At 39.5% G+C, this 72,089-nt stretch overlaps 1 protein-coding gene and 1 long non-coding RNA gene across 2 annotated transcripts; one reads left to right on the plus strand and one right to left on the minus strand.

The window, feature by feature from the left end:
* Positions 1–9,666: 9,666 nt before the first annotated feature.
* On the minus strand, positions 9,667–12,929 carry LOC113061288 (extracellular calcium-sensing receptor-like). The gene is made up of 6 exons (XM_026230317.1): positions 12,709–12,929; positions 12,344–12,638; positions 11,353–12,141; positions 11,052–11,279; positions 10,721–10,844; positions 9,667–10,565 (listed from the first exon to the last, which is right to left on the minus strand). The coding sequence occupies exons 1-6, from the start codon at positions 12,927–12,929 to the stop codon at positions 9,667–9,669; spliced, it is 2,556 nt and encodes an 851-aa protein (XP_026086102.1).
* A 10,889-nt stretch (positions 12,930–23,818) lies between these two features.
* On the plus strand, positions 23,819–26,360 carry LOC113061828 (uncharacterized). The gene is made up of 2 exons (XR_003278446.1): positions 23,819–24,560; positions 26,273–26,360. It is a non-coding gene; the product is annotated as an uncharacterized LOC113061828 (long non-coding RNA).
* Positions 26,361–72,089: the final 45,729 nt, after the last annotated feature.

Raw genomic sequence — 72,089 nt, forward strand, 5'->3', positions numbered from 1 at the left:
GAAAACAGAGACAAGAGAAGTGCAACACAAAACAAGGAGTCCAGGAGGGAGGTGGACCGGCGGAGGATCAGGGGAGGGATGGAGGGCCAGGTCCTCAGAGGGAAACAGAAAGAAAGACACAGACAAGAAACCCAGGAGGGAGGTGGACCGGCGGAGGATCAGGGGGAGGGACAGAGGGCCAGGTCCTTAGGTGGAAAACAGACAGAAGAACAAAAAAAACAAACACAAAAACACAAGACCAGGAAGGACATAACGTGACGCCCACCAGGGCAGAGCAGAAGACAACCACATCCGTGCGGTCGAAACTGATGCCTCCCAGGGTGGAGCAGAAGACCACCACCTCCGTGCGGCAAAAACACACCCGCCCCCCCCCCCAGGGCGGAGCAGAAGACCACCACCTCCGTGCGGCCGAAACAGATGCCCCCCAGGGCTGAGCAGAAGACCACCACATCCGTGCGGCCAAAACAGATGCCCCCCAGGGCTGAGCAGAAGACCACCACATCCGTGCGGCCAAAACAGATGCCCCCCAGGGCGGAGCAGAAGACGATCAAGTTCCAATGAGACACAGGAGAGAGTTAGATCCAGTTGCAGGTGTGTCTTTATTAAAGGTAATCCAAATCGTGGTTGAAAACACAAGCCAAGGTCAAAACCAAAAAGCAGTCCAAAACAAACAAACAAAGGAACAGGAAAGGGAACAGAACGGGAACTCGGAAAACGAGGGGTCTCGGAGGACGAGAAGACAAAGAAGAATCTCGGAGGACGAGAAGACTGGGATCACGAAAGGTGCCTACGGTGAAGTGTCTAAGGGGAAGTGAGCCCACTAGTGGACACCCAGGGAGACTAGACAGCGTGACATGAATTCAGTGATGTCATCTCTGTTCTGTTAAATAGTGTCTGTGCATTTATTTGCAATCAAGTCAACGATATCGCTGTAGATGAAGTGACCCCAACTAAGCAAGCCAGAGGCGACGGCGGCAAGGAACCGAAACTCCATTCTGTGACAGAATGGAGAAAAAAACCTTGGGAGAAACCAGGCTCAGTTGGGGGGCCAGTTCTCCTCTGACCAGACGAAACCGGTGGTTCAATTCCAGGCTGCAGCAAAGTCAGATTGTGCAGAAGAATCATCTGTTTCCAGTGGTCTTGTCCTGGTGGTCCTCTGAGACAAGGTCTTTACAGGGGATCTGTATCTAGGGCTCTAGTTGTCTTGGTCTTGTGGAAGATTTTTATTAATAAGATTTTAATCAATCAAGAATAATCAATGTGAATCTAGCCATTTTTGTTGCAGTCTCTGCTGTCTTTCAGGGATGTAGAGGTCCTTTCTAGGTGCTGATCCCCCATCTGCTCTGGATACGTACTGGATCCGGGTGACTGCAGTGACCCTCTGATCTGGATACAGACTGGATCTGGTGGCTACGGTGACCTTGGAATAAGAGAGAAACAGACAAATATTAGCATAGATGCAATTCTTCTAATGATGTAGCAAGTACATAGGGTGTTATGTGAATTGTTTCCGGTTCCGGTTTACCTAATTAATGCAGCCTAAAAATCCTTTAACGGTTTTGGATTTTAAAAGCATATTAGTAAGTTATGTGTATGCCAGGTTAAAGAGATGGGTCTTTAATCTAGATTTAAACTGCAAGAGTGTGTCTGCCTCCCGAACAATGTTAGGTAGGTTATTCCAGAGTTTAGGCACCAAATAGGAAAAGGATATGCCGCCCGCAGTTGATTTTGATATTCGAGTTTTGAGAACGTAGCGGACGTAGAGGATTATAATGTAAAAGGAGCTCATTCAAATACTGAGGTGCTAAAAAATTCAGGGCTTTATAAGTAATAAGCAATATTTTAAAATTTATACGATGTTTGATAGGGAGCCAGTGCAGTGTTGACAGGACCGGGCTAATATGGTCGTACTTCCTGGTTCTAGTAAGAACTGTTGCTGCTATATTTTGGACTAGCTGTAGTTTGTTTACTAAGCGTGCAGAACAACCACCCAATAAAGCATTACAATAATCTAACGTTGAGGTCATAAATGCATGGATTAACATGTCTGGATTTGACATTGAGAGCATAGGCCATAATTTAGATATATTTTTGAGATGGAAAAATGCTGTTTTACAAATGCTAGAAACTATTACTACTTCAATGAGTCCATTTTGTACTTTCTGCACAAGAATGCTCTCCAACTTTGAATATGAATGAAACAGACACTGCAGGAGAGTGTTGAGAGCTCCATAATGATCACATTAATATGGATATGAATAAAACATATCTAAAACTATGTGACTGTCTCTTTTAATTTAAAACGACTCTTCTTCTTTTATTGTTTTACGTGCTTCCTGTTGGGCTCTATTGAGTATTGAAATAACGTTTTTCTCCACAAAGTGTCACACATGAACTATTTATACAAATCAAAATGGAAGTAAAGAGAAACTAATACTGCACACAACAAATTGGATGTTTCATTTGCAGTTTTTGTTGTGTTGTGGTCATTTGCAGTGCTTTTCTTTATTTGGTTGTGTTAATTAGTGGTTTTTGTTGTTTTGTTTGTTTTTTTTCTTTCATTTGTAGCGTCATTAGCTCTCTCTGCCCCCATTTATATGTATGGGTGTATTAATACATTTATTTATTTTCTGAACCTGTGATACTTTTGTCGCAATTATTTGATGTATAAAAAGTTAGAAGGAATCAGAAAGAGCTTTATTGCCAAGTATCCTTACGCATACAAGGAATTTGTTTTAGTGACATAAGCTTCCAGTACACAGAGACAACAACACACAGGCAACAAAAAAAAAAAACAGATTTACAAATTGACAAATAAATACAATTGTGCTATAAATGATAATAGAATAGGATTGAGTGAGATGCAGGAATGTTCTAGGATGGAGGGTTAACAAATAAATATAAGGATATTGCACGTTTATAAGCATAAGTAGGGAACATTTAACTGTTCATGAGGTAGATTGCCTGGGGGAAGAAACTGTTCTTGTGCCTTGCTGTTCTGGTGTTTGCGGCTCTGAGGCGCCGGCCAGATGGCAAAAGTTCAAAGATGGGGTGACTTGGATGTGAGGGATCCAGAGCCCTTTTCCTCACTCTGGATGTATACAGTTCTTGAAGGGTGGGCAGGGGAGCACCAATAATCCTTTCAGCAGTCCGAACAGTTCTCTGTAGTCTTCTGATGTCTGATTTTGTTGCTGAACCAAACCAGACAGTTATTGAAGTACAGAGGACAGACTCAATGACGGCCGAGTAGAACTGTTTTAGCAGCTCCTGTGGCAGGTTAAACTTCCTCAGCTGGCGAAGGAAATACAACCTTTGCTGGGCCTTTTTAACAATGGAGTCAATGTGATTGTCCCACTTCAGGTCCTGAGAGATGGTGGTTCCCAGGAATCTGAATGACTCCACTGCAGTCACAGTGCTGTTCATGATGGTGAGTGGGGAAAGTGCAGGTGGGTTTCTCCTAAAGTCCACGATCATCTCCACTGTTTTGAGCGTGTTCAGCTCCAGGTTGTTAAGACTGCACCAGACAGCCAGCTGCTCAACCTCTTGTCTGTAAGCAGACTCATCACCGTCCTGGATGAGGCCGATGACTGTAGTGTCGTCTGCAAACTTTAGGAGCTTGACAGAGGGGTCTTTAGAGGTGCAGTCGTTGGTGTACAGGGAGAAGAGCAGAGGGGAGAGAACACATCCCTGAGGGGCACCAGTGTTGGGGGAGCAGCTGTTTGATGTGAATTTCCCCAGTCTCACTATCTGTTGCCTATCTGTCAGAAAGCTGGTGATCCACTGACAGATAGAGCTAGGAACAGAGAGCTGGGTCAGTTTGGTCTGAAGGGCTGTTGGGATGATTGTGTTGAATGCCGAACTAAAGTCCACAAATAGGATCCTCACATAAGTCCCTGTTTTGTCCAGATGTTGCAGGATGAAGTGCAATCCCATGTTGATTGCATCATCCACGGACCTGTTTGCTCGGTAAGCAAACTGGAGGGGGTCCAGTAAGGGTCCAGTGATGTCCTTCAGATAAACCAGAACCAGTTTTTCAAACGACTTCATGACGACAGACGTTAGAGCCACAGGTCTGTAGTCTTTAAGTTCTGCTATCTTGGGTTTCTTTGGGATGGGGATGATGGTGGAGCGTTTGAAGCAGGAAGGCACTTCACACAACTCCAGGGATCTGTTGAAGATCTGTGAAAAGATGGGGGCCAGCTGGTCAGTACAGATTTTCAGACAGGCTGGTGTAACACCATCTGGGCCTGGTGCTTTTCTTCTTTTGTTCGTCTTGAAGACCTGGCGCACATCATCTTCACAGATTTGAAGAGCAGGAGGTGTGGAGGGTGGGATTGCAGGATGTGTTAATGGTTGTGTAGGGAGATGGTCAGAATGGGTGATGGGGGTTTCAAATCTGCAATAAAACTCATTCAGGTTGTTAGCAAGTCGTTGATTAGCCTCAGTGCAAGGGGATGGTGTCTTGTAGTTTGTGATGGCTCTTAGACCTCTCCACACTGAAGTTGAGTCGTTGGAAGTAAACTGGTCTTCCAACTTTTTAGCGTAGGTCTTTTTCGCCGCTCTGATCTCTTTGTTCAGTGTGTTCCTGGCCTGATTGTACAAGACCCTGTCCCCATTTCTGTAGGCATCCTCTTTGGCCTGACGAAGATGTCTGAGTTTTACTGTAAACCATGGCTTATCATTGTTGAATGTTAAATAAGTCCTGGTAGGAATGCATATATCCTCACAGAAACTAATATAGGATGTTACGGTCTCTGTGAATTCGTCCAGATCGGTGGTAGCAGCTTCAAAAACACTCCAATCAGTGAGGTCAAAACAAGATTGTAAATCCTGCTCTGTTTCGCTGGTCCATCTCTTCACAGTCCTTACTACAGGTTTAGCAGATTTAAGTTTTTGCTTGTAGGACGGTATAAGATGAACCAGACAGTGATCAGAACGTCACAAAGCTGCTCGTGGAACAGAGTGATATGCATCCTTTATTGTGGTGTAACAGTGATCCAATATATTACTGTCTCTGGTGGGACATGTAACATGCTGTCTGTAAATTCTGTATATATAAGGAACAGAATTTACTGAAAATATAAATCATTTGTAACAATAAACTACCGTTCAAAATTTATATATATATATATATATATATTAGTGGTTGGCATAAATTATTTTTTTTAATCTAGATTAATCTCACTGTGATCTTGAAATTAATCTAGATTAATCTAGATTAAAATGGCTGATTCAAATTCTGCCGAAGGCATTCAAAATATTTATGCTACCCAAATAAAACTGACAAACAGTAAGTCTTTGAGAAGGGTTTTATCAAGCTAGGTGTTGCATTAGAAAAGGGGTTCATCTCCTGTTTCCAAAATTCATCACAAAATGCTTGAAAAAGCAGTAAACTAATTCCACATTGCACAAGGTTCAAACAACCTTACGCCTGTTTCACACATACTCCGTCTGCAGTGCGTAAGCATTGCATATTTTTTTTTTCGCACCCATGTTAACGGATTCCAGTTGCGTTCCAGGAGCGTTGCGTCTGCAGCAGTGCATCAATCGTTTACATACCGAGTAACGGACTGCAAACACGTCCTGTGTGAAAGCACATCGAGTCCATGCTGCACCACATTCATTTTCATTTTCTTGGATTAACATTACAGCATCTAGTAGTTTAATTAGGCGCGGTCACTTTAACAGACGATGAACGCATCCAATATAATACACATCCCATTTTTTCCTCAACTGTTTACTTTCACTTAAGAAATAACTGACAGTTTTTTTTTACCATAATTTCCAAGGTGGATATTTTGACATATTTTGTATGTATTTGTCGGCACATTTGTCCATGATATGTGGCTCTCTCGTGCGCAGCGAACACAGTGCGCCTGTTCAGCTTTTCCACGTCTTGTGTTTGGATGCTTAAATGTTTATTTATTAGCGTCTATTTAGTCTATTTTGTCGGTTATATAAAATATCAAGGTGAAAGTCATCATAGTTTGCTTAGTATAGACCCAGCTCCCAACCCAACTTTGAGAATAGATTTTTTTATCGGCCGATAAGAGTCTCCCGTTAACGCAGCATGTTAACGCCGATATATATATATATATATATATATATATATATATATATATACATACTTTTATTCAGCAAGGATACATTAAATTATTTTAAAAAAGTGATTGTAAAAATTAATATTGCTAATAAATGATTCCTAATTCCAATCAGCAGTGTTAAAATCAGTGATATGCAGTAATGCAGTAATAGAGGTGAGGGGGAGCAATAGTAAAAAAAAAAATATGCATTTCATATTACAGTATTTATTAAAAATTTCATATTACACTTATTTTTTTTTAAATTGCAGCAGACTTTATAGCAGAACCTATTACTTCTATTTTTAATTTAAGTTTAACGTCAAATGTAATTCCCTTTGCATGGAAATCAGCCATGGTTCTTCCTTTGTTAAAAGGGGGTGATCCTCATGAACTGGATAACTATCGTCCTATTTCAAGGTTAAGTCAAGTTTTTGAGTCTTTTGTAAATGATCAGGTTAAACAGTTTTTAACAGAAAATAATATTTTAAATGAGCAACTCTTGTCACAAATGATATTAGTACTTCTTTGGATAATAAAAATTACGGTGCTTCTTTATTTGTAGATCTTTCTAAAGCTTTTGATTCTTTAGATCACAAAATTATTTTAAAAAGACTCAGTTTCTTAGGTTTTAGTAAAATTAGTATAAATTGGTTTAAAGATTATTTATCCGAAAGATCACAGTGTGTCTCAGTTGAAAATTACATTTAAAAAAAACTAGAAATCAAGAAAGGTGTTCCTCGGGGATCCATTTTAGCACCAATTTTATTTTCAATTTATATCAATGGTTTGGGTCAAGATATAACTTCAGCTAAACTGCATTTATATGCCGATGATACAATTATTTATACGGCTGCACAGTCCATGAAAAAAGCTGTAGAACTATTACAAGATTCTTTCCAGGTATTGCAATCTTCATTGTTAAATTTAAAATTGGTATTTAACTAAATATATGCTGTTTACTCGCTCTCGTAACAAACTCGTGATTCCACCCATTTTAACTTTGGAAGGGGACTGTGTAGAAAGAGTAAATACCTATAAATACCTGGGCATATGGCTTGATGAAAGGTTAGGTTTTAATACTCATATTGACAATCTTTCAAAAAAACTCAAACCCAAATTGGGGTTTCTTTTTCGTTTAAAGAAATGTTTTCCTTTTGAAGCCAAAAAGAGAATTGTTCAAAGTTGTTTTCTTTCTGTGCTGGACTATGGCGATGTGATTTATATGCATGCTAATGTATCTTCACTAAAAAAATTAGATTGCATATACCATGCTGCAATACGATTTGTGACAAATGCTCCTACACGTACCTATCATTGCACTTTGTTTGATTTGGTTGGCTGGCCCTCCTTGTATCAGAGGAGAAAAATGCATATGTTGATGTTTATTGCCAAAGCTCTAATAGGTAAATTTCCTCTGTATATCTGTAGTCTTCTATCTTATTGTTCTGGTAGTTATAAAACTAGATCGTCTTTTAAATTACTTTTAACTGTGCCTCGATCATACACCGAGTTTGGTAAAACTGCCTTTTCCTGTTATGCGCCCAGACTATGGAATGAAATGCAGAGTATTTTGAAGCTAAACATGCTGCCATCGTTAAATATTTTTAAAAACCTTTTGATGTCACATTTGAAAGAATCATGTTCCTGTTTTACTTAACATTTATATATTACATTAATCTTGAGTGCTGGACATTTTTGTGACAGGATTTTTTTTTTTTTTTGTTTTGTTTTGTTTTCCTTTAATGTTTGTCTTGTAATATTTTATGTGTGAAATTTTGTATGCTGCCATTTTGGCCAGGACTCCCTGGTAGAAGAGATTTTTATCTCAAGGGATTATTCCTGGTAAAATATGGGTTAAATAAAAAATAAATAAAAATTTCACAACTGCTAAAACACTAAACCCCATTCTCTGAACCCGATGCTCAGTGGCCTAAACCCATTTGTCGAATCAGTCACTTTGTAGGCAAAATCTTAAACAAGTTCAGGTAGTTAAGACACTGTTTGCAAATATCATCCACTCTTTTTGCAAAACTTTAAACACATTCTTACTCACTAAAACACATTTTGCACTGTGTTGCAAAATGGTAAATACATGTGGCAAAAGTTCAACACAACTACAACACAACTGTCATCGTTTACACACAACAACTCAAAATTGTTCACACTTGTTTCTAATGATGTGATCAAATCAGTTGTCTAGAATGTAAACCAGTAGAGGTGGCTTGAGTGTTGATACCACAATGGATGGAAACAATGTGAGAGGAAGAGGAGGAAGAGTTTGTGTAAGAGGTGGTGGACGAGGAGGAAGAGTTCAAGGACAACTGTGGCCACCATAATCAGGACATTCAGAGAAGAGAACAGGTAAATTTATTGTTTTTCTAATTTGACATTTGATATAGTACATCAGTTTGTCAATAGAAAAGGGGAGTGGGGTAAAAGAAAAAAAGATTTAGAATACAATTTACATATGAATGTGATGTCGATTACTATTGTTCCTGTATGTATACATTTGTAAGAGCATTTTCCCTTTTGTAGAATTGCAAGACTACCAAATGAGGGTGGAAGGACTCCTTCGATCTCCCAACAGAAATAGACTCTCATTGTTGATATGGTGAAATACAGCAAAGACTTGTAGAAGACAATGTAAAGTTTGAAGCTATCAACAGTGTCAGCCTTTCTACCATTTCCCGTGGCTCTCCACCATCGGGATGCTGAGGCAGAATGAGTCTCTCTTTGACTTTAATTTTGCATTTGCACAATGTTTTGTGTAATACACTTTGCATTTAGAGTTGTCTTTGTTCTTTGAGCCTACTTTATTTTTATGCTGAAAATACAGAAATTCTATACTGTATTACTTGCAGTACTTACAGTATGCGATATATTTGCTGTATTAAGTTGTGAATTATTTACTTTTATTTATGGCAAAATTATTTTCTATATGCAATAAAAAATAAAAATAAAAATAAGAATATCTGTAACTACATGCCCTGGACGCTGTGTTGTCAGTTTTTTGATGTAATGTCTAATGAATGCTGATGAGTGTTTATATATTGACTGGATGGGTTTATGTTTTTGAAAGCATTGTTTGATTTTGAGCACAGATCAAATGGTTTTGAGGCAAGTGTTTGATTTTGCCAGAAGAGTCAGGGGTTTTGTGTATGTAGTTTAAAGAATAGGTTTTGTGTTTAAAGTTTTGAGAATATGGGTGAAGGTTTCAAGAAATGTGTTTTAGCAATTGTGAAATACTGTAATATATATTTAATATATAAAATATATTTTTTCTTTTTTTCTCTAGAGACATACTTTATATTGGGGCTGCTATTGTGTAGCTTCAGTCATGATGACATGGGAATCCATCAGGTGCACCGAAGTGTATTTTTCCTGTCATTTAAGGCGGCATCGGTACCCAAAAGCACAAGACTTTAACTGTAATTCTTTAGGTTTTCTTTTTACTTTTTTTATAGGCAAAATACTTGTATTCACTTATCTGCTAGTTTAATTCTCAGAATACAGAGGAATATATTAAGTTTTCTTTACATTTTTGTGATTTACACAATTATCTCTGAGCTTAAAGAGCTTTAGATTAAGATTTCCCCATTATTTGTTTCTTTGTATTTTTCTCTGGTTTTAGCAAAATAATGTAACATTTTGGAGCAAATATGCAAAAGAGTAAACTAAAACTTGATGCTAAAATAGCAAATATCTGCACGGCTACAGTAAATTTTCCAGGAGAACTGACATAAGCTGGAATAAATGTGATCCATACAGCACAGAATATGAGCATACTGAATGTTATGAACTTGGCCTCGTTGAAATTATCAGGGAGTTTCCTAGCAAGAAAAGCTAAAATAAAACACAAAATTGATAGCAAGCCAGTATAACCCAGAACAGCCCAGAAGCCAAGAGCTGAACCTAAGTTACATTCTAGGATGATCTTTTCTCTGTAATAGCTCAAATTCATAAAAGGAAAAGGTGGGGATATTGTTAACCAAAGCACACATATTATCATCTGTATTAATGATAATGAAACAACACTGAATCGCTGTTGAAGAGGCCCAAAACATTTCATAACATTACTTCCTGGAAGTGTAGCCCTGAAAGCCATTAAGACCACTATTGTTTTTCCCAAAACACAGGAGATACAGAGGACAAAAGTGACCCCAAATGCTGTGTGGCGCAACATACAGGACCACTCAGTAGGCCTACCAATGAAAGTAAGTGAACAGAGGAAACACAGTGAGAGTGAGAAGAGCAGCAGGAAGCTCAGCTCTGAGTTGTTGGCTCTGACAATAGGGGTTTCTTTATGAAGATAAAACACAAAAGATACAATTGCTGTTAATAACATCCCAAAGAAGGAGAAAATACAAAGCACCGTCCCCATGATTTCTGTATAGGATAGGAACTCTACCACTTTTAATACACATTTGTCTTTGCCTTCATTCGACCAGTACTCCAAATCACAAGGAAAGCAGTCACTAGAATCTGTGAAGAAATTTCAAGAATGAATGAATGAATTCATTAATAATGGAAACTGTATCATGAAGTGAGCAATGGTTAGCATTACAGTTTATTTGTGTTTACAATGCTGAACACTTAATCCTACTTTCATGTGAGTTAAAAAACATGTACTATTTTACCTGTTTCATTATTTATTTCTCCTTCCGAACATGGAATACAGTCATAGCAGCAAACAGGTCGCCCCTTTTGCACAGCTTTTCTAGTACCTGGGGGGCAGCTCTCACTGCACACGGACACAGGGAACTATGAGAAAATATATTTTCATACAAAACAATTATTTGAATTGTTAAATTAATTGCTCATCTTTATGTATATATGTAATTGCTTTCATACTTATTTCATAAAATTGAACTTACTGTTCTTTATTCATTGTCCTTTTCATGATTCAAATGTTATTTGCAAGCATTATTATTATAATATATATTTTTTAACTATATCATATTAATGTACCTGCCTACTGTTCCCTGCCCATATCATTTGTTCCTGGGTGACTTGAAGACACTGTTCGAATGGCAGTGAGCTGTCATATGAGCCCACATACTTAAACTGCAAACTTCCATTTTCAGCAGGCTGCCAGTTAATAAGGTCATATCTCGCTGCTGGATCACCACTTAAATCAAAGAAGATTTCTTCACCTGTTTTAACAGTGAATCTCACATCCCTCATATAATTCAACACCTAATAGGAAATATCAGAAACAGAATTAGTTGCAAAATGCTTTTCTTTTTTTTCTTCTTTTTTTTATACATACCTTTTGTAGTGTAGGCCATTCTCCTTTGCTGCTGTTGGTGGAGGATCTCAAGTCTTTTAATACATTGTGTAGTGTATGTGCAATAGCATACACTGCAGTGTACACTTTATTTACAATCCGTAGCTCTGATACATCAGTATATTCATTTTGCAGCTCTGCCAGTTTTTCGGAGCCAGTACAGCCACCACTACTGTTGCTTCTGAAAGAGCACTGAAAAACTGTTTCCCAGAATTCTTTTAAAAGTTTATTGTTTGGTTCTTGATCAGGATGCACATTTACTAGGAACTCTCTCAGGCCCACAAGTTTAGCATTTGCTATAGCAAAACCCACAGCTCCAGAGAGGAAACTGTATTCTTTTGTTTCTGCAAATGTTCGATAAGTGATCCAAGATTCACTGCCAACCCACTGAATCCCTGTGATGTTGTGTTGCGCAATTACATTTAAGAGGGGAACAAAATCTCCTACTGCAACGAAAGCCAGCACTACCTTGGCAGTGCCCTTCTTTATCACTTCTAGTGTCTTTAAAAACTGCTCCTTTGGATCTGTGCTTAATATGGCCTCTGAGTATTCAATACAAATCCCTTCTTGTCTTGCAGCCTCCTCAAATGCTGAAATACCATTATTGCCATAGTCTCCACGACTCCTGACTGTCCCAACCCAGGTCCAGCCAAAGTGCTTGACAAGCTGAGCGAGAGCTCTGCTTTGATAATAATCACTGGGTATTGTTCTGAAGAATGACGGAAACCTTTTTCTGTTACTCAGGCATGCACATGTGGCAAAATGACTAATCTGAAAAAAAATAAATAAATAGCCACTATATATAATAAATAGTATTATTTTCATAAACATTACAAACATAACAATCTAAACATTGCTTTATATTTTTAAAATTGCTTTTACAAAGCATACATGGTGGCTGTTCCAGTGCTTCATTGTACACTTAATCAACAAAATAAAAAGCAGCAAGAGTTAAGTAAGAAAGAGTTCTTACAACGGGTAAGCTGAAAGGACCAACTATAGAAGCCAGTGCCATGGTGGGAGAGGAGTTTGATTCTCCAACAATGGCATGAACAGCTGGTGGTCTAGAGCAGGATGTATCATTCAAAGTCTCTTCATATCCATTCATTAAAGACATGCCTGACAGAACAGTTTGAGATATAGAGCTACAGGAATCATATATCTTGTAGCCCAAAGAAACACCAGGCAACAGCTGTTTGCTGTTATTAATCTCCTCAATTGTAAATATGAGTGTCTGAGCATACTTAAACCCACGTAAGCTGTTGAAGCTGTAGAAATAGAATATCAGTTGTGTGTCTGCAAAATATCATCACCTCAAAGAGTTATTTTAATACAGACCTGCCGCATGTTGTTGGATTTGGTTTAGAAGTGAAAGGCTGGATCTTCAGCAGAGCACTTTTGTGAAATGAGAAAATTGCCCCAATATTAATGTCTTTTTGTGCAGAAAGTAGAGGAAGGGCAGGCTGACCAAGCAGTCTGCAGATTTGCGCTAATGCAGGCACACTGACCCCATACACCACCAGCAGCAGTTGCAGCACTGATAAAGTCCACTTTGCCATGTCAATTAGTATGCAAGGCAGGAACATCTGAGTCAGAAGTGAGATAGTCCTGCCTTTTATCACTTCATTAAATAGCCATTGGGGATGGCATATTGAATCCCTAACTATGGTTTGCTTTATATGCTTGTACTGGATTTCTCGTAATACCCTATACGTTTGGAGTTGTAGTAGTTCCAAATCCCAATTGCTACTCAAAACAATAGCACAAAAATCCAATCAAATGGGTAGCACAATAATAAGAATGGCTCGGTTGTGTATGTAACCCACATTCCCGGAAGGAGGGAATGGAGACGTCATGTCAGTGACTGATAAATTGGGATATCGCTCCGATAGACCGATCTACTTTGAGTGTAAACTAAACTAAGCAATGCACATTGGCATAAAATTATTGCATCCAGCTACTGCTTATGACAGCGTGAGTATAGTAAGGCAGCAGGTGCAATGCATACCAGGTTTTTGCTGACCTGGTGGCTCTGTTTCCTCCTTCAGGGAACGAGGGTTACCATACGTAATCGAGATGTTCTCTTTCAGTCAAAGTGCCATGGGTACTGCCCCTTCCAGTGCCCTGTGCGAGTCACCGGCACCCCTATTTTTGGTGTAGGCCAGGGCTTGGGACAAGTAGTTACACTCACCATTGACAAAGTCCTATCACATTGATTGAGACTGGATAACACTGGGAAAACATACCCGTTCTACTGGGAACAGGGATGCTGTGGAAGCCCCATCCTTCCCAAAGGAGTTTTCAGAAGAAAATACACATATAGCATCCATTTAGATGTATATGGAAATATTGGAGGTGATTGTAACCCTCTTGGGAAAGCAGAAGTCTGCTGGCAAAACACGGGGTCTAAGGCTATATCATGGACTATACACATACAAGTGCTGCTTAGGTCTCAATATGGAACCCAGCCTTATGGTTCTCACGGATTCATCGTGAAGGCCTGGTGCCGGATGTTCCGCTTTGCCTAGCTGCCAAGGGTGATGGAGGATCTGAACAAGGTCTACAGTACGGACACTCTGTAGCAGTTTTAGTAAGCTGACACTAACTGGGGCCTCTCAGTGCCATTACTCATTTGAGGTGAGAACACAGGAAGTACCGGCTCTACACGAAGGCTATAGTATCTAGCAAACATGTTGGGGGTCGCCCAGCCCGCAGCTCTACAAATTTCTGTCAGCGAGGCACTGCAAGCCAGCGCCAAGGAGGAATCCAGTGGGCCATACTCTGCTTAGAGATAGCATTCCCCTTCAGCTGGCATCCTTAAGAGCTTGTCTGAGGTCTTGAAACGATGTGTCATGTCTACATAGCATATTAATGCTCGGACAGGACAGAGCAAAGCCAGGACTGGGTCTTCCTCCTCCAGGGGCAGTGCTTTCATGTTCACCACTTGGTCTTTGAAGGGCGTAGTGGGAACCCAGCCCAAACTGTAGGCATGAATCCTTGACCGAAAATGCATGCAGGTCCCCTACCCTCTTGATGGAGGCCAGTGCAAGCAGAGTTTTCAAAGAAAGAAACATTAGCTCAACTCAATGCAAAGGCTCGAATGGGTCCTGCTGTAGTGATTTTAGATTTTAGGATTTAACCTCCTGGCCCCTCTGAGGAATCAGATGACGAGGTCATGCTTAGCTAAAGGCTTCCCATTCACAGGGTCATGATATGCAGCAACCTGGACTTTGAGGGTGTATGGAGACAGCCTTCGCTCCTGTCCTTGCTGCATAAAGGAAAGCACGACTACAGTCTAACATCTCCGGGAGTCATGTCAGCAATAAGAACACCACTCCACGAACAGGTTCTACTTTAAGGTGTAAGCGTCTATCGTAGATGGTGCGGTCACCGAAGTGATGGTGATTGCTAGCTCCCTGTATGTCATCTAGAACCTTTGGATTGCCCATGAACTCCATTTCCTATAATCCCATGCCTAGGGTTAATCACCGCCAGGTGTTCCCCATTACCACACCCCTATATATACTGTGTCAGTCATGGCGAAGTCTTGTATAGCCCAGTCTGACATCTCCGAGCATTTCCCTTGTGTTTATTCCTTCCGTGTCTGATCTTGGATTGTTTATACTGCCTGTGATTCTCTGCCCCCTGCCCCAACCTCTGCCTGGTATTGTTTCTGTTTCTGGATATCCTTTGATATTCTCTACGCTGTTATCTGATTACTGCCTGTCTGACCATTCTGTAAATAAATATACTGCCTATTGGATCAGAAGTTATAGACAACACCAAAAGCTTCTAAAAGCGTATTGAACTCGTTGCTCACTGAAGACACTTGGATGGAGCAGGGGAATGTGGTCACTCAGTTCCAAAGTGAAAAGCTGTTATGCATTACACCTGCTGCCTTTATTATAATCACAATGTGATCAGCGGAAGCTGGATGAAATAATTGCATTTAGTTTACACTCTAATTAGATTGGTCTATCGAAGTGTTATCCCAATTTGTCGGTCACCAATGTGTGACATTGAGTGTGACTGACTGAAAGGGAACCATGATTAATAATATGGAATTATTATAAGAAATTATAAATTAATTTTATACATTTTATTTTCTGCCTGTTTTTTTTTTCCAGAACTACATATATACATTTTTTTTTTTTTTTTTGCTTGTTTCAGAAAGGAAAAAAAATGGCAGAATATATATATATATATATATATATATATATATATATATATATATATATATATATATATATATATATTTCTGTGTGATTAATTTTGAGTCCTGATAAATTAATTCATTATGACCAATGTATCACTTTTTCTATAGCAAAGAGCTGCAAGGGTCCGATTTTGTAAATCCGCACCCGCCCGTACCAGCAGTGCTTAAAACCGCATCCGACCCGTTTTCCGACAGCAGCACTAATTAAAATCCGCACCCAACCCGACCCGCTTAAAATAGAACCGACACCCGACCCGCACCCGAAATCAAATCAGTTAAGCCAATCAAATTAGACACTGTTTTCCAATTTTATTGCCAGGTCATACAGAAGTTATTTATGGAAAACTCTTTTTAAAAGATATTCGTTTTTATACATTTTATCTTAATTTTGATCAATGTTTTATCAATCAATTACCCGTATTTAATAAATAAGAAGCAAATATATAGCAGACAATGTAATAACCTTAGTGTAATTGACAGAATTACTAAAAAATATTTTGCTACCTAAAAGTTAAATATTTTTTTGTGTCACGCATGCATGCATGTCTATTTCCCTCATATTAAATATAAAACACATGTGGACTGATATTTTCCCAATGTCTTGACTCCTTTATTAATGGAGTATATTGGTATTAAATGCATTTTCTGAGAATTTATATTTCACGTTTTTACTGCAAATGTCGAAATACATGCTCTTTGGTCCATCAGTGTTTGAGTCCCTGATCACATTAGAATAAAATATCTCATAATAAAATGCAAAATTGACTGATTTTTGAATGTATATGCATAGTTCTCATCAGTCAGAAATACAGATAAACGCTTTCATTTGTTGTATTTTTGATCCTGAAAGAAAACAAAACAAACAAAAGAGCGAATCATACCACCGTCTGAGGTTGTGCTTCAAGTCGAACGCACCCATTTTTAAATCGTTCACAGCTAAGCATTGCGAGAGGCAGATCTGCGCCAGAGCGCACATGTGAATGAGCTGCACAAAGTCATTTTCAGATGCAATTAAAAAAAACAACAACAACCCTGGATAGCCTAGATTAGGCCCATATTCACAAATGTGTTAGCTATGGAATGAAATATCTGATATTCCGATTGTAAAATACATGTAAATGGAAGTGCATTGTTGTTTAAACACCTTTATAACGATCGCGTTAGTTGACCTGTCTGCGCGATATAATTGTATGACACAAATTTTGAAATAGGTTTAAATCAAACACATTTTAATTCAGATTCTGTATATACAGTATTGTTCAAAATAATAGCAGTACAATGTGACTAACCAGAATAATCAAGGTTTTTAGTATATTTTTTATTGCTACGTGGCAAACAAGTTACCAGTAGGTTCAGTAGATTCTCAGAAAACAAACAAGACCCAGCATTCATGATATGCACGCTCTTAAGGCTGTGCAATTGGGCAATTTGTTGAAAGGGGTGTGTTCAAAAAAAATAGCAGTGTCTACCTTTGACTGTACAAACTCAAAACTATTTTGTACAAACATTTTTTTTTTCTGGGATTTAGCAATCCTGTGAATCACTAAACTAATATTTAGTTGTATGACCACAGTTTTTTAAAATTGCTTGACATCTGTGTGGCATGGAGTCAACCAACTTGTGGCACCTCTCAGCTGTTATTCCACTCCATGATTCTTTAACAAAATTCCACAATTCATTCACATTTCTTGGTTTTGCTTCAGAAACAGCATTTCTGATATCACCCCACAAGTTCTCAATTGGATTAAGGTCTGGAGATTGGGCTGGCCACTCCATAACATTAATTTTGTTGGTTTGGAACCAAGACTTTGCCCGTTTACTAGTGTGTTTTGTGTCATTGTCTTGTTGAAACAACCATTTCAAGGGCATTTCCTCTTAAGCATAGGGCAACATGACCTCTTCAAGTATTTTAACATATGCAAACTGATCCATGATCCCTGGTATGCGATAAATAGGCCCAACACCATAGTAGGAGAAACATGCCCATATCATGATGCTTGCACCTCCATGCTTCACTGTCTTCACTGTGTACTGTGGCTTGAATTCAGAGTTTGGGGGTCGTCTCACAAACTGCCTGTGGCCCTTGGACCCAAAAAGAACAATTTTACTCTCATCAGTCCACAAAATGTTCCTCCATTTCTCTTTAGGCCAGTTGATGTGTTCTTTGGCAAATTGTAACCTCTTCTGCACATGCCTTTTTTTTAACAGAGGGACTTTGCGGGAGATTCTTGAAAATAGATTAGCTTCACACAGACGTCTTCTAACTGTCACAGTACTTACAGGTAACTCCAGACTGTCTTTGATCATCCTGGAGGTGATCATTGGCTGAGCCTTTGCCATTCTGGTTATTCTTCTATCCATTTTGATGGTTGTCTTCCGTTTTCTTCCACGTCTCTGGTTTTGCTCTCCATTTTAAGGCATTGGAGATCATTTTAGCTGAACAGCCTATCATTTTTTGCACCTCTTTATAGGTTTTCCCCTCTCTAATCAACTTTTTAATCAAAGTACGCTGTTCTTCTGAACAATGTCTTGAACGACCCATTTTCCTCAGCTTTCAAATGCATGTTCAACAAGTGTTGGCTTCATCCTTAAATAGGGGCCACCTGATTCACACCTGTTTCTTCACAAAATTGATGACCTCAGTGATTGAATGCCACACTGCTATTTTTTTGAACACACCCCTTTCAACTAATTCAACTAATTGCCCAATTGCACAGCCTTAAGAGCGTGCATATCATGAATGCTGGGTCTCATTTGTTTTCTGAGAATCTACTGAACCTACTGGTAACTTGTTTGCCACGTAGCAATAAAAAAATATACGAAAAACCTTGATTATTCTGGTTAGTCACATTGTACTGCTATTATTTTGAACAATACTGTATATTGTTTTTGTTTTCCATATATATATATATATATATATATATATATATATATATATATACGAAAAACAACGAGAAAAAAAAAACAGCTGGCTGATCTTTTACGTCTGTTAACTAATGACTCATACAGCCGTTCAGGCGGTTGTGATTTTTTAAAAGTGGAACGTAGGCCTGTTTTTACGTTTGCACGTGACTGTTTTGAACCCGTGTTTAGACCCGTGTTTCCCGTGTCTGACCCCACCTGCACCCGTATCCGACACAGATGGATATTTTTCACCCGTTTCAGGCAAATTTGCGGGTCACCCTTCGGGTACCCGAACCCGTGCAGGACTCTATTCTATAGTAAAACATCGATGCTTTTGAACTTGAATATTTAACAAAGCATGCAAACAAACTGCCATTCCAGTGACTTATTTCTTAGTTTTCTTATAAATTATCTTTGTTGGTGACATTATGGGGTTGTATGATGTTGTTCTTGAGAGGCGTGTAGAGGGCGGGTTTTAGTGAAGCCCTTTATTTTAAGCCCTGGCTCGCACTGGCCCGACAATGGAAATGCGGCTAATGAGGTCTTCACACGGGTTCTGCCTATGGCTTGTCTGGTTGGCAAGGTCTCTGGTGATATTCAGGGCTGACATCAGTGGCACGTAATGACGTTGATTGGTCAGGTGTAATGCAGGCAAATCAAAACTGAATATTTCAGTCAAAACATTTACCGGTATGGTTTGGTATTGTGCCTGATTGTGCCACTGTGAGAATAGCAGTTATATTCTGCTCATGACATGGACATTATCATTAGTTGTGGCCTAATGATTAGAGAGGTGAATGTGTAAACCGAAGGTAGTGAGTTCGCAGGTCCATATTTTGATTAAAATTTTAAATTAAAAAAAGACAATTTTTGTTTCAAAAGGGAATATGCGAGTAGGCATGAATGATCATACTTATTAGTGTGATTCACACCTGAGTAGACAAAGGCCTGCATAATGAACTGCGTAATTAGCCTTTCAGTCAGGTGTGTGACTGACAGGGAAGAGTTATGAGAATGTGTGGACAAAATAAATGTGTGTGTGTGTGTATGAATGAATATATATATATATATATATATATATATATATATATATATATATATATATATATATATATATATATACAGTACAGACCAAAAGTTTGGACACACCTTCTCATTCAAAGAGTTTTCTTTATTTTCATGACTATTGGTCACACTGAAGGCATCAAAACTATGAATTAACACATGTGGAATTATATACATAACAAAAAAGTGTGAAACAACTGAAAATATGTCATATTGTAGGTTCTTCAAAGTAGCCACCTTTTGTTTTGATTACTGCTTTGCACACTCTTGGCATTCTCTTGATGAGCTTCAAGAGGTAGTCACCTGAAATGGTTTTCACTTCACAGGTGTGCCCTGTCAGGTTTAATAAGTGTGATTTCTTGCCTTATAAATGGGGTTGGGACCATCAGTTGTGTTGTGCAGAAGTCAGGTGGATACACAGCTGATAGTCCTACTGAATAGACTGTTAGAATTAGTATTATGTCAAGAAAAATTGGGAAAACTTTGAAAGTGTCCCCAAGTGCAGTCACAAAAACCATCAAGCCCTACAAAGAAACTGGCTCACATGTGGACCGCCCCAGGAAAGGAAGACCAGAGGATAAGTTCATCCGAGTCACCAGCCTCAGAAATCACAGGTTAACAGCAGCTCAGATTAGAAACCAGGTCAATGGCACACGGAGTTCTGGCACCATACACATTTCTAGAACAACTGTTAAGAGGAGACTCAATTGAACTGAATCAGGCCTTCATGGTAGAATATCTGCTAGGAAACCACTGCTAAAGAAAGGCAACAAGCAGAAGAGACTTGTTTGGGCTAAAGAACACAAGGAATGGACATTAGACCAGTGGAAATCTGTGCTTGGGTCTGATGAGTCCAAATTTGAGATCTTTGTTTCCAACCACCGTGTCTTTGTGCGACGCAGAAAAGGTGAACAGATGGACAGATGGAAGCATGGAGGAGGAGGTGTGGGGGTGCTTTGCTGGTGACACTGTTGGGATTTATTCAAAATTGAAGGCATACTGAACCAGCATGGCTACCACAGCATCTTGCAGCGGCATACTATTCAATCCGGTTTGAGTCTAGTTGGGACATTTATTTTTCAACAGGACAATGACCCCAAACACACCTCCAGGCTGTGTAAGGGCTATTTGACCAAGAAGGAGAGTGATGGGGTGCTGTGCCAGATGACCTGGCCTCCACAGTCACCGGACCTGAACCCAATCAAGATGGTTTGGGGTGAGCTGGACCGCAGAGTGAAGGCAGAAGGGCCAACAAGTGCTAAGCAGCTCTGGGAACTCCTTCAAGACTGTTGGAAGACCATTTCAGGTGACTACCTCTTGGAGCTCAAGAGAATGCCAAGAGTGTGCAAAGCAGTAATCAAAGCAAAAGGGGGCTACTTTGAAGAACCTAGAATATGACATATTTTCAGTTGTTTCTCACTTTTTTTTTTATGTATATAATTCCACATGTTAATTCATAGTTTTGATGCCTTCAGTTTGAATCTGAAATGTTCATAGTCATGGAAAATAAAGAAAACCCTTTGAGTGAGAAGGTTTGTCCAAACTTTTGGTCTGTACTGTGTGTATGTATGTGTGTATATATATACATATATGTAGTTTGTGGTTTATGTAGAATATATATATATAATTATCCCACAAAATGACTTAACAAAATAACTGAGATTCACTTGCGAGTGCAGATAAACTGTTCATTAGGAACAATCAAAGCTGACTTTCAAAGCTGAATTTTTCTTTTTTTTGGCATTATTGCTCTAGTCACACTCTGATTTTTCTACCCACCCCCTTAAAAGAAACATTTGTTGTTATTATTAATGTGGAAATTTTGAAATTGTTTTTTTTTTTTTTTTTAGAAATTGAAAGAACCACATTGCTTGTTACATTTATTAAATGTACATGTATTTGTTACATTATTATTCACATCAAGCTTTTGAATGGTATAGTGTATATTGTTATTGAAACTTCATAATGTTTCACTTGATTATACATTTAGCCAGGAATTACAGTTTGGAAAAAGTCTAACTAGTAAAATGTTTACACATTAAGTAAAACCTGATACAAGTATTTAAATTAATAAAAAGAGACTTACTCGTGTTTCTGATCTCTGCTGACTAAAGCACTTCATTCTTTTTTTTGAGGAAATCCAAAACTTAAATCCTGAGGTAATCATCTCATCTTCACAATCCTTCTCGCTGCTTTATTTTCTGTATGGGTGTTTACGAGCCGCAAGCTTCACGTGGAATATTATAGTCTCAATTAGTGCATTTAGTGTGTGGGCGTGGTCGCATTAGAGATAATGAAGGGAGATGTGAAAGACTGGACATTGCGTTGTTTTTAGATCGATTATCACAGAATATTTTTTTCGGTAGCACTGTTGTTATTCTGTCTGTATAAAAATAAAAGTAGACCCTTACAGATTTGATTGATGTATTGCTCTTATCTGTATGATCAACTGAAAGTGTGATTTAATTTTATCAGGAGAAAATGGCTCATCACAAGTATATGTTAATCGACTCCAGAGGTATACATACGGACTTCAACTTGCACTGCTAAATGAATAAACTGCTATTGTTATTGTTATGTAAGTATGAGGGTTCGATTAGTGTACAGGTATTTTCAAGAGTATTAAACAAAGTGATAGAAAATATAAATTTTCATGAATTTGAAAATATGCCTGATACCACTCATTGCATCACACCATCTCCTGACTGGAATAGTTTACGTCTTTGGTTCTTTTAATTGTGATGATTTTGGCTCATATAAAAAAAAAAAAAAAACATTGGATTGGAAAAAAACCCGACCCGCGCATCACTAGGCTGCATGTGTGAGCACAAGTGATACTGTGGCCGCTGGTCCAGGATTGTAGAAAAACGCTCACTAAAGATGACGCTCATTAAAGCTCACTGGCTAAGTTTTCTCCTCTGAAAGAAAAGGTTGCACAACTGACAGAGTAAGTTACAATATCTGAGATATTGCTGCTAAATTTTTTTTATTTATTTATTTTTTTTAATTGAATGCCATTGCTTAAATTTATATTATTTATCTTATTTTACATTTAATCTTCTGATAATCACTGTTCATATTTTTATTCAAAGCTCAGAATCAAGATAAATGTTTTACTCTTATGTTTCTTATGATAACTGAGATAATGCTGCTAAATTTATTCTTTCTTTTCCTTGAATGTCATTGCTCTAGTTTATTTTTTATATTTAGAAATTTCATATTTTGTTCAAATGTTTAATATATCTGCTGTTCATATGTTCATATATTAGTGTGTTATATGATTAGAATGTTGTCCCGGTTTTGAAATAAAGCACAGCAATTATATTTGAGAGTGTATTTTCCCTTTTCAGGAAAAGTATTGAAAAAGTATCGAAATCGCAATTCCTGACTAGGTATCGGTATCGAAACAATAATTTTGGTATCATGACAATACTAAGAGACTCTTTCACCTAGATATCACACTATATAGACTGTGTATGTTCCCCGAACTAGAAAATACAAAAAACGTCCAAATTAACTTAAGAGTAACAATTTAATCGAGGTTCAACAAATAAAAAACAGATCCAATACGTATAAACAAATGAAAGATAAACAAAACTTGGCTTATTGAATATCAGATACCTTTCTACCAAAACACTTTTTGTAAATAATATGATCACTGATCATAATCTAGATGTGCTCTGTTTGACAGTATCCTGGCTAAAACCTGATGATTACATTATTTTAAATGAGTCCACCCCTCAAGATTACTGTTATAATCATGAGCCGCGTCTAAAAGGCAAAGTGTTGCTTCAATTTATAACAATGTTTTCAGGATTTCTCAGAGGACAGGCTTCAAATATAACTCATTTGAAGTAATGGTGCTTCATATAACATTATTCAGAGAAAAAAATGTTACTGATAAATCCCCTGTGATGTTTGTACTGGCACCATACAGACTTTATTAAAGAGTTTGATGATTTTACATCCAAGTTAGTTCTGGCTGCAGATAAAGTTTTAATAGCTGATGATTTTAATATCCATGTTGATAATGAAAAAGATGCATTGGGATCAACATTTATAGACATTCTGAACTCTATTGGGGTTAGACAACACGTTTTAGGACCTACTCATTGTCGAAATCATACTCTAGATTTAATACTGTCACATGGAATTGATGTTGATAGTGCTGAACATATGCAGCCAAGTGATGATATCTCAGTTTTGTGCAAACTTCAATTAGCCAAAATTGTAAATTCTACTTCTTGTTACAAGTATGTGTTACGCCTGCCTGTTTGCCCCCTGCTGGCTCTGCTACACAGTGCAGACGTTAGTTGGGCAACAGGTGTATTCAATCCCCAATCAGTATTAGTATAAAGATCAGTGCACCTCCAAGTGAACTCTCTCTCTCATTTCTCCCATTCTTTTATTTAATACATATTTTGCTCATATATATATCATCTTCTTATTGTTATGGTTAGTGTCAGATATTGTTTGTTTATTTAATAACCACACGCGCGTGTTGTTTTTTCCCCTAGACGTCAGTTTATTTTGTTTGTTTAATTGTTTGACAATAAATTTGGTTTATTGTTAAAGCATTTGTTGTTGGCCTCTTTTATGTTGCGGTTTGGGAGCCAGCCGTAACATAAAAATGGGAGTCTCGTCCGGATTTTGAACATTTGTTTCTGAGGGACTCTTTTTTTTAGTCTCTTCAGGATTTCCTGTGAGAATTGGCTTTCACTCCGGTTAGACAGTGTGTTTCAGCTGGGTTGCGCGTGAGCGGCCCTTCCATCGGAACACTATTTGTTGTTTTGTTGATTTTGTTTTGCATTTTATTTTGGAGTTTTCGGAAGGAAATCCTGGGTGGGGGTACGCTTCTCGCGCAGCTGATCTCATTTGGAGAACGGTTGTTACGAGGTTCAGCGTTTCAAGTCGCCTCGAGCCCGGCAGTCCTTTGAAGACTAGCTAGGTTAGTTAGTTTCAACAGGCAGGCATATCGGAGATGTAAAAGCCAATGGAAATCCTGGTGAGTACATTTTTCTCCCTTGGTTTTGCTTAATTTGATTATAAAGAGAGCGTGTTTTCGCGTACGTGTGGTTATGTTCATTTTGCCATTTTATATAGGAAGTGGATGTTTGTGTAGACTAGTTAAATACAATTTGATTTGTTTACATGAAAATCTTGGGCACAATAGCAGCTGATGTGATTCGTAAATAAGTTTGAAACAGCTGTTGTGGCCTAGTGAGTAAGACCGATTGTTGTTTACTGTGAGTAAATTAGCACTGCATTGAGTGGTTATGCAGGGTTTTACACATTCCTATTACAAATGTGCATTGATTTGTCCTCTTTATAACACTGAAATGGTTGCAGTAACTTTAAGGTCTGTGTGATTAAGTTGAATGGTAGAAACAGGATTTTTTTTTTTTCTTGTTTAATTATTCACTTGATCTTTTATAGTGTTTCTAGTGTTATAGTGGATTGAGCTAGGTTGTTTTTCTGACACTTTTCGTTGGGAGGTTTTGTTAGAATTATTTGGGCTATTGTAGTCAATTTATTGACTAAATCTTCATTGTGTTAATCGTATGCTTGTTCAAAATGACGTCCACTGAGGAATTGAATGTAGAACTTTCTGATAAATTTCTAGATAGGTGCACCAAAGAACAACTTTTAGAAATCGCAGAGAGTCATGCACTCATTTTGAATAGTAATGATAAGAAACGCAAGGAGGATTTGTTGAGGGCTGTTAAAAGCCAGTTGATAGCCAAAGGAATTCTGGATGTAGGAGAATATCCACTTATGGAGAGAGATGTCATGTTCACAGAGAAACAAACACAGTTTGAAACTGAGAGACTATCGTTAGAAGGTACTCAAGCATTAAAAGATAGGGAATGGGAAAACCGGATTCAGTTAAAAAAATTAGAGCTTGAACAGGAGCGTGAACGTACAAAATTGGAGCTGAAAAAGTTAGAGTATGCACGTGAGAGTGAACGTGAACATAGGCAGTATGAGATGAAGAAGTTAGAACTTGAATTGGAAGTTAGGAAAGCTGAAGCTTCTAAATCTGTTCAGTTTGTACACTCTTCTTTTGATGTTGGTCGAAACATTAAGATGGTTCCTCCATTCTGTGAACGTGATGTTGACAAGTATTTTGCCCATTTTGAAAGAGTTGCTTCTTCTCTAAAATGGCCAGAAGAAGTCTGGACTTTGCTTCTGCAGTGTGTTCTGACGGGGAAAGCTCAAGAAGTGTTTTCTTCTCTTTCTGAAGAAAAGAGTGTAGATTTTCAACAAGTAAAAACAGCCATTTTGAGAGCGTATGAGTTAGTACCAGAGGCTTATCGCCAACGTTTTCGTAGCTATAAGAAACTTGAGAAACAAACGTATGTTGAATTCGCGACCAGCGAGTTTATTCTGTTGTGGAAAAGGAGGCGCTTGCTCTTGTTCTGGCTATCCAACACTTTGAGGTCTATTTGGGATCATCTGCTAGTCCGATTGTGGTTTATACCGACCATAATCCTTTGGTGTTTTTACACCGAATGAAAGATCGTAACCAGAGGATAATGCGGTGGAGTCTCTTCTTGCAACCATTTTCCCTTGACATTAAACACATCCGGGGCAGTGACAATGTCATTGCCGATGCCCTATCCCGAACATAAAGGTTGTATATTTTGTTGTCTCCTTATTTTTTTTTTTTTTTTGTTTTTTTCCCCTCTACTTGTCTCTTTCTATCCTGTTTCCTAGGGCCCAGGAAGCAGGAATCCGGAACCAAGTGGAGTGGGATCATCGGTGGAAATTTTGATGTTTTTTTAGTATTCCTTAGAGGAATACTTTTGTGGGGGAGGTGTTACGCCTGCCTGTTTGCCCCCTGCTGGCTCTGCTACACAGTGCAGACGTTAGTTGGGCAACAGGTGTATTCAATCCCCAATCAGTATTAGTATAAAGATCAGTGCACCTCCAAGTGAACTCTCTCTCTCATTTCTCCCATTCTTTTATTTAATACATATTTTGCTCATATATATATCATCTTCTTATTGTTATGGTTAGTGTCAGATATTGTTTGTTTATTTAATAACCACACGCGCGTGTTGTTTTTTCCCCTAGACGTCAGTTTATTTTGTTTGTTTAATTGTTTGACAATAAATTTGGTTTATTGTTAAAGCATTTGTTGTTGGCCTCTTTTATGTTGCGGTTTGGGAGCCAGCCGTAACATATGGAAGAACCATCATGGGGCGGCAGTGGCTCAGTGGTTCATGTAGGTTGTCTACAAACCGGAAGGTTGGTGGTTCAATCCCCGGCTCCACCTGACCAAGTGTCGAGGTGTCCTTGAGCAAGACACCTAACCCCAGCTGCTCCCGACGAGCTGGATGGCGCCTTGTATGGCAGACACCGCTGTCGGTGTGTGAATGTGTGTGTGAATGGGTGAATGTGAGGCAAATTGTAAAGCGCTTTGGATGGCCATGTGGTCTGTTGAAAGCGCTATATAAATGCAGTCCATTTACCATTTACCATCACTTCTACCACAAAAGACTGCTTTTTAAGTTATCTTCCTGATGCATCCGAATTCCTTAGCATACCCAAAACCTCAGAACAACTCGATGTAACAGAAACTATGGACTTTCTCTTTTCTAGCATTTTAAATACAGTTGCTCCTTTATGCTTAAGGAAGGTCAAGGATATCAGTATGACACATGGTATAATGAGCATACTCGCACCCTAAAGAGAGCAGCCCAAAAAATGGAGCGCAACTGGAGGAAAACAAAACTAGAGGTATTTTGTATTGCTTGGTGGTAAAGTAACCTATCCTACAGAAAAGCATTAAAAACTGCTAGATCCGATTAGTTTTCTTCTATTTTAGAAGAAAACAAACATAACCCCAGGTATTTATTGAATATAGTGGCTAAATTAATAAAAGAATAAAGCCTCAACAAGTGTTGACATTTCCCAACATCACAGCAGTAATGACTTTATGAATTACTTTACTTCTAAAATCTATAATATTAGAGATAAAATTGTAACCAATCAGCCGTCATCTACAGTATCGCATCAGACAGTGCACTATATATCCCCTGAGGAACAGTTTCACTCATTCTCTACTATAAGAGAGGAAAAATTGTATAAACTTGTTAAATCATTCTAAACCAACAACATGTATGTTAGACCCTATACCATCTAAGCTCCTAAAAGAGAAGCTTACAGAAATCATAGATCCTTTTCTCACTATTATTAATTCCTCATTGTCATTAGGATATGTCCGCAAAACCTTCAAACTGGCTGTTATTAAACCTCTCATCAAAAAAACACAACTTGACCCCAAATAACTAGTTAATTATAGACCAATCTTGAATCTCCCTTTTCTGTCCAAGATACTAGAAAAGGTGTTATCCTCACAATTATATTCCTTCTTAAAGAAAAATGGTATATGTGAGGATTTCCAGTCAGGATTTAGACCATATCATAGTACTGAGACTGCTCTCCTTAGAGTTACAAATGACCTGCTCTTATCATCTGATCGTGGTTGTATCTCTCTATTAGTTCTATTGGATCTTAGTGCTGCGTTAGACACAATTGACCACAACATTCTTTTTCATAGACTTGAACACTTTGTTGGCATTAATGGAAGTGCATTAGCATGATTTAAATCGTACTTATATGACCGCCATCAGTTCGTAGCAGTGAATGAAAGAGCTATCATATCGAGCACAAGTGCAGTATGGAGTACCTCTAGGCTCAGTACTAGGGCCGCTACTCTTCACGCTTTATATGTTACCCTTGGGAGATATCATCAGAAAACATAGTGTTAGCTTTCACTGTTATGCTGATGATACTCAGCTCTATATTTCTTCGTGGCCCGGTGAAACAAACCAATTTGAAAAACTAATGGAATGCACAGTCGATATAAAAAACTGGATGACGAATAATTTATTACTGCTAAATTCTGAAAAAAAAAACCCAGAGGCGTTTAGTTTAGAGATATTTGTGTTTATATGCCTGAATTCAAAATCTACAAGCTTTGGGTTTGCATTGTTTTAGATTTAACGAACTGTGATTCATTAGTTCAGAACCAATGAATCACTGAACTGCTCATCCGTTACACCCCCCCTCCCCCTTCCGTTGGATAAAGTCCCACACACATCACATCATCGGACGGCAATCATCACGATGGGCAGATGACAGGTGAATCATGATGGTCGTGTAGCAGGTGGATCAAGATGGCAGGTGGTTCCTGGAGCTGAGGATTCAGCTTGATGAGGTTCGTTGTGGTCTTTGACTTGGCGCCCCCTTTCTGGGGATTCCATCGGAGACCTCCAGCTATGGTTGTCGTGAGTTTGGCTGTAGAGGTTCGCATCTTGTTGAGTCTTCTGTATAAGATGAAGGTCACGCCAAGGGTCAGGGTGTGACCGATGACAGTGGAGATGCACTGTGCAGTGTCGGCAGCAGTCCAGGCTCGGACCGCAGATTATGGGTTCAGAATGGGCTGTTGAGACAGTGCTTGGAGGGCTGTGTTGATGGGAGTAATGTCAATGTGTCGGGTGGCACCTTTCGGTACTTGAATCCACATGCTCTGGTCAAGGTGACCAGGAGTTGCAACCCGCAGATTCCTTCATCGTTGTCTCTGAGGAAGGGTTTGCTAAGGCAGAGATAATGAATGTCTTTGGTCAAAGTACACATGTGCAGGTTTGGGGCCAGGTACAGCTGTGTGTCGCTGTCATGGTAGGCCACCACATCTGGAATGTGTGTCTTGGTGTGGGTGTTGCTTTTCCACAACCTGACATTGACAATGTCTTTAAGTCTGTAGACTTGGCTTAACTCGCTGATGGGTTGGTTCAGGAGCACATCCACTTCCCTCTGTTTGGGACTGACGTGCAGTAGGATGGCGCTATCCAGAGAGTTGGCCAGATGTATTTGTAGCAGGTCAGCTGGCGTGGTGATGGCGTAAGCCAGCACAGTTAGCACAAGGCTTAAGGGTATCATGTACAGTGGGGTTTTACCCGTGGTTAGGCTTTCATTGGAGAATTTTACCTCCCACAGCATGTCTGTCGTTAACGCTGTAAACAGCTGAGTCTGGGCAAAGTCATTCTGGTAGACAGTAAACAGCGGTTTCATGGAGTTCACGGTCTGGTTCGCTGCATTGACACTGGACATACCAATGTTAAACAGAGTTCTGGCGGCAGCAGCGGCTCTGAGCGAAGCTCCCGGGAACTGTTTGGAGTGGTGGTGGTGTCCACCTAACTCCATTTGTGTAACAGTCACTTTCTCATGTTGGCTGAACATGTGTTTGACATCAGCCTCAGTGTGAGTGAGGGAGTCCTCTATCCATCGGACACCTGTCCAGCTATATTGGGTTACAGTGCTGGGGTAGTGTGCTCTTTCGTCGGTGATCAGGAGTCTCAGTGGTTCTCTCGTTGGCTGACAGCACAGCATGGCAAACCACAGCAGCATCCTGGTACAGATAACAGGGAGAGAGAGAGAGAAAGGGGAGGAAGAAACAAGTTAGGGCTGTCTTTGGTTGGACAGGGCAGTCTCTTTGCTTTGTGGGCGGCGACTGGGTTTAGCTTGCCACTGGGTTTAGGTTGCCTTGGCCCATGTTTTGCCACAACTTGCTGCTAGCATGACACTTGCTTCAGTGTCTCGTCAGTGGCTCTGGTGCTGCGTTGTGCAGCACATGATGCGTCATAGAAATATATTGGCTTTTTCCCCCTTTTGCTCCGTGGCATTACAAGCCCTGGCATTGTGATGTCAAATGGTGTACAACCCACAATGTTGTTCTGTGCATGCAGCATGTGCTTTGTATCTTGCAGTGGTCTGGGGCATTGGTTGTGAAGGACTGTAGACTGGGTGCCAGAGTGGATGGAGGGGTCTGAGAGGTGGTTAAGCAAAGTCATTATGGAGGTTTCAGAAGCCCGCATCTCCGCTATGTTGGTCTTTTTAGACAGCAGAGCCAGTGTAAGCAGTTCTGAGGTAGGCAGTTTAGCTAGTGAAGTTCTCATGCTGTGTGTAATCACTTTAACTTTGAAAGTGGGTGGGTGGGTTGGGAGTGACCACAGCCTGTTGTTTAGTGTGCCCATTTTGGTGAGGGTGTCAGTTCTTGTTTAGACCTGGTAGCTTTGAGTGTCCTTTTACCCTTTTCCAGTACACAGTCACATTGTGTGTTTTTGTGATGTTATCACATTGCTGGAACAGGTGTTGGTGTTTGACTGGCTTGTTGTTTGCAGTTTTGAAACCATCCTGTTTCCTGTTTGGAAGATGGCACACGAAACTGAGTCTAGCATAGTTCGAGTCTGTACAGGCTTTGTTCAAACAGATGTTGAATTCAGCTGGTGAGTCGGCATAGTCGAACAGACACCTGTTGAAGGTGAAATGTCGGTTGCCAAATGTGAATGCCAGCTTGTGTTGGTTTTCCGGGTGCACCGGAATGGTCCAGAATCCAGAGGCCACATCAAGTGTAGGGAAGATTGTGGCTCCTCTGATTCGAGGCATTTCTTGTTCTAGCTGGGTCCTGCGCCATTGTGACAGCAGCACCTGTTGATTCAGTTTCCTGTAGTCAAGTCACCTTTATTTATATAGCACTTTAAACAAAATACTTTGCTTCAAAGCAACTGAACAACATTCATTAGGAAAACAATGTGTCAATAATGCAAAATGATAGTTAAATGCAGTTCATCATGGAATTCAGTGAAGTCATCTCTGTTCAGTTAAATAGTGTCTGTGCATTTATTTGCAATCAAGTCAACGATATCGCTGTAGATGAAGTGACCCCAACTAAGCAAGCCAGAGGCAACAGCAGCAAGGAACCGAAACTCCATCGGTGACAGAATGGAGAAAAAAACCTTGGGAGAAACCAGGCTCAGTTGGGGGCCAGTTCTCCTCTGACCAGACGAAACCAGTAGTTCAATTCAAGGCTGCAGCAAAGTCAGATTGTGCAGAAGAATCATCTGTTTCCTGTGCCTTGTCCTGGTGCTCCTCAGAGACAAGGTCTTTACAGGGGATCTGTATCTGGGGCTCTAGATGTCCTGGTCTCCGCTGTCTTTCAAGGCAGTAGAGGTCCTTTCTAGGTGCTGATCCACCATCTGGTCTGGATACGTACTGGATCCGGGTGACTGCAGTAACCCTCTAATCTGGATACAGACTGGATCTGGTGGCTACGGTGACCTCGGAATAAGAGAGAAACAGACTATTATTAGCGTAGATGCCATTCTTCTAATGATGTAGCAAGTACATAGGGTGTTATGGAAAGTGTTCCCGGTTCCGGTTTACCTAATTAATGCAGCCTAAAAATCCTTTAACGGATTTGGATATTAAAAGCATAATAGTATGTTATGTTTAAGCCAGGTTAAAGAGATGAGTCTTTAATATATTTAAACTGCAAGAATGTGTCTGCCTCCCGAACAATGTTAGGTAGGTTATTCCAGAGTTTAGGCGCCAAATAGGAAAAGGATCTGCCGCCCATTCAGGGCTTTATAAGTAATAAGCAATATTTTAAAATCTATACGATGTTTGATAGGGTGCCAGTGCAGTGTTGACAGGACCGGGCTAATATGGTCATACTTCCTGGTTCTAGTAAGAACTCTTGCTGCTGCATCTTGAACTAGCTGTAGTTTGTTTACTAAGCGTGCAGAACAACCACCCAATAAAACATTACAATAATCTAACCTTGAGGTCATAAATGCATGGATTAACATTTCTGCATTTGACATTGAGAGCATAGGCCATAATTTAGATATTTTTTTGAGATGGAAAAATGCAGTTTTACAAATGCTAGAAACGTGGCTTTCTAAGGAAGACAATGGTGTTTGCCACTCGCCGTCAGGTTTGAAGACGGGCCAGATGGGGGCTGAGTAGGTGCTGTTGCATGGATGGATGACACCTTTCTCAAGTATAGATTCGATGATCTCCTACACTGGTTACTTTACTTTACTTTTACTTTACTTTATACTTTATTGTCAGACTGTGTCTGAAATTTTTCTTGCATAACAGTATTTATGTTTACAACATTTAACATACATTCTACATTGACATTCACTCTAGCACGTACAATTATACATTTCATACAACATTTATACATCCGCAACACCGTCCCAATACTCTTGATCTCTGATTAGGTGTTTTTGTTCAGTGCAAGGATTGCCTGGTGCACAAAAGAATTTTTCAGCTTCACTTTCTTAAATTTGGGAACTCTATACCTCCGTTGTGACGGTAATAATTCAAAGTCTTTATGCAGTATATGCGTTCGTGTGAGGCGATGGGAATCTTGTCCTGTTTGACAGAAGTGGGAGGAGCATCAGGGTGCGTAGGTATGCGCACCGTGTGTAGGTTGGTAAGACCACAGTCTAAATAGTCTTTGGCACAGGATTCTTTGAGCTTATAAAGAACTTGTCAGAGTCTTTGGCGATCTGTATCGCTCTGAAATGTATGAGCGTAAAATTTGCTGCACTTGAGATTGAAAACTTGTGTAAGGCTCCTCCATCGGTGTGTCATCAGTCAGTTTGGTATTGAGAGGTGTAGCAGCTTCATCAGTCTCACTGACATTCTGGTGGAAGACTGTGTAAACTGCGAGGTGTTGGTCCTCTGTCAGAATCCATTCGGCACATCTGGTCACCGACATGACAGATGTGATTGCGACGGATTTGTGTTGTTTGTACTCCCTTCGGGTATCATTGCAGGTGGAATGGACCCAATGACAGGTAGTACAAGTTCAAAGTCATTAAAGTCATGGTTTATTAGCCATCCAAGCTGGTAGGCCTTGGGAATGTTGATTTCAGTTGCCGTGCAGTTGTTGAAAAGGATGTAGACTACACAATATGACACTTCAGTGAGGGGTGTGGCTTCAAGTGTGAGTTCCACACATTCAGGTGAGGGTTGGAAGAAACCCAGCGTGTGGTTTAAGGTTTGACCACATTGCATGTTGAGCCGAACAGCGACCCATTTGGTGTAAGCTGGTACCACCGTTCCCTGTTCGTTGACTAAGGTGCAGAGGAGTGAACTTGGGCTTTGGTCTGCCGTTGGGGCTGTGTACCCATGGCTGGCTGCTGGGGTTCCCGTGACCTCTGTGACCTTGCAGTCTGGCTCTGTGGGAGTTCCCGTGACCTCTGTGACCTGACAGTCTGGCTCTGGCAACCTGTGTGGCTGGAGGGTAAGAAGTTCTCGCACTTGAGCAAAGACTTTCAGCTGTTTGAAGTTCAGTAAAGGGTCAAAGTGGTCTAGCAGGTCTTTGCCGATGAGAAATGTATGAGTGTTCATTGGTGAGACATAAATAGGATGTACTAGACTCATCAGACAGATTGTCAGGTGAATGGGCGCAACCTGTTCAAACCGAATGTCCTTCTGGCTGTACGACTGTACATTCAGTTCACAAGTTTGAGGTGTTAGAGTTCGATCTTGTCTCTTAGCTTCAAATTGAAGTGACGTGACGTTACATTCAGCCAAGTATGGTGACCCATACTCAGAATTTGTGCTCTGCATTTAACCCATCCGAAGTGCACACACACAGAGCAGTGATCACACACACACACTGTGAACACACACCCGGAGTAGTGGGCAGCCATTTATGCTGCGGCGCCTGGGGAGCAGTTGGGGGTTTGATGCCTTGCTTAAGGGCACCTAAGTCGTGGTATTGAAGGTGGAGAGAGAACTGTACATGCACTCCCCCCACCCACAATTCCTGTCGGCCTGGGACTCGAACTCACAACCTTTCGATTGGGAGTCCGAATCTCTAACCATTAGGCCACGACTTTAAGGGAGATGAGATCCCCGTAAGGTCTGATCCTGTGTCGATCAGGTCTTCCATGCTCACTCCTTTTTGGCCCACCCCCTTTTTGACAATGTTGCGCTGCGGAGGCAGGTAGTCAAAACAGCATTTTCTGGTACCTTGGGTCTGTGGTACCTGGTGTGAGGAGATGTGCTGTCTCTTTCAGGGTGTGCAGCTGTCAGCTGTGGAGCTTGTGTGATGCTGTCACCTTGTGATGTGACAGTTAGCTCTGTGGTCTATGGATGACCAGCAATGTTTGTGGTGCTTGGCTCATACAGATGGCAGTTAGACAGGGTGTTGGTTTCAGTTCTTCTGCTAAGACATAAGATGTTTGGTTTGTCTTTCTTGTCTTCCTTACGAGTTTTCATGTAAAGAACCTCTTTCAGCACCCTCAGGATCTCTGCTGTCTCAGATGTGGCTGCCCTGTGTTTTTCTGATGTGGGCTCAGGATTGAGCTCACCAGTGTCGTGTTGAGAGTGGTTCCACTGCCGGCTGTCGGGGCTTTGTGTCCTGGACGGTGGGGATCGGCTCTTTTTGGGTCGCCGGTCCCAGAATCTTTAGAGCGCTCGCTCTCGTGCTTTGAACGAGCACCACCATGATTGTGTTGCCCTCTGCTGTCTTGGAATTGTCTTCACTCTCTTTGAAAAGGTCTGTGACTGTGGTGTTGTGGGGCGCCCTCTTGGGTTAACTCCGAGCAGTGCTCAGAGACAGAGATTGTGGGGTTTTCAGAAATAGTATTTTGCTTGGTGTAAGCTTTGTGGGCTAAGTTCCGTAACTCTTGTGTAGTCATGTTACGCAGACACGCTGGGACTCTGAGATGAAAACTCCAACTGGCATGTAGGTTTTGGAGGAGCAGAGTTTTTTAGTCGAAATCCTGTTACATACCTGATTCGTTGCATGCTCCGAAGTAGGCTTTTTGTATCTGACTGTAGAAAGTTTGTGGGTTTTTAAGTCGGCCCTGTTTGTGATCCATAGCAATAAGGAGCCCATGGTCTGAGTCTGGATCAGAGAATTCAAGAATCAAAGTTTTTAGCAGTTGCTGGTAGTCCGCTTTGACAATCTCTGGTTGACGATCCAGAAAAATATGCACATCATGGCTGGACGTGATTTTTAACAGGTACAATGTGTCCAAAGCTGTCACGTTGGTGACAGTTTGCAAGTGAAAGTCAATGTCTTGTAAATAAGCGTGAACGTCATGTCCTCCTGCAGGATCTGGATTGAACGTAGGGACATATCTGGCCAGCTTGTCAAGTTCTCTGTGAGCCGTGCAGGGTTTAGTGGCATGCGTTCTCTGGAAGGGCTCTCCCCCCTCTATTGTTGACAGGTGTTCTTGTAAGATGGCTGGTGACGTATTGCCCCTTTTCAGCTCTGGGTTCTTGGCTGAAAGGGTTGGAGTGGAAGGCCGGGAGAAACTCTGTGGTGTGCATTTCTCCGTTCCAGCCAATCTGTAATCTGTGAGAATGTTTCAGTTCTGCATGATCAGTGTCAAGTTCATCATGGAGTATGTCTCTTTGCAGAATAAGCTCGTTGATTTTAGCTTGGGCCGCTTGCAAGTGTTTTTCGCAGGCCCAGGTTTTAGAGTCTCTTTCAGTTCAGTCTCTGCTCTTCTAAGAGAGTGTCACCTTGCTGGAGTTTTTTTGTTGATTTCTTTTCTGGCTTCTTTCTCCAGCTGTTCTCTTTGGTCTGTGTCGAGGCGAAGATCTTGCAGGGCATTGTGAAGTTTTTCTACTTCTTTGTGTAGCTCTGGATCTGTGTCGTCCTCTTTCTCGCGCTGGTTCTGGGACTCGAGGCGGAGCTGATCAAGGCGACTCAGGGTTCGGGCCTGGTCCTTCCAGTTGTTGAGCCGTGCCTGGGTGACGAGAATGTGAGCTAGGCTTCTGACGATCCTGGCGAGTTCTTTGTAGTAGTCGCTATGGGTTGGATCATGTGCCATCAGTTCATCTAGCTCTGTGTCTAAATGCTCTGGGTGCTGCAGGTTACTGGCGTCCTTGGGGAGGAAGGGGGTCGTCACTGCTTTCAACCATGTCGAGAGGTGGCCCCCGTGGACTGCTGGACTGGATGAATGGAACATCCTGGCTCACTGTCGGTGAGAGAAACACAGCACACACACAATAAGACCGATGCAAGTTCGTTCTACGGTTAACGAGCTATATTCATACGGCTGTGCCGTTTATGAGAATTTTGGGGCTAACTGATGCAAACAGTCAGACAGTTCAGTAGCCAATTAACTTGGGTCAACGAATGACCCGAAATGGAGATTTGACAGGCAGTAGCCTAGCGGGTAGCGTGATGACACCGGCTGCTGGTTGTCGCTCTACTATTTAGCTTCTTTGGTGGCTCTCACAGGTTACTGTCTCTATGTGAAATGAAAGAACAAATCACAACAGAACAGAGGATAGAAAAAGATCCAAATGAAACCCAACACTTGAAATGAGATAAAAACAATAGTAACACGATGTATGAGAATAAGGAGACCTAACCCTACTGCCAGGTTTTAAGATAGGACAAAGTGGGCTATCGGGGTAGGAAACCTAGAAAGATGGTATGGTTTGAAGAAGCAATGGGTCAAACACTTAAAATATATCCGGGGGAATATCTAATATTCTGTGGCTTATAATAAGTGGATGGGTTTATCAAATTTAGTTCACCTGGGTGAATTGATTTCGCTCAAGTGGAAACCTGAGATGACTGTCCAATCACCAAGGGAGTTCTACAATCAAATACACAAAGGATGAACAAAGGAAGCTTAAAGTGAATTAAGGTTTGTTTTGTTTAACATCAACTGAGTAAATATATATGTAGAAATGAGAGGTAACAGCTTTACCTAATAATGATAAAACCAAAAGGGAATTATGATAATGATGGTAATTATCAAAATAGCCTAACCCAAAAGTATCATTAAAAATCAAAATGTGAAGAGACAAGATGAAACACGGGAGAAGAAGTAGCTTGTTTTCACCACAAAGTGGCGTACTCCCTCTCTGTGCTTTACCTTGTGAGTAAAAAACTTAATTCAAATTAAAAATTAAAAACTGATTTAAATTGAAATTTAAAATAAGCATGTAAGAAGAATTAAAAGGAAAATCAGATCAATATCCTATAATAACCAATGATATCAGTAAGTTATCATTAATAATTATGAAATTAATCCAAAAAGGGTAAAAGTGGAAATATGCAATTCAAAACAGAATTGAAAAGAGAGCAAAGAGAGCTGAGAGCTGTGAACCGACTTAACATGAGACTGCCACTAAATGGCTTACTTCCTTCTAAGTGGGTCAATCAGTGGTTGACCTGAAACAGATTTACACTATTAAACAATTACATTTTTAATTCAAATCATGTTTGAACCAAACTCAAAGTAAATGTAAACAGTCAAAGGCAGGAAAAATTGTCTAACCTGAAATAATATTCACACGTGCAAAGCTGTAAATGCAAATAATTATTGAGAATTTAGACCGCTAATTCAATAAATCACAGGGGAATAGATATTAGCAGTAAGCGAGCATTATCTGAAATGGCCACGAGATGGCGTAATTGCACTCATGCAGGCTGAAATCAGAAGGCAGGGCATAATTTGAAACTTCTAAACAAAGGACACCCTCTGGTGTTTTGTCAGTGGAATTACAGCCGACTTCAATTTGAGTTAAAAACGCTGATTTGGTGCTACTGCACAAGAGCGTGAGGCAGGATTCATTTCGCTGCACAAACACACAAATGTGAACAACAGGATTTTGACCATCTGTTGTTCTCCCATAAACATTTATCAAAATAGCACTTATGATTTAAATGTTTAAAGTTTCAAATTGGGTAGCTAAGCCAATTTTTTTAATACCAAGAGCTTTATCGTTTATTTTTTTTTTATAACTGTGGTTCACCACGAATTCAATAATGATATGTAATAAGGCCTTTTTTTAACTACTAAATCTGAGGATCATCGCTCATGTTCAGATTTACATATTGCACAAAAAAAGAGAGATTTCTTCATCTTTTAATAGGCGGGTTATTAATATTAAAATGTTCTCACTGCAGAGAGATCTAGGTCTTCTCTTACAGGGCTTTAATATTAAGCTGCAGTGTACTTTCAGCAAAATAACAGTTACTATACTGTCAGGTATTTCTAGAAACTTAATTTGCTGACTGATCAGCTTTTTGCCTCAGTCAGTTAGGAGTGAGTTTGCATCTTGCGACTTATCTCACAATTACATAACTTCATATAGCTCGTGTGCAGAAATTATTAATAACCATATAAAAAGATTGAAATGGATTGTTTACAAAACGAAGTTTGAAATGCGCACATTCTTATGACAGTTACATTAAAATGATTGAAGATGAAAAATAGGTCAATTGTATATCAATAACTCATTACAAGGCACTGTAATTTACTCATTAATATGTCAATATTCCATTCTTCAGATCAATTATAGTGATATCTCTTACTGTGAATTACTGCAAATCAAACAGTGGTTTGTCCAGCAAACGGCTGTAAGATTAACTTATCAACTTTCAATAAAGTTATAACTTCTTATAATTCCATTATAAGTAGACTCTGGCCATGAAACCATTCTCCTGTCTTAACAAAATTTAGGTTACTGAAAAGTAACAAGCTTTGTAGCTAAGATCAAACATTTCATTGACTCATGATGTGAGCATTTTAGACAGAAGCAATCATGAATATATATTGAATTTTAATAATTGAACTAATAATACATCAAACTACAAATCGCACAGAGTAAATATGCGTATGAAGATACAGACAGTAAACAAATACGAAACATAACGGAATCCAAATGAGAGAGAGAGAGAATGAGAGAGAAAGTGAGCGAGAGAGAATGAGAGAGACACGATCGCGATCACAGAATGATCTCACAGTGTGGTAAACTCACAGACAGTAACCTTTTGAAAGACAACAAGGAATCAGATCAACAACTTTTAAGCAGCATTAAAATCTCCATAGAAAATAAATACTTGCATTGGTCTTGGTCTCTTTGTGACTTGCCAGACCAGCGTACGTGCGTGCATGGTTCTTTGTAGCTGGGCGTGTTCTCGCTTGTCTTTCTGGGCTGCTGTTTCAAAGGTCAGACGAACGTGAAGTTACTACAGAAATGATTCCGAGTTTATCTCCCTTTTGGGGAGAGGCGAATAAACAGAAAACGGAGATGGAAGCTCCCGAAGGAGCCATGAGAACGGGCTGTTCTCTCAGCCGCCGTGCTGAGATCAGAGACGATAGAAGAGCGGAACAAGAGGACAAGAGAAGAGGACCAAGAGCCTGAGGAACTTCCTGGTTTCAGTTTTTATGGCTTGACTGGTTCACGCCTCTGTTTGTGTGAACAACCAATGAACTTCCACGATCTGAAGTGGGAAAAACGTTCCTTTTTCTCTGGGGAAACAACCACTCACGTGAGTTATAGCTGGGAGAATTGAAAATTTTTCCTATGAAAGATTGTATTTCTGAAACAATGCATCTTTTTGTAATTTGTTGTCGAGATTCGACACATTTGGGTTTTTACGATTATAAAGATACCATAAACCATTATTTTGCGAGTCAGGGATACAGAGATACATAGTTGTTCCTAACCACATGCATATAAAGTTTGATTAACCCTTGTGGATTGTTCAAATTCACTACCCTTTCGAGTTGTTCATGGATGAAAACATCCACTCAATTAAACTGCTGTAAAAATGTATCAGATTCATATATTATTATTATTATTTTTTTTTTTTGCATAAATCTGTTAATCAACTTCAGTCCTGATCAAAACTACCAAATGTTTAAAAAAATCCAAGAATTTAACTCTTTAATTGTCAAGTTCATAAATGATGTCACTGATTTGGGTGAAAAAAACACACAAAATGACTTATTTTCAATATAAAATTAATTGTGGCTGGATTTTTTTTTTTACTTTTTATAACAGTCTTGGGCATGTCAAAGATTAGTAGCAACATTGGCTTTGATGCATTTTTAGTTTTTGTGCAGCATTAGATTAACCCTTAGGGGACTAAGCCCTTTTTGGTCCGTTTTCTCTATTTTTATATTTGGGCTTATAAATCATATGAAAAAGGAGATGAAACACCCTGTGTTTGGTATCTATGGATTCAGAAGACCCAAAGCTACCATAAGCATGCATGCAATATGTTTATGAAGGAAGTATGAATGAAAAATTGTACAATAAACTAGAGAATTTCCAAAACGAAAATTAGATTTTTGTCATTTATTACTGAAAAACACACAATATAGAACAGTTTTTGAACAAAAAAAAATATATTTTTCAAACTCTTTGCTTGACAGAAATGTGTTATTGTTTAATCAAATGTGTAAAGAACAATTAAATAATTAACTTTTTTTAAAAACAGTCCTAGGCATGCCAGTGAGCAAAGCAAGGCCTCTCCAGGCCTTTCCAGTAATTGTTCCAGAGCTTGTTCTGCCGTAAATCTTTTACTGCTTGCCATTTTGATAAAACAATTCTGTAATAATGCTGTATCTCTCTCGAATTTATCTCTTTGTGCACGCTAACACTCCGATCGCTTTCTGCTTTCTCCACGTGATGCTGATTCTCCGATCGCTCGAATTTTGCTCTTTGTGCTCGCTAATACTCCGATCGCTCTCTGTAACACTCCGATCGCTTTCTGCTTTCTCCACCCTGATGCTGATTCTCTGAGCGCTTATTGATTACATGTCTTTTACTATAGCCCAGCCAGCTTGTACAAGGCTACAGCAGAGCTACAGAGTCCTCTGAATGGCTAGAAGACATAACCTTCCTCTGATTGGGTTAGAAAAAGATTCCTCCCACCGCTGTTTTCAGTGGAATCTGAGGAAGACGGCAAAAAAAAAACGCCTCTCTCTAGCATTAATAGTTTTTGAGATAACTACACATTTGTAAAAGTATGCCATTTTGGGCGGCACCGCCCAATCCGTCCCCAGAGGGTTAAAAATTTTTCTCCCTAATTAGTTGTTGGTGGCTGGTTTTGCCCCATTGACTTCCATTATAACAACATTTTTTGATTGCAAAGCCATGACACCATATAATCATGCATTCTTGATTGTTTGTGGTTTTCCCTTTTGGGAAGAGGTAAAATTTGTTATTTTTACAGTTGATCACTAAGTGGGACCATTACCCTTTAGATAGGCCTGTGCAAAAAAAGGCTTAGTTTCTGGCTTGTATATGGAGTTATATGGAGTATAACAGCAAATTATGGTGTATGTGTGTGTGTGAGATTCTTGATTGTTGGTGGTTTTCCCTGTTGGGAAGAGGTAACATTTGTTATTTTTACAGTTGATCACTAGGTGGGACCATTAACCCTTTGGATAGGCCTGTGCAAAAAAAGGCTTAGTTTCTGACTTGTATATGAAGCTATATGGAGTATGACAGCATATTATATTGTGTGTGTATGTGTGTGTGTTTGAGAAAGAGAGAGACAGAGTGTGTGAGAGAGACCTTTGCGCACTTACCTTGATGTATTTCAGAAAATCAAATGTACACCTCAGCTCTCAGAACTACATGGAGTAAACAAAAGTGTATTTATGCACCTGCTGCCTTTTTCACCTTGGTGGTGAAAGTATTCGGTTGTTAAGTGATGACGTAAGAAGCGCTGTTTCCGGGTCCAGGCCTCAACTCGCTTCACTTGAGAATATGACCTCAGCAGCCGTTTATGAGCATTGTTTATTCATATCGATAACTTAAGCTAAACGCTTTCAAACTTACAATAAACACAACAGTCTCTGTGCTCACAGTGTCCCAAACACAAATAATTTTTATATTTTTTTTTATATTTATATTTTCATTGTCTGGCTATCAGGGACTTCGGTATGGAGTTGAAGGTTAAGATTATAACTTTTTCGCTAGTATTCTATCACATTGTGAGTTTATATTAGCACCTTTTGTTGTTTTCTCTTGGTAACTGATAGAGCGTTTGGACACGGAAGCGCTGCTACGTGACGTCAGACCTAACAAGCCAATAGACTTAACAAAAGCAAAGTACATGGATTTAAACACTTGCATGGCATCGTGCTGGTCATTTAATGGTGAGAAGAGCAGCAAGCAACTTGCACCAAAGTTTTAGAAATGATTATGCAGCTTGACCCCTCCAGCGAGCTGCAGCTTATTTGAAGTTGGTATTGCATTTTGGTTCATAATACATTATGTTCATAAATTTAATGCAAAGTAGATTTTTTTTTTACAGGATTTTAAGGTTTTAAACTGGCTTTACCATCAAGAAAAGATGAGCGTTTTCCATATAGGCCATCTGTACTTTTCACCATCAAAAGGCAGCATGTGCATAAACACACTTCTTTTTTTATTGTTTACTCCATGTAGTTCTGAGAGCATGAGGTGCATATTTTGATTTTTTCTGATACTGTACATCAAGGTAAGTGCACAAAGGTCTCTCTCACACCCCCTCTCTCTCTCTCTCTCTCTCTCTCTCTCTCTCACACACACACACACACTATAATTTGCTATTATACTCCATATAACTCCGTATACAAGCCAGAAACTAAGCCTTTTTTTGCACAGGCCTACCTAAAGGGTAAATGGTCCCACCTAGTGATCAACTGTAAAAAATAACAAATGTTACCTCTTCCCAACAGAGAAAACCACCAACAATCAAGAATCTCACACACACACAAACACTATAATTTGCTGTTATACTCCATATAACTCCATATAGAAGCCAGAAATTAAGCCTTTTTTTGCACAGGCCTATCTAAAGGGTTAATGGTCCCACCTAGTGATCAACTGTAAATATATATATATATTTACCTCTTCCCAAAAGGGAAAACCACAAACAATCAAGAATGCATGATTATATGGTGTCATGGCTTTGCAATCAAAAAACGTCGTTATAATGGAAGTCAATGGGGCAAAACCAGCCACCAACAACTAATTAGGGAGAAAAAATGTAAATCTAATGCTGCACAAAAACTAACAATGCATCAAAGCCAATTTTGTTACTAATCTTTGACATGCCCAAGACTGTGATAAAAGGTAAAAAAATATCCAGTCCACAATCACTTTTTATATTGAAAATATGTAATTTTGTGTGTTTTTTTTCCCAAATCAGTGACATCATTTATGAACTTGGTAATTAAAAAGTTAAAATCTTGGAATTTTTTTAAACATTTGGTAGTTTTGATCAGGACTGAGGTTGATTAATAGTTATGCAAAAAAAAATTGAAAAAAAAATATTTATCTGGTACATTTTTACAGCAGTTTAATTTAGTGGATGTTTTCATCCATGAACAACTCGAAAGGGTAGTGAATTTGCCCACAGTTTACCGTTGAGTTTTTGAAAAAATTCAAAGCATTTTCCCAAAATATCAAAATAAGATTTGTCACCAAAAATCATTCCATTAGCTCAAACACAGAGAAAGTTGTGGCCAAAATAAGACTAAAGTGGACGAAAACGTCCCTAACAACCCACAAGGGTTAAATACACAATAAAATTATACTCCAATTTGATTATAGAAAACATCTACTGCACCAAAAGGCAATACTCAATACATTTAGAATACATTGAGAAAAGGTACCTTTTTTTTTTTTTACAAGAATTCCAGTTAACTGGCTTTGCAGTTCTGTGAGTTGGGTCATAAAGTTGTATGACCTGGTCAGGGCTAGGGTTACAGAATCATGACTCTTATTTGATAACATTAAATTAGGAGAAACATTTCCAAGTTATAAATCAGAAAATCATAACCATCACATAACTGGTTAACTCTGTTAACCCAGCACAAACCTATCAAAATACATCTTCTTAAGGACTTACATAAAGAGCGTAAAGAAAAGTTTGTGTGGGTGTTTAGCAATGTGGGTGTTTCGATTCTCCTTTTAGACTGCTCATGTGACTGTGGAATTTATCACTCCAGAGTGTCGTAAATATTTTAAATCCAGCAAGGCTAGCGCCAGGCCAGGCATTTAGTTTAGAGGGAGTTGGGTTTATATGCCTGAATTCAAAATCTACAAGCTTTGGGTTTGCATTGTCTACTCTACATCCACTACGTTCTCAAAACTCAGGCAATTTGATAATACCTAGAATATCAAAATCAACTGCGGGTGGCAGATCCTTTTCTTATTTGGCTCCTAAACTCTGGAATAACCTACCTAACATTATTCGGGATGCAGGCACACTCTTGCAGATTAAATCTAGATTAAAGACCCATCTCTTTAACCTGGTTTACACATAACATACTAATATGTTTTTAATATCCAAATTTGTTAAAGGATTTTCAGGCTGCATTACCAGGAACACTTCCCATAACACCCAAAGTACTTGCTACATCATTAGAAGAATGGCAACTACACTAATATTAGTCTGTTTCTCTCTTATTCCGAGGTCACCGTAGCCTCCAGATCCAGTCTGTATCCAGATCAGAGGGTCACTGCAGTCACCCAGATCCAGTACGTATCGAGACCAGATAGTGGTTCAGCACCTAGAAAGGACCTCTACAGCCCTGAAAGACAGCGGAGACCAGGACAACTAGAGCCCCAGATACATATCCCCTGTAAAGACCTTGTCTCAGATGAACACCAGGACAAGACCACAGGAAACAGATGATTCTTCTGCACAATCTGACTTTGCTGCAGCCTGGAATTAAACTTCTGGTTTCGTCTGGTCAGAGGAGAACTGCCCCCCAAACTGAGCCTGGTTTCTCCCAAGGTTTTTTTCTCCATTATGTCACCGATGGAGTTCCGGTTACTTGCCACTGTCACTTCTGGCTTGCTTAGTTGGGGTCATTGACTTGATTTGCAAATAAATGCACAGACAATATTTAAACTGAACAGAGATGACATCACTGAATTCAATGATTAACTGCCTTTGTCATTTTACATTATTGACACACTCTTTTCCTAATGAATGTTGTTCAGTTGCTTTGACACAATGTATTTTGTTTTAAGCGCTTTATAAATAAAGGTGACTTGACTTGACATGCAGTGACTTTGGTTTTCCAAAAACACAATGGACCAACACCAGCAGATGACATTGCACCACAAATCATCACAGACTGTGGAAACTTGCTTGAACACTGGACTTCAAGCAACTTGGGACATGATCTTGGGATATGATCTGGCATGTGATCTTCTCCACATTCTTCTTATTCTTTCCAAATAAAATACAAAACTTGCTCTCATCTGAAAATAGGACTTTGGACCACTGGTCAACAGTCAAGTTCTTCTCCTTTGCGAAGGTAAGATGCCTCTGACGTTGTCTGTGGTTCAGGAGTGTCTTAAAAAGAAGAATACGACAACTATAGCCAAATTCCTTGACATGTCTGTATGCCTTGACCCCAGCCTCAGTCCATTCCTTGTGAAGTTAGCTCAAATTCTCGAATCGATTTTACTTGACAATCATCATAAGGCTGCGGTTCTCTCAGTTGGTTCTGCATCTTTTTCTTCCACAATTTTTCCTTCCACTCAACTTTCTTTTAACATGCTTGGATACAGCACTCTGTGAACTGCCAGCTCTGTGTCCCTCCTGTCTCCTCCCTGGCTCCTACCTCCTTCATTGCCCCCTGGTCTCTGTCTGCCGACCTCCTCCCGGATATCTGTCCTCCTTCGGAACCTCCTTCTGAGGAGGGGGTGTATTGTCAGGATTCTGAACTGTTCTGTGTCATGTTTTACCCTGGTCTTAGTTCCTGTTTGTCCTTATTTGGTCATGTTCTTGTCCTAGTTTAGTTAAATAGTCTTTTTGTACACTTGTGTTACTCCAATTATCCTGTCTGTCTTTGTCTGAGATTGAATGTCTACCAACATTTTTCCCGTCTGCCCAGTGTCACCTTCTGTATTTTTGGATTAAAAGACTATTGTTTGAGTGTATCCCTTGTCTCCTCGTTCCTCAGCTTAGTTCGCGAATCATAGAAAGCTTCCGGTTCCGGGTCGAGTACGCTGTATGCGTTTGTGCTGCCGCTTCATATCCTGGATTGTTTGTACTGTTTGTCTGGTTCGGATATTTTTTCCTTTTTTCTCTTTTCATCGGAACTCTGTGATGTTTACTCCGTTTCTCTGACCTGGACTGTTGTCACCGCACTGACCACCTCTGCTGTCTGCAAGGCGTTGCGAACACTGTGCGCGTCTGTGCAGCTGTTTCACCCCTGGTTGGATTAATCCTTTTTCCACTGTTTAAACTCTGAACTGAACTGTTGATAAGTCTGCCGCCGGGCTGCTGCGAGCTTTCTTCCCTGTTACATCTCTACCACACTCGGCTCCTCAGATGGGTGAGTTAACCGATCTCTCTATCGGTTACGCCGTTTGTTTACTGCTTACTATCTGGGTGCGTCGCCTCCTATTTAGTTAGCTGTTTTGGTGAAGTGACGTTCAGGTTTGGCTAACGTGGTTTTGCTTGTGGTTGGGCTTTCACTTTCTCAGTATCAACATGCCTTGTGCAAAAACATTTTTTCTTTTTTCCTCTGCCTTATTATTTTTTTGTCTTACATCTGCGATGGATATTGAATATTCTGCATCACAACTGAGGGCCTTTAACTGCCGCCCGCGTCTTGATTCGGTGACGTATGAATACTGTCGGAGACTAGGGATTCTCCGTCGCCCAAGATACACACATCGTTCGCGGCGAACACTCTTGAGTTCCTATTGTTCAAAGCCTGACTCCCCTCCTTGCATCTGGACCAACAATAGACTATCTTCCATGCCAAAACAACTGTCTACCCAGCGTTCTCTGATCTATTTCACTAATAGCGATCAGCAACATACACCTAATTTGAATCCTTCGCATCATCACTTTGCCCTTTTGAACTGTCGATCAATTTCGGACAAAGCCACTTATCTCAATGAAATGATCACTAACAATAACCTTGACATTTTTCTTCTCACTGAAACTTGGCAAGTTCCTGAAGATTTTTTACAGCTAAATCTACTTATGCCAGATGGATATAATTATCTGTCCAGACCGCGACCCCATGGTAAAGGGGGTGGTCTCGCTATCATCCATCGTGATAACCTCCGTATCAAGCAACTTGACTTTCACGACACCAATACATTTGAGTACATGGTTTTGAAGGCTGACTCTCTCATAATTATTTTGCTCTATCGACCTCCTAAGGTCCTGTCTAACTTCTTTTCTGAACTCAGTGAACTGTTGACCCTTGCCTGCTCATTGTCATTTCCTATTCTACTGCTTGGTGATTTCAATATTCATGTTGATGCTGTTTGCTCTAACTCCAACCAGTTACTTTCTATTTTTGATTGTTTTAATCTAATTCAGCATGTTAATTTTCCTACCCATACCCGTGGTCATACCCTTGATTTGATTTGTACATCAATGACCAATATCTCTTCCATCACCTCTACTGACACTGGTATTTCTGATCACAAATTTCTTGATTTTAGCTTCAGCCTGCCTATGCATAAGAATTGTTCTACAACTGTCATATCTTACCGCAATCTCAAAGCTGTTGATACTGCATTATTTTGTACCTCCGTTTCCTCTTCTAATCTTTCTGATGTCTTTGATATCTCCTCATCCTCACTGATACTATCCAACTATAACTCCATAATCTCGGATATCTTAGAAAAGCATGCTCCTGTCAAGACTAGAAGTGTCCCTTCCACACATTCGTCTCCTTGGTACACTCCTGAGCTCCGTATCTTAAAGGCCACTGGTAGACGGCTTGAGCGTTACTATAGGAAAACTGGCCTGACTGTTCACCATTTGGCATTCATCGAACATATCAAGATTTATAAATCGGCCCTGAGTTTGGCTCGTTCCAGTTTTGTATCTGCTATAATCAATAAATCAAGCAACAGGCCAAAAGCATTATTCAACACAATAAATAAACTTACCAAACCTCCATCTCATGTTGCTCTAGCTTCTGATGAACTTTGCACTTCATTCTTGGCTCACATGCTAGAAAAGACTGATTCCGTAAACCAGTGCCTCTTTAATGATGCCAGTAACATTAGTCATCTGCCGAATCAACCTTGTCAATCCCTGCCTTTTTTCTCTCTGTCTACTCTTTCTTCTGTCTCTGAGTTAATCTTGAAATCCAACCCTTCATCTTGTCATCTTGACCCTGCTCCTACTACTCTACTGAAACTTTGCCATTCAGTTATTTCTGCACCTATCTCTCACTTCATCAATGCTTCTCTTACCTCTGCTTCATTTCCTCTGTCACTCAAAACTGCAGCTGTTACCCCTGTTCTCAAGAAACCCAACCTTGATCCCTCAGTTTTATCGAATTATCGTCCCATTTCAAATCTCCCCTTCATAGCTACATTACTGGAAAGTACTGTTGCCTCCCAGCTTCAGTCTTTTCTAGTTGAAAATAATATTTTTGATCCTTTTCAATCTGGTTTTCGCCCTATGCATAGTTCTGAAACTGCTCTAGTTAAGGTACTGAATGATCTGCTTCTCTCTGGTGATTCTGGTTCTCTGTCTATGCTTTTGCTGCTCGACCTCAGCTCTGCCTTCGATACCGTCTCCCATCAACTACTCATTTCACGCCTTTCGGATGTGGGTATTTCTGGTGCTGCTCTTTCCTGGTTCTCCTCTTATCTCTCTGACAGACTGTTTTACATTTCACTTCAGAAATTTCGCTCACCCACTGTCCCCCTGAAGCAAGGTGTCCCTCAGGGATCCGTTCTTGGGCCATTATTATTTATAATCTATATAATCCCTCTTGGTCAGATCCTCCGCCGTCATGGTTTTAATTATCATTTCTACGCTGATGACATTCAATTATATACTACCTGTACATCAACTTTATCTTTCACAACTGACAAAATCTCTGCCTGTGTACATGAAATAAAAGATTGGCTTCATTCAAATTTTCTAAAACTTAACATGGACAAAACTGAGATTATTTTCACTGGACCTTCATCACTCACTAATAAAATTCCTACTAACTTCACCTGTGAGATCGCCGGCTCTCTTATCAAACCATCTAGTACTGTTAAAAATCTTGGTGTAATTTTTGATTCCTCTCTATCTTTCCACTCTCACATTAATTCCATCACTAAATTGGCATTCTTTCATCTACGTCCTATCGCTCAGCTCTGTCCCTTTATCAGTATCTCTGATGCTGAAACTGTCATCCATGCATTTGTCACCTCACGTCTTGATTACTGCAATGCACTTTTCATCGGCCTATCAGCTAGCTCCATTTCCAAATTACAATACATTCAAAACTCTGCTGCCAGACTACTCACCCACACCAAGCGTTCTGCACATATTTCCCCAATTCTGCATGATCTTCACTGGCTTCCTGTGGCTTACCGTATTAAATTCAAAATTCTCCTTCTCGCTTTTAAGTCTCTGCATGGCCTTGCTCCCCCCTACCTCTGTAACCTGCTTCTCCCTTCCACCCCAACTCACTCTTTACGATCCGCTGATTCCAGCCTTCTCGTTGTCCCTCGGCATCGCCTTGCTTCAATGGGGGGCAGATCATTCAGTGTTGTTGCGCCCAAAATGTGGAACTCTCTCCCCCCATCACTCCGTTTTGTTAACACTATCTCTGAATTCAAATCCATGCTCAAAACACACCTATTTTCTGAATGTTATAGGTCTTAGTGTGTTTTTTATTTTTTACTTTATTTTTTTCCTCTCTCTCTGCTGGTTGCTGCCCCATCTACACAATTCTCACTTACTGTACTTGCACTCTCATTTGCCTATTGTTGTTCTGTCTGCTCTCTTTGTCAATTGCCTTTATTGTTGTTTGTTTATTGTAACGTGTCCTTGAGCTCTGGAAAGGCGCTATATAAATAAAACGTATTATTATTATTAGGCCAAGTGTGAGAAGTATTTTTATTATTTGAAGATGTAAGGGGAATAATTCTAGTACTGTTTTCTTTATTGGGTTTGTCTTTTACATTAGGTATTTCAGTAGTTTTCTTTGTACATAAGCACACCATCATGGAAAAAAACAACATCTCAGAGCTGAGCTTTCTGCTTTTCTTTACATTGACTCTCTTTTTTCAACTGTGTTGTATGACTCTGCTCAGCATGGCTAAGTATGGTAAGGCTGGACTCAGCACAATTTGCATTTCCACTGCTGTTTAGTATTGCTTTAGAATGCGTGGGATTATTCACATTTTGTTGTAGTTGTGCCACATCTACTGCCACAACTCCTAAAAAAAAACTTTTTTCATTCTGCATCGCCAAAAATCCGCTCCTCTGCTATCAACAAGAGGAACGTCTGTACTTCCGCAACAGACAACAAAACTTTCTGGTTGTTAAAAAAGGTTCACCCATTCAAAATGGTTGCATTTGATCCTTCGCTGGCTGTGCTGATTTAAAAGTAGCGGTTCTGTTCTGTTTGTTTTACAAGTTCAGTGAAGCAGGCAGTGACAGGTAGGTGCTTTCTGGCCAATACGTGATCAGCAGAGTTTACACGTCACGTCAGAGTTTACCCCCCATAAGTGAACCGTACAGAGCCTTACCTTGCTATACCATGCAGTGTAAAAGAGCCATTACTTTCATTGGTTGGCCCACTGAGTGGACCTGTATGTTGCATTACACAGCTTTTGAGATCACTTTTGTCCTCTGTATCTCCTGTGTTTTGGAAAAACAATAGTGATCTTAATGGCCTTCAGGGCTTAATGTCATGAAATGGTCTGGGCCCTTGTACGAAAGACTCTGTGTCACTACTATCACTCTATTACAGTTTCTAATTTATGTGCTTTGGTTAACAAAATCCCTCCTTTCCCATATATGAACATGAATTATTACCAAGAAAGAAAAATTCTATAATGTAAGTTAGGATGCAATTTTGGTTTCTGGGCTGTGCTCGGTTATATTGGTATAAACAGGTGCATCTGAATAGAATGTCGTGGAAAATTCATTTATTTCAGTAATTCATTTCAAATTGTGAAACTTGTGTATTAAATAAATTCAATGCACACAGACTGTGTCAGAGCTGTCAATGCAAGATGTGGACTTAAACCAAACCAAAAGTCAGTTTATTAAACAGGCTTGAAGTCTCAAACAAAAGAAAAAATAACCAAAAACAATCCAGGTAAAGGGCAGTGAGGAGTAAAGGATGATTGGAAATTGCGAGTTTGGTTGAGCAGGAGAAGGTTAACGCTGCCTGGAAGCAGGAGGGAGAGTAAAAAAAATAAAAAATAAAAGATGAAAATAAACTGGCAAAAAAAAAAAAGACGATCTGACAAGACAGCACATACGAGGAAACTAAATAGGGAAGGGGTGATTAACATAATGCGGAGCAGGTGATGGTGTGGGCCAAAAATAAGATAATAAATGGAGCAAGGGGGCGGGGAATGACACCACAGACCTGGAAACTTAACACTGGACTTCAAGCAACTTGGGCTATGAGCTTCTCCACCCTTCCTCCAGACTCTAGGACCTTGGTTTCCAAATGAAATACAAAACTTGCTCTCATCTGAAAAGAGGACTTTGGACCACTGGGCAACAGTCCAGTTCTTTTACTCCTTAGCCCAGGTAAGACAACTCTGACATTGTCTGTAGTTCAGCAAATTCCTTGACACGTTTGTGTGTGGTGGCTCTTGATGCCTTGACCCCTGCCTCAGTCCATTCCATGTGAAGTTCACTCAAAGTTTTCAATTGATTTTGCTTGACAATCATTATGAGACTGCGGTTCTCTCGGTTGGTTTTGCATCTTTTTCTTCCACACTTTTTCCTCCTTTCTGCAGTTGTACAGTCGAGAGACTTTGTCTCCAAAACCAATTGACTGAATTAACCCACTTGTGGTTTAATACAAACAACGGTCTCAAAATTGCTTCCAATAAGCTGAATTGATTACCAGTATTTACCTCGCATTTATCTTAAGTATCATGTATGTTTTATATAATCTGTGAAATTCTTTCTGTGTGTTTAACTTTCATTATAGCCTATTCATAGGGTTTTCTACCTCAGTCCTAGGAACTAATCACCAGAAGTTGCCTCATACATGTGTATTCTCTGTATTGTGCATGCTTTATATTACTCAAGTTAATTTTGTGTGTTAAACACTTATCATGGCTAAATCCTTATTTACTTCCACCTCAACTATGGGAAGTATATGTATTTTGGTACCTACTTGATGGGTAAATTATTTCTAGAATTTTTATATAAAGTAGATGTGTGTAGGATGCACCATATTTAAACTAAGTTTGCTTATTAAAGCATTTAACTAAACTCTCAGGAGTTTGGACACACACGATCACTTGCACAATCGCTAATTACATGAAAGAACCGGAGAATGGGGTGTAGCTTACGCCCAAGACCGTATCTAAATGGCTGTCGCACTAAGAAGGACGGGTCAGATGGAATAATAAACATACTGTAACCATTTTAACCAATTCTAAGTACGTCATGCTTCTCTAATGTAAAATATAATTATTGCTTTAAGAACATCTTTTATCACATTTTTTTTCCTTTCACATTACAGTACAATATCTGTGTTTTTTTTTTTTGTTTTTTTTTTCATAAAGGAGGTCAGGGTGGACTACCTGAGCACTCCTGGCACAGTGAGAGGATTATTCTGCCCCTGTGATCACCGGCCAAGAACTAAAGGTTCATTCTTCTTGGTGGAACAGACAAACGTCCTGACTTTGTGTAAGTTCCATGTTGGGTAGGTATGGCAGACTGCAAACCTGGAGATGGTTGATGGACTGTTGGCATCTGGCTGTTAGGTATGTGATCATCCTCAAATAACTCTGGCCAATCGACTGCTTGCTCCTTGTCCGTTTCCGGGTGGTGGAGTCGCACCAATGCACGTCTGTTGCGTCGAATTTTCCCCTGTGAGGTTTTCACGACAAACGACCTTGGGGCCTGCTGTCTGATCACTTTCCCAGAGATAGATTGGTCCCTAATCCAAACAGTCTGTCCAGGTTTCAGTGGTGATAGAGATCTAGCTCTATGTCTCTTATTGTATGAATTTCCTGTGCGAGCACGTAGACTGGATTCAAACCGTTTCAGTTTGTCTGTGTCTGGAAGCTTTGGTGTGAGAAGAGACGGCAGAGTTGGTAATCCTGTTCTCAGTCTTCTGCCCATTGACAGTTCAGCTGGACTGTAGCCGTTTGCAAGTGGTGTAGAGCGGTATGCAAGCAAAGCTTTGAATGGATCTGATGTTTTCCCCAAGAGCTTTTTGACTGTTTGTACCGCTCTTTCGGCTTCGCCGTTTCCTTGCGGATACCGTGGACTGCTTGTTATGTGCTTAAAGTCATACTCCCTCAAAAAACTCCCTGAAGTCGGCGCTGCTATATTGTGGCCCATTATCAGATATTAGTATCTCAGGCACCCCATTCCGTGTAAACACTGCTTTCAGATGTTCAATAATGGTTGCAGAGGAAGTTGATGACAATGTGGCCACATCAACATCTCTTGAATAGTAGTCTACTGTTAAAAGGTACTTCTTCCCCTTTAGCTCAAACAAGTCTGTAGCTGCTCTCTGCCATGGATACGATGGAAAGTCTGTAGGTTGTAGCGGTTCTACAGTCATCGTGGAAGCCTTTCTACATTCATCACATTGTTGCACCATAGTTCGCAATTGGGAACTCAGGCTGGGCCACCACACAGACTGTCTTGCCCTTTGGCGACATTTTTCAATTCCTTGGTGTGCCTGATGAATGTGAAGCAGAACTGAACTTTGGAGTGAGGCAGGGATTATCAACCTTGTTCCATGTAGAAGCAGTCCATCAAGGATAGAAATCATGTCTCTTTCCAACCAGTAAGGTCTGAGTTTGTTGTCGGCCTGCATCGTTTTCGGCCATCCATACTCATGGAACCTCATTACTTGGCTACATACAGGGTCTTTCTTTAACTCCTGTCGAATGTTATCTAGGCGGCTCTTTGAAGCAGGGAAACTTTTCCCTATTTGGGAGAGGTAAATATTTGTGTCTTCAATGAGAGTTGAGTCAGCATCCGTTACATCACTCATAGAGGGCATCCTTGAAAGTGTGTCTGGAGTTGTGAATTGTTTCCCTGGAACATGGCTGATCTCGTAAGAATATTTCATAAGTCTCATTCTGAACCGTTGCAGCCTTGGTGGCAAATCATCCAGATGTTTTGTGCTTAGTAAGCTCAGAAGTGGCTTATGGTCCGTCTCGAGAAGGAAATGTTTCCCAATGAGATAGCAGAATGAACTTCCCTAATTGGTTCATCATTCAAAGGAAGCTGCGTACCTCAGACACATTGGTAGGTTCACGCATATTTTGAACTGCGGCCAGTTTGTCTGGATCGGGCTGTAATCCATCTGAGGTCAGCTTGTGGCCTAAGAACTTGACTTCTCTCTTTGCAAATTCACACTTCTTTCTTTTAAGCGTTAGGCCAGCACTCTGGAGCTTCTTTAATGCTGCATCCAGTCTCATATCATGTTCCTCAGGAGAACTTCCATATATAAGGATGTCATCCATGTGACATGTTACTCGCTCTAGCCCTTCCAAAATCTGACACATTCTCATCTGGAACAGCTCTGGAGCACTGGAGATACCAAACCGAAGCCTCTTAAAGGAATACCGCCCATATGGCGTAATGAAGGTGGTCAACGGTTGAGACTCTTCAGCTAAACGGATCTGCCAAAATCCAGAATTGGCATCTATCTTTGTGAAAATTTTAGCTCTGCCCAACTGGCCTAGTGTGTGGTCTACTGACGGCAAAATAAACTTCTCTCGTCTGACAGCACTGTTCAGTTTGGTCAGGTCAACACAAATTCTCACCGTGTTATCAGGCTTAAGTACTGGAACCATACCCGAACACCAGTCACTAGGTCCCTCTACCTTCTTGATGATATCAAGCTTCTCCATCCTGGATAACTCCTCTTTAACTTTTTCCATCAATGGTACTGGGATCCGTCTTGCTACATTAACAGAGTAGGGTGTTGCATTGGGCTGTAACTTGATACAGTACTCTTCTTTCAGTTCACCTAAACCTGTAAAAAGTTCTGGAAATTTCTCTAGCCACTGACATTCCGTGACATTATCCAGTTTTGCAATGAGGCTAAGTTTTTCAATGGCATGTCTGCCCAGGAGTGGTGTGAAGAGATTTTTGACCACATAGATTTCTTCTATTTTTTTCTCATTTCTAGAGATGCTGGTTGAAAATACCCCTTTCACATCTAGGACATGCTTTCCTGGTCCCATCAGTGTTTTTCGTGTTTTCTTCAGACCAGTGTTGCTATTTGAGGTAAGCTGTGAGAAGACTGATTCAGGTATCGCCGTGACATCTGCCCCAGTATCCATTTTCATTTTCACTGGCTGTTCCAAGATCAGAACGGTTGTGCACCATCCTTGAGTATTTGAATCAACAGCTCCGAGGAATGCTTGCCCTTCATCTGACACACAGTCCTCTTTAACCTCATGATGCACTGTCTTTGAATGACATTGGCTCATGTAATGGCCTGTCCTATTGCACTGATGACAGACAGCCTCTTTGGCTGGGCAGAGATCCTTTACATGGTATGTTGATTTTCCACATCTCATGCAGCATGATTTCTTTGATTTCTCTTTACCATTTTTTTGGTAACTTGTCCAATTTCTGCCTTTTCCTGGCTTGTTTGACCTTTTCGATGAATCCTGTCTGTATTTTTCTTTGTGTACAACCTCAAGCTTTAGGTCTTCTTCGTCCTCTTCCTGCCTAAGTTCTGCCTGCTGTTTTCTCACCATTTCACTCTGCCTGGCCATAGTTATAGCATTCTCCAAAGTTAGGTTTGCATGTAGTTGAAGGCGCTCTGACAGTTTGACATCTTTCAACCCGACAACAATTCGATCTCTAATAAGTTCGTCTCTCAGAGTTCTAAAAGCACAGCGTTCTGACAATGAATACAGTGCAGTGATAAAGTCATTAACTGGTTCATCTGGCTCTTGTTTCCTGGAGTTAAACTTTGCTCTCTCATAGATCACATTTATTTTGCCAGTGAAATATTCTTTGAATTTATTCTGCACAGTTTCATACTTTCCACGCTCTTCTGTTGTCATGGCCAATCCGCACAAAATGTCATCAGCTTTGTCTCCCATACAATAAATCCGTGTGTTAACTTGGTGCAAATCTGATGCTTGTGCAAGATTACTTGCAACTCTGAATCTTTCAAATCGTCTGAGCCATCTGTCAAAGTCATTTGGCTTTGTAAAATCAAATGGATCAGGAGGTCGGATTTGATATGAAGATATGGGCGATGGTAATTCCTCCATTTGCTTTGTAGATTATTATTATTGGTTTTATTTTTGTTTCTTTTTGCAGATCTTTCCGAACCTCCGCGATTTATTCAGCATTTGTACGTTAAATCATAATACGCCTCTGTGGGCCTTTTTGCCAATACCTGCACCCCGGTTGCCTGGCGACCGCACCCCTCCCCCGCTGTTAACTTACGATGCGGTGGGTAAGCGCGTGCTGATCCGCTTGCTGACCTTCCTTTTTTCTTGTTGGAAACAGCATAAACTACGCTCTTACTTAAGCGTTTCTTTTGCCGCGGCATTTATCATCTTATTCAACAGTTTATCGTTCGTTGGAGACTGTTCTAGCCGCTTCTGACACCATGTTGCGTTCAGGGATGAGCCGAGACAGCGTACTGATCACACAGCATAGCAGGTACCAAACTGAACTTTATTGAACACTCGCACAGTGTCAAAAACCCCCTGCTTAGGGGCGTGGCTCACTCAGTAGCGATCTCACTAATCAGATATCACTACAGAACTTTGTCAAAGAATATCCTCACAGAGTCGCTCTATACAGGAAGTCTTGCGAATAAGTGCCATCTGGCAAAGCCAACCAACCACTCACCATCGAGTGCTGTCCCTCAGAACGGGTCATCGACTGACTGCCAGCCAATCAGTGCCAGAGATTTCCTCTCCAGCAACTTTGTTACAGAAGGGAAAGTATGCACCCACAGGAGCATCCAAACGCAAGTACACAATATCTCCTAATTCTGGCTGAACTGGTGCAAATCATATTAAGAAAACTAACTAAGGTTAATGTGCTAGTAGATTGATTCTCACAGGTTGCGGTCAAGAAATAGTGTCTAACGCTAGACACTTGGGACTCCATTCACCCTCCGTTAATAACATAACTTTTCTCTGTCACTGTTTGAATGAATGTTTTTGTTAGTTTAGTTTGTGTATTAGAGTAGTTCAATAAAGCCTTGATTTTACATACCAGTGTCTTGTGCTGTGTTACTGCCTTGAACTGTAGATTCTGTTACCTTGCTCATAATCAGTTATTATAATTTTATGATATTATTACCTTAGGCCACGGGATAACATTTTGTCCAGAATTGATAAAATACCCTAATCTCAATTTATCTATGGACGAATAGTTGATAAGTGTTAAATATTAATTCTGAATAATTTGCATACTAATTCAGGTTCTTATTCACTGTAAATCAATCCCCTTTGAGTTATATTGATCTTAGTTCACTTATAAATCTTACAGTTATCGTGGAGAAGAATTGTGGGCAGTTTAAACTAATTGGTTAGCACAAAACAAGTCATTTGTGATTGTATCTAATCTATTGGTCCGGAAAGATAGATTAGAGACACAGGAAAACAAGTATTTTCCTTGTTGATTTAAGAGTGCATAACAGGGCGTTGTGTGAATGACTGGAAATGTAAACTCACGTTTAGTTTGTATAAGTGTTTTTGTTGTTATTGTTGAAACTGCAGTAAACAAATTTATTTTGTCCCTGTTGAGACGAAAGAAAGTCGCCTTACAGCGCACCAGGACAGAAGTGAGCGTGTTCCTCACTTTCTTACTAAGAGGCCTCGTTATAGCTAGATTAATTTTTTGTGTTCCAATGTTAAATCAACTAAGGTCTAGTTTGACATTAGAGTAGCTAACTAATATACCTGTTTCTATCGACTCACTTGGTGAAGTTAAGATACTGTTACTCGTGAAACACTACATGTGTCCGAGTCTGATTTGAATGTGAGCATTGGTGTGGCTCGCTGAACCTGAATGCAGTGTGTTATATAGCAGTGTTGAAATGAGTTAACCTTTTCACATCTCCATTCTAACAATCTGTGAACATTCCCATCTTATGTTTTACTCTTTTTCACCTCCCTTTCCCCATTAAAGGAATATTGACTCAGAAGTATTTAATTTGTGACTAATCTACAATTAACTAAAGTTACATCTAATCGTAATCACCAATACCCTAAGCATTACATTGGCAATAGCTCTTCAATTGTGTAATAGGAAATCTTGACCTTCAAAGTTAAGTAAACCAGTTTCCAATTAGATTAACCATTCTAATTTTCTTCACTTTTGTATTTTATTTTTCTCATTTATTTTTAACCCTTTATTTTACTTTATTTACTCTGTTTTATGGTTTATTTCCCATTTTCATTTGTTTTCTCTTTCATTCTATACCGTCATGGGCAGTTCCTTTGCATGTTAATTACTATTAACGCTATTAACTATTAATTGTATGTACTTTTTAATTTAATTTGTTTTCAAAATCTCCTATTGCCGGTATTGTTTTCCCTTCCACTCCATTTCCCTTCTCCTATCTTCAGAGGGAGCAGTAATGTATTGACATAAATGTATAGATAAAACACTCTGCGAGTTTAATGATAAAGTGGAAACAACTCCTTTTTGACATTTTTTTTATTTAGGTATTTTATGCAGCAAATAAAAGCAGCCTTTAATCGCAGCAAGGCTTAGTGGATTAGCATATAACCTAAGCATAACTACTGGTCAACTAGATCCACATACTAATTAAGTCAGTATCCCTTCCCTCACTTGAATTTAACTCCTTCCTTTTCTTTTCTGCTCTTCTCTCTTCTATCCATAATATTTCTGGAACTGAACCTGTGAGAATCAATCAGTAATTACAGGAAGTTTTCAAAAGAAACTGTCTGCAAACATTCTGAAGTTTTCAACAGTTGTGTGAATTCACCCTCCTTGCACCGCAAGCTACCCTCTCAGATTTTGGCATCCTATACGGCCTAAGCCAATTAAATTGATAGGAGGAACAATAAACTACTACTGCTCACTTAACACATTCCAAAAAAAAAAAAAAAAAAGCACGTAACAGGCATATGGTTTCGATCCTATAAGAAGGAGCACGATTATTGTCATTAACACTTTCTTTCTACCAGGAGGAAATAATAACAACAATAATACACAGAATAAAGAGATTCCAGGTACCTTTCAATTTCATCTTCACTGAAATATCTCTATTGAATTATTTACAAAAAAAATTCACAGCTCTGATTGCTATCTGCTATCTTTGAGTTTCAACTTGCTTTGTCTGGTCTTTGCTCACTCTCCCTCTTCTTAGCTGTATCCTCCAAGCTGTATGCACTATTTTCTCCCACAGATACTACGAGTTCAATTCAAGTTTATTTGTATAGCACTTTTTACAATACAAATCGTTACAAAGCAACTTTACAGAAAATTATGTTTCTACAATATTTAGTAGTAGCTTATAAGTGGTGACTGTCAGTTTGTGCACGTATGACAGGGTTTTTAGAAAAATTAATACAAGACGTAGTCAGCCAGATGATGAACGTTATTCATATTATTAATAATTAATAATTATTATATGATGCAGTCACACTTGTAGCAATATTTGTTAGTTCTGTTTGTTGATGCAGGGTTAGCATCATCTGGGGTCCTTTGAGGGTCAGCATCATCTCTTCTCAGGTGTTCTGGATCCAGACTGGAGCTTGTGTAAATCCTAGTTACCAAAACATAGAAACAAATAGAGACATCATAAGCATAGCTTATTTTATGCAATGTTTAAGGCTAGAACTCTACGCTATTTTGAACCAAAAAAAAAAAAAAAAAAAACAGCTGAAGGATGACATGCATTATTTAGTTATCTGACTACAATATAATTAACATGACTGCATTTAATGTTATTTTTTAACCTCTTATTCTTTAAAGGTAACTTTTTTTTTTCTTAGAACTGGTAGTAAAATGTAGGATCTGACTTTTAACGCTTAGGTAATTAAAGTTACAATCACTTTAGCTTTCAACATTATACTCCGGTTTCACAGACAGGTCTTAGGTAAAGCCAGGATTAGATGAAATGGCCCAGACATGCATTTTTGTTTAAACTGGGCTTAAATCTTGTCTCTGAAACCAGGGGTATCAGTGTAATAGGTAAGATTCTGAAAGCCTTTAAAGCAGGCATAAAGCCCTATTCGGATGGGACTAGTTTTACAGGGGGTCGTTAGAGAAATCTGCGTTTCACAGACGTAATTGGTGATTTTAATCCCGTCCGAATCTGCCACGTCTGTGTTTTTCTCACACAACCTCAGTGATAATTCCAGAGCAAATTACCTACCGTTTTCAGCAAACTCAGTGATCCTCTGAGAAAACTAATCCCGTCTGAATGCGAATGTCTGTGATTGCCGGTGATATTTTATTTCACAACGCGTTTCCTTGTGTGTTTTGGCCAACGTGAATTACCGTAGATGCTCTTACCGCGCGGATGTTTGGTGTGCTGAGTCCCAATTTGCATACTATCCGTCCTAAATAGTATGTGAAACTAGAATTAGTACGTCCCAAATCGTATTATGTTGAAAATTGTAATTCAAAGATACCCGGATGGTCTACTATTTCCAGTTAGAATTCGAAGTGCAGATCAATGCACACTCTAAGTGCTAATATTGCCCACAACCCATTGCGTACGGGAGGGAGGAGCTTTGCGATGGCTTTGTGGTGATGTAAACATGGCAGCCGGGTGCAGCAGCGGAGATGCGTCCTCAGCTTTTAAGTGTAAGAATTCAAATGTTTAACCCTAATTAAAGTTATATTTTATTTCGTTACACACATTGCACATGAACGTCAGAACCAGCCGCCTCACAAACGACCTGCGTTTGGTTCTACGACGACGCAGCCCTGCTTCCTCAACTTGGTAGAAGCACACATAGTAAAATGTATTGTGAAAAAAAATGATGGGAATAGTAAATACAATTTTATTGGACATAAAGAATGAATGAAACGTTAACAGTTGTGGTGTGCGTAACTAGTCAACCACTTTGTTGTTCATGTTGCATGACGTCATCGAAGTATGTCCCAGAGCGTGCATACTCTTTTGCTACACACTCAAAAGTATGTACTTTTCCCTCACAAAAAAAGTACATACTTTTAGGTCGTAGTAGAAGTAGGCGAATTGGGACTCAGCAATAGATTTGCTTAGCGGCAAATAAATAATAATAAAAAAATAATACAAATAATAAAATCAAGCGCAAGATCGCGTAAACTGTTAATACCGGCTATTGTAATATCAGCATGGTAAGCAGGTAAGATTACTCACGTTCATTTATGTACTCAGTTACATAATGTTTTAATTACATTTAATAAAAAAAAACACATTAACATGGTTTTGTTATACTAGCCATTTAGTATTTATTGTGTAATAATACTAAGGCAATCATTCTGAATGAATGCAATGCACGCATACAGAGCGCGTGATCTCTGTGACGCCCAGATGCACAAATCAGACCCTCCCACCTCTGTAATAAACACAGAGATATTAGTCCTGTCCGAATTGGTACATGGAGATCACAGACGTCAGGTGGTAAGAATCGAAACTCAAACGTAGTTTAGAAAACTAGTCCCGTCCGAATAGTGCTATAGTTATTTATTATGTTACATTATGTTATGTCTCCGTTTATGTTCCCGTTTTACGTCGGTGTCCAGTGGGCACACTGTGCAAGACATACGGTGACAGTGACTCGTGCTCTAAACTGTTTACTTTATATATGCGACATGAGACAGAGGGGAATGGAGCGGATAGCATTGGCGTGGCTAATCCTGTCTGGCCAGTTCATCCAGTGTTTTGCGGATGGGATTATCAACCAGCTAACGTACAGCGGAACCGAGCTGCTGGCACTGCAAGACGGCGGAGTTCTACCATCGGCAGGACTACTCAACGACGTGCCCAGGGAGCTATATCGGCATCACGGCCGCGATATCGGCACCACGCCGCGATGGGAAGGCGAGGAAGAGGGGCAAGAGAGGCGGCGTGAGGCAGCGCACTCGGAGGGCTAGTAAGTTACCGCTGCCTCAGATGCTGCTTTGTAACTCCCGCTCCCTGAGAAATAAGCTGGATGAACTGCGTTTACTGGCCAGGGGTTGCTATGAATACCGTGAGTCAGGCCTAATGATTTTCACTGAGACTTGGTTTAGTAAAGATGTACCAGACAATTTCGTACAGGTAGACGGGTTTTCTCATGTACGCCTGGACAGAGACGCAAATTCGGGCAAAGTAGGGGGAGGAGGAGTATGTATTTATATCAATGACAGTTGGTGCTCAAATTTTGCAATAAGAGACACTATATGCAACCCGGACTTGGAGCCACTGTGTGTTACTTTACGTCCACACTACCTGCCAAGAGAATTTAGCAACATTTTTGTGTGCACTGTCTATGTCCCACCAAGTGGGAATGCCAACAGAGCAGCAAATCAAATTGCTGACTGTGTCCATCGTCACCTACAAAACAAACCTGACGCCCCAATACTGATACTAGGGGATTTTAACCACAGCAGCCTGAACAAGAGTCTACCTGGTTTCTATCAATATGTGAAGTGCAACACCAGGAAAAATAACATTCTTGACAAGTGCTATGGTAATGTCAGGGATGCTTATACAGCCAGAGCCAAACCTCCCCTTGCCAACTCTGACCACAATGCAATTCATCTGCTACCTACATATTGGTCAGTCTTTAAGTCCAGCAAACCAGAAATCCGTGGGTGTGGTCGGACGATAAGATTGAGGAACTGAAAGGATGTTTTCTCTTGACAGACTGGGACGTCTTTTTCAAGGAGGCGGACATTGACATGGCAACAGAATCCACAACTGCCTACATCTCCTTTTGTGTTGACTCCATCATTCCACAGAAAACTGTTAAGATATATCCGAACAATAAACCTTACATAACAAAAGATATTAAGGAGTGTATTAAGTGGAAAAAGTCTGCCTTTAAACTTAGTGATACAGATGGAGTAAAAACAGCTCAAAAAGAGCTAAATAAACATATGAGAGCAGCTAGGCTGCAGCACAAGGAGCGGGCAGAACAGAACTTGTCCATGTTCAACTCCAAGAAACTGTGGGACTCAATTAGAGGAATGACAAACATGGAGGCTAAAAGGAAGCCCATGTTTGCTCAGGATGAGAGTTTAAAAGCAAATGCACTGAACCAATTTTATATGCGTTTTGAATCTGACAACAATAGGGACTGCTGTAATGTTTTAGATAATGTAAATTGTTCTGTGAAGGACAGGATTTTTATAGATCCACATGCGGTAACCAAGGTTTTTAAATCAATGCACCTAAAAAAAGCGACGGGCCAGATAATATGTCCACTTTTCTTTTAAAGACATTTGCAGAGGAATTGTCTCCGGTATGGCACCAGCTGTTCCAACTTTCTATTGATAAACATGTTGTACCTGAGATCTGGAAAAAGTCCACTATAATTCCAGTTCCAAAAAAGGCATGTCCTCAGGAGGACAACGATTATAGGCCTGTTGCATTAACTTCCAATGTCTTCAAGGGCCTGGAACGACTTATGTTAAATGTACTTCGCTCAGAGGTGGAGCCAGTATTAGACAAATATCAGTTTGCATATACAAAGAAACGAAGTACAAGTGATGCCATATCAACTATAATGCACCTTACATTGAAGCACCTTGGATTCCCAGGTGCATATGCTAGACTACTTCTTATTGATTTTAGCTCTGCTTTTAACACAATTCAGCCACATATTCTCCTAAGAAAATTAGCCCTTCTGAATGTAAATCCATTTTTAATCAGGTGGTACCACTCATTCCTTACTAAGAGGCCACAGCAGGTGAAGTTTAATTCCTCCTTATCAAATACAGAAATATGTAGTACTGGTGCCCCTCAGGGATGTGTCAGTTCACCATTTTTGTTTATTCTGTATACAAATGACTGTGTTAGTTCTGAGCCTAATCAGTATGTGGTGAAGGTTTCGGATGATACAGCTGTTCTTAGTCTGCTCACTAAGAACTCTGACTCATCCATTCACAGAGATGCTGTGGACAGGTTTGTAGACTGGTGCGACAATCATAAATTACAGATTAACACCTTTTAAGACTGTAGAAATGCTCTTTGATCCCAAATCAATTGGTGACCGAAGCCCTGTTATGATACATGGCAATAACATTACTCAACAAAATTCATGCAAGTACCTAGGCATTCACATTGATAGTGACCTGAGCTGGCAGACACAAGTAGCCACTGTGTGCGCCAGAATCCATCAGCGCCTCCACTTTTTACGCAGACTGCGGTTGTTTGGTGTCAGTAAAAACATAATGTTAATTTTCTATAGGGCAGCAATAGAGTCTATCCTACGGTATGGTATCACCAGTTGGTTTGGTAATCTGAGTGTCAAACTTAAATCACAGATTCTCAACCTGGTCAGAGTAGCGGGCAGGATTATGGGTCACCCCCCCCCCCCCTTAACCCTCAGGAACTGTTCAACGAGGCTGTCCTTACTCAGGCAAAAAACATTCTAAATGACAGTTCCCATGTTTTGTGCAGCGAATACTCGCAGATGCCCTCAGGGAGAAGATACATGGTCTCCTTATGTAAATACAACCGGTTCAAACATTCTTTTGTACCAGTGTCAGTTAAGCTCATTAATGAGCAAATGTAGGGAGGTTTTTATCAGAACTGTAACATGTACCAGCATCTTTTTAAATTCGTACCAGAATTTTTAATATGTATAGCATTTGTAGTGTGTGTTCGAATGTGTATCAGTACTGTATTGTGCACCGCACTTTAACATGCACCAGCACTTTACTGTGCATTGCACTTTAAATGTGTAATTGTAATTGCAATGTACTTTAAGTATTGAAGCTTGATCCTCTTGCACTTCGGTCCCCATCTGGTTGCCAGTTATGTACCCTCTCCTTTGTTGGATGTTTTATGTTTTATGTTGTCTATATGTTTTATGTCTGCCTATGCAGCAGTACCCTGTCTCTAAACCAAATTTCTCCCAAGGGAGACGAATAAATGAACTTGACTTGACTTGACTTGGTAGAATACCAAAACTGACTGACAGCAATCAAAAAGATATGCCAAATGGGGGACACAGTTACATACAAACATAACATAGTTATATGTTAAAGGGGGGGTGAAATGCTATTTCATGCATACTGAGTTTTTTACACTGTTAAAGAGTTGGATTCCCATGCTAAACATGGACAAAGTTTCAAAAATTAAGTTGTACGTTTGAAGGAGTATTTCTGTTCCAAAAATACTCCTTCCGGTTGGTCACAAGTTTCGGAAAGTTTTTTTCGAGTATAGCTCTGTGTGACGTTAGATGGAGCGGAATTTCCTTATATGGGTCCTAAGGGCACTTCTGCCAGAAGAGCGAGCGCTCCCGTATAGGAGAGCACTGGGAGCACAGACATTCACTGATCAGAGCGAGAGCGTTGCGAAATGTCACAAAAGACATGTGTTTTTGGTTGCCAGGGCAAGACAACCCTGCACAGATTACCAAAAAAAAAAAACAGCATTAAGGGACCAGTGGAGTTTATTTTTACAGAGCATCAACGGAGTTGTGCAAGTGTTTTTGTTTGTTCCCTGCATTTTGAAGATGCTTGTTTTACAAACAAGGCCCAGTATGACGCCGGATTTGCACATCGTTTATTTCTTAAGGATAATGCAGTCCTAACGAAAAAGGGTCACGATCGTGTGTTGGAACCGTATGCGGTGAGTAAAACTGCTTCAAATATCTCTATGTTGTTAACTTAGCTATCGGCGCGTAAGCACATCAAGTAAACAACATGCGATGTTGTCATCAAACTGCACTTTCCACATGTACAGCTTAAAAAAAAAAAAAGCCGACATAAAGTGGAACTTAGTCATTTTCCAAAACCGCTAAGCAAATATATACAGTTTCAGTACATACCACATAGAGACGTTGTTGCTGATGCTGCTCTTGTTAAATTTCAGCCTCTGGATCTGATTCTGGATCATAAATATACGCTGAATCTGACTGTTAGCCATGGTTTGTTTTGGATGTTTTTTTCCTCACAGTAATGTCACAGCTTAAAAACGCTCTCAGCGCAAAAGCTTACTCGCGCTCGTGATTCTTTAGCTCCGCCCACATGTCACGCCTCCAGCTGGTCGTGTTTTTCCAGGAAAAATCGGTACAGACTATCTTTCTCTTATGAATATAATAAAACTAAAGACTTTTTGGAGTTATGAAGGATGCAGTACTACTCTATAGGTACTCAAGATTAACCCCCCCCCCCCTTTAAAAACACATTAGAAGATACCAACCTGTGCCTAGCGTGTCCCAACAATCCTCAGCCAACATACTGATGAATCTCTTGCACTAAATGGGCATTGGCATACTGGGATACCTTTTAAAGGGATTTCTGAAGTACTAGGACATGTCGCCACCCCAGCCCTAGTACTTCAGAAATCCCTTTTAAGGTGTAAATGTCCTGGAGGGCCAGTGTCCTGCAGAGTTTTGCTCCAACCTCAGACACACCTGAACCATCTAATTAAGCTCTTACTATACATACTAAAAACTTCCCAGCAGGTATGTTGAGACAAGTTGGAACTAAACTCTGCAGGACACCAGCACTCCAGGACTGAGTTTGGGCACCCCTGTACTAGGGCAATAATGAGTTCTACCCATATTCAGTCTGCCCTACAGATGTATACAGTGAATGCAGTGGATTTTAAAAAAAAATATATATCAATTAGATGCCATAACCGATTTATTCCTGATATTTTTACATTTTGTGCAGGTTTATTGAGGGCTTCAACACCCTTGGACTCCTCGAGGGAATGAGGGTTCACCCGGATCTGTTCCATAACATGTTTGTGGAGAATGTGAGGCTTGATGAAAGTTGATGACCTCTCCACACGTTTTCAATTCACCTTTTCCAGGGACCCACAAAAGAGAACTAGAAACCCGGACTATCTGCTGCTGGAGAGACTGGCTGATTGATGTTGAAGGTACTAAACTCATGTATAAATGAAAGCTCGGAATGGTTTTAGATAACAATAATGAAAATATTCAACAACAAATTTGATTATCGATTAGTCTGTTCTTGGAAACCAGCCAGTCAATGATAACATCAGTCGGCTTGCCTTGGCGGCTGCTGTTTTCCTCACTGTATATTTACGAAAAATGATATCAAACACCATAAGTTTAGCATATGTGGAAGTGTTTTTGATATGGTGTTAAAGTTTATTCAGCACATTAAGCTGCATAATAATAACTAAATATATTAGTGTGGTGTGCCAGAATGTCTGAGAAGATATTTTAAACAGAGACCGAAAAATAGATTGACCTTTGAGGAATAGTCAGCCAACATTGGGATTTTTGTGTTGTAAGGTGTGAATCTTCATCTTTAGTTTGTCATTTGAGGTCACACTTGCAAGTAGGATTACAAGTTTGATGTTCATTTAGAGGATGTGATAGCAAGTTCACTATTGTGTCAAGTTTTGCAGAAGAGACTCTTGCCGTTGATGAATCCCTCATTCTGAAAAATTCTGTTCCTGTAGCTCAAGTGGTAGAGCATTGCACTATTAAGCGGAAGTTTGCGATTTCCCCGGGAACACATGATTGGAAAAAATTAATAGCCTGAATGCATTGTAAGTCGCTTTGGATAAAAGTGTCTGCTAAATGCATATATTTTAATTTAAAATATCACCCTCTTCTATCTTAAACTTCAGCTCAAACTACGGTTACCTGATACTACAATACAGACTATTATTGAGATATATCAAGATGTCCATAATATAACTATGACAAATTTGCTTAAAAACTTAAGTGACAAACTAACTGGAGTCCCAGAGACCACAATCAATAACATTATAGTGGAACTCATACAAAAATAACTCCTTGCTGGCTGTAATTTTTATGTTTTTTTTATGTTGAGCCTATGCCTCTGTTCTTAGGTAATGATGATAAAATGTAGGGAATCATTTGCCAAGTATATACCTGTTCAAAAAACATTGGGTACACTTTTTAAAAGCAAATCTTTTCAAGAACAATATGCAGCAACACATTCCCAAGCATCATCAGTGGATCTTTTCCAGGACATTAATGATGGGAAGGGAGCACAGTGCAACCCTATACTTAAAATGGAGCTATCCTCGCTTGGTCTGATACTCTATCAGTTCGAAGTTGTCAGTTCACTTGGCTCTTCAAGAAAGAAACATACACTGTAAAAAAAAATTCCGTAAAAAAACGGATAATGTTCTGGCAGAAAATTACCGGGACATTTTCTGTTAAATTACGGACATTTCCTTCAACATTAAAACGGAAATTTCTGTAGATTAACATTTTCTTCCGTACCATAAACGGAAAATCCGTTATGCAGAGATTTGTAAAAAAAATATAGCATAGGCCTCTTCTGTAGCAAATAAATCCAGCACAATATGTACAAATTGAACATGGTTTATTTTTTACCTCTCGTGAACATTCTTAAAAATGTGTTCAGTAGCTTTTATTTGCCTTAAACAGGTGAAGACAAAAATATTATGACATCAATTTAACAATGTGAAAAGCACCATTGAAAATGTTAACATTAAAACATTATAGAACAATTTTTAGTTTAAACAGCAACATGCAGAAAAAAGAAATCATGAACAGGTACTTTTACAATATTGGTGTTGCACCAAATAGTGGTCACAAAGAATTTTGTCATCAGTTATTTAACTTCATATTATTTCAAATCCATACGATTTCCATTCATCTTTGAAACACAAATGAAGAGTATTTTTAATGAAATCTGTGCTTTCTGTCCCTCAATTGACAGCATATGCAACTACCATTTCAACGTCCAATACAGTACAGCTGTCAGATTTCATTAAAAAGGGTCTTCGTTAGTGTTCCAAAAATGAACAAAAGTCTAACAGGATTGGAATGAGATTATTCATATAATATTATGGGTGAACTAACCCTAGTTAGATTACTAACCTCTTATTCATGCTAAATTATCTGCATCTACAACTGACATGTTTGTGTGAATTTAGTATCTCTTGCTATGTGCCCGTTTGAGGAAACTACTTTTTCTTTTGCTGCATTTTTAGTCCAAGTCCTAAATTGAGATTTAAAAAAAAAAAAAAAAACTAAAATTTACACGGAATCTATAAGTAGTTCATACATGAGTCTTAGAAGCGTAGATTCCTTCATCTGAACCTTTGACGCTCGTTCAGGATTTTAAACATTGCTTATAAAATATCTGTTAAGTCATTCAGTTATCTTCAGATCACAAATTAAGATATTTGTGATAAAATTCGAGAGCTCTCTGACCCATGGGGAATGTGTGTGGTGCTGTTGACGTAGACCCTGCATGCGCTGCACCTTGTTTATTGGCAAATTAATGCAAACGCATCCGTAGTGGTACTCTAGTTAATGGCGGCACTCTCCCAGGAGAGGATAAATCATTGAATAAAGTTGTCATTTTGTTTACTTAAGTAATAAAAGTAATATTTTTGTAAAATTACAGTTGAACCACTGATGTCACATGGACCATTTTAACAATGTCCTTATACTATGTTTCTGTGCCTTGATCGTGGTAGGGCCCTTGCTGTATATGCAGGGTCAGAAAGCTTTCAGATTCCATCAAAAATCTTAATTTGTGTTCTGAAGATGAACGAAGGTCTAACAGGTTTGGAACAACATGAGAGTGAGTGATTAATGACAGAATTTTTCATTTTTGACTGAACTAACCCTTTAATTATTTTCCACAAACAAGCAACATAAAATGCTTTATACACGGTTTCTTTAGATATGTTCCTTACATTTGTATGAATTCCATCGTAGGTGCCATTCTCCTCCGGATGTTTTATGTTTAAAATAAAACAAAGGGAATTTGTAGCTCAGTCTCAATGGGGGAGGACATGGTAACTTGTATGACAGCAATCTGGAATCACAAATAACAACAAACAAAGAAATTATAAACAACACATTGTAAATTCAGAAAGCCACTCCAAACATTGATTAAATCTTTCCTACACAAACAACTTCACTAACCAAGTTAACTGAATTAACAACTCAATGACAAATTTTTTGTCAGTGTTGAACATCCCTAATGGTAAATAAATATGGAATCATATGGGTAGCAATTTGAAATATGCAAAATGACAATGCAATACGTAAAATGGTAATGTAGTTATGTGTTTTAATTTACATTTCACCATACATGTGTCCAAAATTTTGTTCAAAATGAAAATTCTGTTATATGATTTACATTTGCCATTTTCTACACTAGTTTTAATATGCAAATTAAAAATATTTAAACACTTTATAAGTTGCAAAATTAAAATGAAAAATGTATTACCCAAATTGATTAGATGTCCAAGCAAAAACTGTAGCAAAATTTGTGAACATTTTTTGACATACTTTTGACATTTTTCCTAAATGCATTTAGACTTGAGGGTAGAACACATTTTCATTATAATACCTCATAATAATTGCAGCAAAAATGCTGTGAAAATTTCAGAATGCATTCTGAGCCAAATGTGCAGCAAAATGGTGATTTAAATCTTTATTTTTCTTAAATGTATTGACTCTTACATATAAGACGTTTCAATAGCATTTTCATTTAAATACCTTGCGACGAATTTAGTTTAAGTCGGTGTGGAAAGCATTTGGTTGACTGAATATTGACTTATTGTGTGTCCTGTTGCCCAGCCCCATCTTGATGTAGCCTAACGATTGACAGGCCAGGGGGGTGTTGCATTTTCAAATGCATTTCAAATCCACATTGACTTTTTATTCATCGTGAGATATCAAGTGAAAATACAATTGAAACATCTTGTATGTAACATCTTGTATGTAATCCACTTCTTCAATGCACTAAGAATAATAGAAATTTAAAACACCACTTTGCAGCACCTTTGGCTCAGAATGCATTCTGAAATTCTCCCTGTATTTTGCTACAATTATCATGCTGTATTATGATGAAAATGCAATCCCAAGTGTCCTACCCCCAAGTCAAAATTTATTTAGGAAAAACTGCATTTAAATGATAATTTTACTATAGTTTTTGCTTGGACATATTAACCATATCTAATAAATTTGTGTAATATATGTTAATTTGAATTGTGCAACTTATAAAGCATTAAAATGTTTTTATTTTGCATATTAAAACTAGTTTAGGAAATGGCAAATGTAAACTATATAATAGATTATTCATTTTGCACTAAATATTAAACATTTGTATGAAAAAAAATGTACAATCAAATACAGAAACCCATTGCCTTTTTGCATATTGCATTGCCATTTTGCATATTACATTTCAAATTGAATTTTGCTATAAATAAATAAAAACTTAATAAATAAAACAGAATACAAACCCATGATAAGAATGCAGGGGGTGCTTGGGACGCAAAGTACAGCAGCAATTATGACCTGCCATTAGAAAAGAAAATGAAAAGAAACACCATGAATCTCATGAACTACTGTCATGTAACTTTAAAACATGTCTCATAACGACAGACATCTGACACCTCCCAACTCTTTACATCAGTCAAGACTTATTTAAGACTGTCACTCGCCAAATATTCTCATTTTGACAATTTTGCGTGATTTGTATGTGTAAGTGAGAGAGAACTCAATGCGGAGTCTAACATCAAAGCTTTGGATGTCATGCAAGCTCAGGCTCTAAGGATATGTAGTGGATCTTTTAAAACATCCCCGGTATCTTCTATGCAAGTGGAAATGGGTGAGATGCCTTTGAGGATCAGAAGGATACAACTGATGTTAGCATACTGGATTAATGTGAAGGGACAAGTTGATAGCCACCCAGCTAAAGCTATCTTAAAAGATTGCTGGGAACATGGAAAGTCCAATTACAAAAGTTTTGGGTGGATTGGCGATGCGAAAGCTGAGAATATTGGGTTACATAAATTACAGTACTGTTCAACGGTTTCAGTCCCTCCTATTCCACCATGGTTTTTCCCTATAC

Source organism: Carassius auratus, chromosome 43 (assembly GCF_003368295.1).
Source record: "Carassius auratus strain Wakin chromosome 43, ASM336829v1, whole genome shotgun sequence".
Taxonomy (NCBI): Eukaryota; Metazoa; Chordata; class Actinopteri; order Cypriniformes; family Cyprinidae; genus Carassius; species Carassius auratus.

Excerpts from the sequence above, each read along its gene's own strand:
- LOC113061288 (XM_026230317.1), bottom strand. The coding sequence starts at position 12,929 with ATGGCAAAGTGGACTTTATCAGTGCTGCAACTGCTGCTGGTGGTGTAT. Across the intron at positions 12,639-12,708 it reads AATCCAACAACATGCGGCAG|CTTCAACAGCTTACGTGGGT; the intron begins GTCTGTATTAAA and ends CTATTTCTACAG. Across the intron at positions 12,142-12,343 it reads GTCCTTTCAGCTTACCCGTT|ATTAGTCATTTTGCCACATG; the intron begins GTAAGAACTCTT and ends ATTTTTTTTCAG.